This window comes from Phoca vitulina, unplaced genomic scaffold (genome assembly GCF_004348235.1).
Source record: "Phoca vitulina isolate PV1807 unplaced genomic scaffold, GSC_HSeal_1.0 scaffold80, whole genome shotgun sequence".
Taxonomy (NCBI): Eukaryota; Metazoa; Chordata; class Mammalia; order Carnivora; family Phocidae; genus Phoca; species Phoca vitulina.
In genome coordinates this window covers 6,239,856-6,309,995 of record NW_022589783.1, presented here as the reverse complement: position 1 = coordinate 6,309,995, position 70,140 = coordinate 6,239,856, and the positions used below count along the sequence as shown (strand labels likewise).

The 70,140-nt window shown below is 48.9% G+C and overlaps 4 protein-coding genes across 4 annotated transcripts in view; 3 read left to right on the top strand and 1 right to left on the bottom strand.

Moving 5' to 3' along the window:
- GIMAP5 (GTPase, IMAP family member 5) overlaps positions 1-3,216 on the top strand; it is a 3,874-nt gene extending 658 nt beyond the window's left edge. The window contains 3 exon segments of the mRNA XM_032394395.1: positions 1-690; positions 2,142-2,797; positions 2,799-3,216. The exon segment at positions 1-690 is cut by the window's left edge and continues 658 nt beyond it. Of these exon segments, the coding sequence (XP_032250286.1) occupies positions 648-690; positions 2,142-2,797; positions 2,799-3,029 (930 nt within the window). The 5' untranslated portion in view covers positions 1-647 and the 3' untranslated portion in view covers positions 3,030-3,216.
- A 16,294-nt stretch (positions 3,217-19,510) lies between these two features.
- TMEM176B (transmembrane protein 176B) lies at positions 19,511-27,278 on the bottom strand. The gene is made up of 7 exons (XM_032394400.1): positions 27,215-27,278; positions 24,073-24,281; positions 22,242-22,352; positions 21,828-21,884; positions 21,384-21,614; positions 20,357-20,476; positions 19,511-20,011 (listed from the first exon to the last, which is right to left on the bottom strand). Exons 2-7 carry the CDS (start codon positions 24,274-24,276, stop codon positions 20,003-20,005), a joined length of 732 nt encoding a protein of 243 aa, XP_032250291.1. The 5' UTR covers positions 24,277-24,281; positions 27,215-27,278; the 3' UTR covers positions 19,511-20,002.
- A 1,331-nt stretch (positions 27,279-28,609) lies between these two features.
- On the top strand, positions 28,610-51,580 carry TMEM176A (transmembrane protein 176A). Its single transcript, XM_032394341.1, has 7 exons — positions 28,610-28,805; positions 29,278-29,388; positions 30,470-30,526; positions 30,682-30,903; positions 31,443-31,553; positions 50,646-50,836; positions 51,187-51,580. Exons 1-7 carry the CDS (start codon positions 28,620-28,622, stop codon positions 51,578-51,580), a joined length of 1,272 nt encoding a protein of 423 aa, XP_032250232.1. The 5' UTR covers positions 28,610-28,619.
- Positions 51,581-60,696: 9,116 nt separating this feature from the next.
- AOC1 (amine oxidase copper containing 1) lies at positions 60,697-64,675 on the top strand. The gene is made up of 4 exons (XM_032394421.1): positions 60,697-62,281; positions 62,913-63,198; positions 63,544-63,676; positions 64,323-64,675. The coding sequence occupies exons 1-4, from the start codon at positions 60,697-60,699 to the stop codon at positions 64,593-64,595; spliced, it is 2,277 nt and encodes a 758-aa protein (XP_032250312.1). The 3' UTR covers positions 64,596-64,675.
- Positions 64,676-70,140: the final 5,465 nt, after the last annotated feature.

Below are 70,140 nucleotides of genomic sequence, written 5' to 3'. Positions count from 1 at the left end.
ACCAACTCCCTGATGGGGGGTGGGGTGGGGGTTGGAAGGGGTAAGGAAGGTGTCAGTGCTCGGCTCTCTACCACTCTTTCCTCCGCTGTCAGTCCCTGAAGGAGTCCTTGTCCCCACTCAGCCCTCCCACTGGAAGGAACCTTGTGCTTTCCTCTTTGCCCCTGGAATATCCATCTTACACAGCTTGTGGGACTGGAAATTCTCAGTACTTCAGACAAACCAATGTCATTTACAGCAAGGCAGTTTTTTTTTTTTCTGTATTCTAGCAAGTTCACCTACTTTGATTGCAAACGCTAATAATAATGTCCCACTCCTGGTTCCACAGAAGAATGGTTTTTTTCATTTCATTTCAAGTTGGAGAGAGAGAATCAACTGATCTGTTTTAAAATATTTCCTAATTTCCTATAAGTTGCAAAAAAAAAAGCAACAAGTGCATTGCGTTAACATAAGCTAACTTCGCCTGGGGTTTGCCTAAAGTTTGTCATAGGTATTTGAAAGTATAATATGAGTTCAAAAATTAGCAGTGGAAATGGCTCATCCTAGGATAATTATTCTTAGATGTCTGCATTAAAAGTGTTCTCAGGCCTTAGCAACTCCTATATGGATACTTGCTTTTATTCCTTTCCTGTTTTCTATTCCAGAAGAGGATGGAAGGGCTTCAGAGGGGCAGATACGGAACGATGGCTGAAGGTAAGGAAGCCTGGACGTTCTCAGGAGCTCCAGGCACCCGGGAGAGTCGCCGTTCTCTCTCCATCAACCCCCACTTCAAACACAGGGATAGAAACCCTGTTATTTTAAAGTGAAGAAGAGGGGCATCTGGGTGGCTCAGTCAGTTGAGCGTCTGACTCTTGGTTTCAGCTCGGGTCATGCTCCCAGGGTCCTGGGATCGAGCCCCGTGTCATGCTCCATGCTCAGTATGGAGTCTCCTTCATATTCTCTCTCTGTCTCCTTCTACCCCTCATACTCGTGCTATTTCTCTTTCTCTCTCAAATAAATAAATAAAATCTTTAAAAAAATAAAAATTTAAAAAAAAGGGAAGAAGAAAGAGGCAAAAATCACTTGTTCTCTACCTTCCCTGTGGTCATCACCCCATCCACTGTCACCCACACGATTGGTGGGAAATGTGGAAGTGAAACTCCCAAGTCAGAGTCTGAAGGATTTGGAACCAGATTGTGAAAACAACTTCTCTTTCCCGGTCTGCTCCCAACTGGAAAGAGGAAAAGTTCCCATAGAGATTTAGGAATCATGCTTGTTACCAATACTGAAGGAAAGGAAGAACCAACACAGAGTAGAAAGAATAAAGTAAGAGATTTTAGGAGGCTGAAATGAACTTAATTCATTTGAACTCATAAGAACTCTAAAAGTCCTGGGGTTCTCACCCGCCTTCACCCTTTGAAGATTTTACTCTTGGCTCAGTGTCACCCTCCCCAACACCATTCTGTAGTCATCTCCTGCGATTCGGTCGGCCAGATCTCTCCAACCCCCGTGCTTCTAATGCCCCTCACTCTTCACCAGCTTCCCATCCAGGGGCATCTCCCGGACTTTGTCCTTGACATTCATGATCTTCTGTCACCTCAGTTTCAAAGATCCAAGTGCCCACCCCAAGAGCAGAGACCCGGGACATTCAGCTGGTCCTTGGTGGAGGTCATTGCACCTCTGACCTCTGAGATGTCCTTTTCCCCTGAGGTTCAGATGCATGTGTTGAGCGCCGCTGTGGGAGTATGATGGGGATGTAGGGGTGGAAAAGGGGATAATATTTTCTCCTTTGTGACTTCTCGTCCCCTGCCTCCTTCTAAACTTATATTTATTTAGCATGAAATTGGCCAAAGCACCATCTGTAGAAAAGCACGGGGACCACAGTCCTGTTCCCCAAAAAGCCCTGTTTTCCCTGCTCTAGAGGAAGTGCTTGGAGATCCTAGGGCACTTCCTCCCTGGGCTGTGGGTCTGAGCATGAGCTTCTAACATAGGCTTTCTATGATCCACGGGCATCCTAAAGTTGTATACAAACTTCCGTATGTATTTAGATAGGATTGATTTTGGGGAGGGAGGTCCACGAGTTTCATGAGATATCATGAAGGTCCAAGACCTGAAAACCTTAAGAATCACCAACTTAGTGAGACACAAAAAATTGTTTTTTCTAGGCAGAGAGGAAGATAACTGGTTTGCAACATCCACCTCACTGAGGATCGTCCTGGTGGGCAAGACAGGCACTGGGAAAAGTGCCACAGGGAACAGCATTCTCCGCCAGCCAGTGTTTGAGTCCAGGCTGGGGACCCAGCCTGTGACCAAAACGTGCCAGGGCGAGACAGGGACCTGGAACGGAAGGAACATCCTGGTGGTTGACACGCCCTCCATTTTTGAGGCAGAGGCTCAGACCCAAGAGATGTACAAGGACATCGGGGACTGCTACCTGCTCTCTGCCCCGGGGCCCCACGTACTGCTGCTGGTGACCCAGCTGGGGCGCTTCACTGCCCAGGACACGGTGGCCGTGAGGAGGGTGAAGGAGGTCTTCGGGGCAGGAGTCATGAAGCACGTGGTGGTCCTCTTCACCCACAAGGAAGACTTGGACGGCGAGTCCTTGCATGATTACGTCACACACACGGACAACCAGAGCCTGAGGAGCCTGGTGGGGGAGTGTGGGAGGAGGTACTGTGGCTTCAACAACATGGCCACCGGGGAGGAGCAGAAGGCGCAGCTGGTCGAGCTGATGGCTGTGGTGGGGAGGCTGGAGAGGGAGAACGAGGGCGCCTTCCACAGCAATGACCTCTTCTTTGAAGCCCAGAGGCTGCGGCGAAGGGGGGGGCGGCGCCTGCGGGGAAGAGTACAGGGGCTACCTGGACAGGGTGCGGGCACAGCTGGGAAAGCAAAGGCGACACCTGAGAGACCCCAGGAGTAACTGGGCCTGCGGGGCGCTCCTCAGAGTCACAAGATGGATGTTTTCTAATTGTGGGATAGCTGTTGTCCTCATTATATGCATTTTGATTTTTCTTGCCATTTTAATTAACTTGAGTATTACTCATGGACACTGAGCATTTTCAGTGATTTCTGCAATCAGCTGACTTATGTTTTCAGGGTCGCCATCTCTGTGTCAGATTCTTTGTTTTTTACACGATTTCACGTTCTTTTGCTCTTCGTCACATCAGACATACTGTCCATTTTCTTCGAGTGCTCTTAGGTCAATAAAATCCAAAGGAAAAATTATTTTTCTGTTTTTGTTTTGTTAAAAATTGTGATGGTAGGGCGCCTGGGTGGCTCAGTTGGTTAAGCGACTGCCTTCGGCTCAGGTCATGATCCTGGAGTCCCGGGATCGAGTCCCGCATCGGGCTCCCTGCTCAGCAGGGAGTCTGCTTCTCCCTCTGACCCTCCCCACTCTCATGTGCTCTCTCTCTCTCTCTCTCTCTCTCAAATAAATAAATAAAATCTTAAAAAAAAAAAAAAATTGTGATGGTACATGAGAAACTAACTGTCCGGAAATGTTTGGGGACGTGCTGGGAGGCAGGTGGTGGGCGGTGAAGCTGTGGGGATGTCCCACCTCTGCTCCCACCTTTGTGCCGTCAGGCTGTTGATGGGAGACAGGTGTTTTATGAAAAGCCGGTGGCAGATTCCTTATTTTATTCAGAAACATACCTGATTTCATCGGAGTTAGTCATAAGAGCTGATGCCCACCCCCAACCCCATCCCTGGGAGAGAGAATGATGAGGATGGAGGTGGGGGAGAGATCCTGAGGCGAGAAGAGGCCAGGGAACAGGTGCAGGAGGGGGCCTACCATGGTGAGGAAGGATGGGGGCTGAGCCTTAGGAAAAGCAGTCACTGGGAAATTCTCAGTGGTCGGGAAATAAAGGAACTATAATTTCTTAGAGTGGGAGTGGCAGCGCCGGATAGTGAATATTTAGGCTTAAAAATGGTCTATAGTCGGGGCTCCTGGGTGGCTCAGTCAGTTAAGCATCTGCCTTCACCTCAGGTCAGGATCTCAGGGTCCTGGGATCAAGCCCCGGGTCAGGCTCCCTGATCAGCAGGGAGCCTGCTTCTCCCTCTCCCTCTGACCCTCCACCCGCTCATGCTCTCTATCTCATGCTCTCTCTCTCTCTCTCTCAAATGAATAAATAAAAGATCTTTTTAAAAAATGTCTCCAGTCTACTCAACTCTGCCTTGTCAGTGCAAAAGCCACCATAAGCTGCCTTCCCATAAAGCTTGACAAACAGTGACCTTGAATTTCATGTAACTTTCATATGTGGCCATGAAACATTATTCTTCCTTTGATGTCTTCAAACTTTTTAAACTGTGAAGGGCTTTCGCAGCCCACAGGCTCTATAAAACCCACCGCAGACCACACTGGGTTCATCTGGGGGTGTATTTCTTGTTTTCGAGCTGCATCCTACCTAATGCAACATCTGAACCTCAAAACCAGTACCATCCAGTTCAATCATGTGTGCTCTCTGTGGGAATTTGGGGAAAGGGTCCTGCCAGACATTTCAGTGGTAGTGAAGAGAAGAGGGCAAACCTTGAGGTATAATCTGACCAGAGGTCATGAATTCAGTGGAAACAGTAAATCAGATGAGAGGGTCTTTGGTGGCCCCTCCCCTGACTTCTTCCTTTTGGTAGCTGCCCCGCCCCTTCCTTCTCTGCTCCTTTGTACCCTGTAAGGGAGACCTGCAGTCATCCGAGGCAGCCTGGGGCTGGATGGGTAAATGCCTAATTCTGGGGTGAGTCTTAGGAACTTGATGTGACACCCAAGTGTCAATCTCCAAACCTCTATTGGGGACAAAGGTACCATGTCGAACTTTACAGCTGTATCACATAACTGACTCCAGACATGTTCAAGGGGTGTTATACGCAACGGATCACGGATCACCACATCAAAAACTAACGATGTAATGTATGGTGACTAACATAACATAATAAAATAAAATTAAAAAAAAAAAAGAAGGAAAGATCAAATATCCAGACTGACACAGATGTTACTGGTAGACCTGGGATGAGAGGGACAGAGAGCCAGAGACAGAGATAGAGGGAGACAGGGGAAGAGAGAGAGAGAGAACAAGCCCTGTTGCCTGGTGGATCCTGGAATATCTTGCAAGTTCTACAGACCATCTCTGACCAATCTTCCCTCCTCTCCTATGCAGCCTCTCTCCTTGGCTTCTGGTCTCTTCACACACACACACACACACACACACACACATTCACACACATGCAGTGAGAGATGAAAACACCAGCCACAAATTCTATGGAGGGAGGAGAGGTGTTAGACCGTGTCCCTGGGGACAGGAACAACAGGTGTGTCCTCAAAAAGACATCCTTGGGGTGATCCAGAAGCCCTGGGAGATGCCAGAGAAGAAGAGATTTTTGTCTTGTTCTGCTTTTGTTAATAGCTCCATTTCTTTCTCCCCACCACATCTTTGCAATGGTTTTGCACAAAACAAGTTCTCTACCCAAGATAGTCGGGAGAATGGAGACCCAGAGAAGCCAATGAACGTCTGGGGCATCCCAAACCAAGCCATCCGCTGCCTTTCCCTGGACCCAAATCTGGTGGTTCTGGAAGAAATAAAGATTTCAAACTGGACATGCATCTCCCCATCCCCGCCATGAGCCTCTCCAGCATAAAGACAGCTCCTTATACATAATTCCAGATGGCAGCAAAGGCTGAACTTGAGGCAGGTGTCTTGCTGAGATGGTCTCTGGCTCTGCTCTCCTTATTTCTCTGCATATGCTCTGCCCTTGGATTACCCATGCTCTGACCTGAGGGGGAAACAAGGTTGAGTAGGTGTCTTCCCCAGGTGGACTTGCACTTCCACAGAACCAGGGGAGACATCCACCCCAACCCACAGTGTGATTTAGGTGAAGCGACAGGCACTGAAGGTGGGGGGGTCTCTCAGTGCCCTGGTTAATGCCCCTCCTCTGCCTGAATGTACTAGTTCTGCTGCGGAGCACCTGCGTCCAGGGGGTTGCAACACCTCTCTGAAGACATCCTCAGGGTGAGTGGGGCAGAGTTCCTTCCTTCACATGTTTGAGTCCAGACTGATTCTTGAAGAACAGCTATAAGCAGGAAAGTGAGATACAGGTAATTCTTGGTTCTTTGCTTAGTTGAGAGAAGAGGGCAATTGTAACACAGATAACACAATTCACATTTTGCAATGAAAGCCATGCTGGACTTATAAAATACTCTCCCATATTAATACTGTAATTTTCACTTTTCAAATAATAATGCCTATTACACTGAACGAGGTGAATGTCTGCCCTCTTGCTGTGGAGGACAGAAAGGCATGTGTCTAATACATAGAAGACATTTTCTGTCACCAGCTAGAAACGCCTCTCATATCTAGTTTTTGCCAGGGGGGAAAAAAAAGAGGGCTAAAGATCAGCTCCTCCAAAAAATAATTATTTTTAATAGACATTTATCAGCTCGAAACCGCTTTTTCATGAATTTTATTTTATTTTTATGCCTGAATCAACTCACTGAACTCTCAGCATATATTTTGTAAGCAGTTGATACACAAGGAAGGGACATTGCTTGAAAGTATCAGATCCATGCAAGCCTTGTGAGATTTTCGTGATCAAGGTGAAAACTACATGTTTTGACCACAAAAATCTCCTAAGGCTCGCATGGATCTGATACTTTCAAGCAATGTCCCTTCCTTGTGTGGTCGAGGTGAACATGTAGTTGTATGTGCTACCCAGGCTGGTACTCCTGTGTCCCCATCATAGAGAGAAGACTGGATCTTGATCAGCCTACTTTCTGTGCATTAAAGAAAATACCAATTAATCATTGAAAAAAAGAATCTTTTTTAAAAAAGATTTTATTTGTTTATTTGACAGAGAGAGAGATAACGAGAGGAGGAACACAAGCACGGGGAGTGGGAGAGGGAGGAGCAGGCTTCCCACCGAGCAGGGAGCCCCTTGTGGGGCTCAATGCGGGGCTCGATGTGGGGCTGGATCCCAGGACCCCGAGATCATGACCTGAGTCGAAGGCAGATGCTTAACGACTGAGCCACCCAGGTGCCCCCCCAAAAAAGAATCTTGACTCTGTCTTTAGGTATTTCCTCAGCTGCTCTGTAGACCAAGATGGGATAACCTTCTATTGGGGACAGTTTCCTTTTCCTCTAAACTGCCTCTTCACAGACATGGTTGACTTTTTTTCTTTTAAATTATATGTATTTTTCTTGTTGATTCAAGAAAGGCCTTTAATTGTGATTTTTTAAAACGATTTTATTTATTTGAGAGAGAGAGAGTACAAGCAGGGGCGAGGAGGAAAGGGGGAGGAGGGGCAGAGGGAGAGGGAGAAGCAGACTCCTGGCTGAGCAGGGAGCCTGACCCGGGGCTCCATCCCAGGATCCTGAGATCCTGACCTGAGGTGAAGGCAGATGCTTAACTGACTGAGCCACCCAGGCGCCCCCTTTTCTTATGATTCAAGAAAGCAAAATATCACCCACTCTCTGTTACACCTGCTAACAATCCTTTTCTGCCCCTTTCTTTTTTTCATTCAGAGTTTATAACCATTCGGTCTCCTCTTTTCTCTCAGCATTAACTCATGGAATTGCAGTAACAGCACTTCAAAACACAGGTGCTTCCAACCACTGGTGAAAGAAATGTCAACAATAGAGATGGGGGAAATTGCTCCTTTTCTCCTACAGCTACAGAGAAAAACAGCAAATACTGGTCCTACAAAGGAATCTGTGAGCTATTCAGTGTTTGAAACTTGGAGCTCTGTCCTGTGTTTCATCTCTAAAAGTCTGAAGAATTATGTTTGTCATTCTTAATAATGTGTTTCTCTACTCATGAGATGTACATGGAAATCTAATAATTCCTAACAGATCTAAATACAAGATTTCTTAGACAAATCCAAAGGAGATCCCTGATACTTCCCTCTTCTACTACAGGCATGCAGGTAATAAAATAAAACAAAATATAATAATCAAAGAGTTTGGGAATCTCATCTGGTTTAAATCACAGTGTGCTAAGTAAGATAGGACTGCCAAATGTTGTCAGATGTCTTGCAAATATCACCCCCTGGTGTTTGTCTTAAGTTAGTTATGGTATATTTTAGCTAAGTCTGGAAATTTCAACAAATGTTTTCTTTATGGCTTCTGTCATTCTTAGAAAGACCCCCCCTTACTCCCTTTATTTAAAAATACATTACTTATGTCCACATGAAAATCTGCACACAAATATTTATAGCAGCTTTATTCTTAATTGCCAAAATGTGGGGGGAAAAAGATATCTTTCAATAAATGAATAGATAAATAAACAGTGGTACATCAGATAATGGAATATTATTGAGTGTTAAAAAGAAATGAGCTCTCAAGCTATGAAAAGACATGAAGGAAACTTAAATGCGTATTTCTAAGTGAAATAAACCCATCTGAAAAAGCTATGTACTGTGTGATTCCAACTCTATGACTTTCTGGGGACGGTAAAAGATCAGTGGGTTGCCAGGGTTTGGGGGGATGGACTCATAGGTGGAGCAGAATGAGCCACCCAAGTGCCCCTGGAGTTTCCCTTTTTTGGAATGTCCTAGAGTATGGATTTAATTTCCTTAAGAGACATAGGACTATATGGGGGCATATCAAAAGGACACAGAGGCAACCTGAAAGAGTCCCCAGTGGCCAAAGCCTTCTTTTTATAGAAATATTCCAGCTAATAAACACAGAGGAATGATAAAGTATTATCATTTTGCAACCCCTAATAAATGAATGGATCTAGGCAATGATCATCAATGGTTACTAGATATCACTAAAAGAGACACAACTGGGCATCATATGCCTCCAGACAGAAGTGTATACACTTATAAGTTGCAGTGTATGGACCTTATATGGATCTATATTCAAATAAAATGTAAAAAAAAAAAAGTGCATGACAATGTGGGAGGACTGAACACTGCCTAGATATTTAATAATAAATATTCATCTCCTAAATATGATATGAGTAAAAGGGAGAGTCCTACTGCTTTAGAGTTATATGCTGAAATGTTCACAGATGAAATGATGATATCTAAGATTGGCTTTTGAATAATCAGGACAGAAAGGGATGGAGTTTAGATGAAACAAAGATGGCCACGTATGATAATGCTGGACACCTAATGATGGATACATTGAGTTCAGTACACTATTTTTTTCAGCTTCTCTATATATAGAATTTTCCACTCAAAATATATTGACAAAGGTTTGTCAAAGTTCACAATATTTCCATTTTCCCGAACATTTTAGATATACTGGGTTAAACAGGATAACTTCCAGGCTCTCAGTAAAAGAGTAAGAGATATAGTACAGTCATTTGATAGGTCTGGTAAAGCCTTTTTGGCATACTTCCCAGAGCTTGCAAAATCTAATGTCTCCAATGACTGGTTAATAAATCCTTTTGCAAGTCAAGCAGTTTACACTGTTGTGTTTTCAACAAAAAGGAAGGCAGATGTATCCATTAACAGACAATTAAAAATTAATGACAGATCGTTATTGTGGTTTTGACATTTATCCTGGAAGGAGTACTAAGAATCGAGTGGCATTGCCATAACAAAATTGTTTCCATTCCTATTTATTTATTTATGTGAATGGGGCTTCTCAGTGCCTGCACCAATTAAAACAAAATATAGGAATAGAATTAATCTGAACATTGTCTCATTCTAGCAAAGAATAATAGTCATGCACGTATATATGGAATAAATGGAAAAAAGTCTCATTCATCTCCTTGAGAGATGCATTTCCAAAATTAAGAAGTTACTGGTTTTTTTTCTAGAAATATGACACATTTGCGTTGGCTTTGATCAATTGTGTACTAATAACACCTTAGTAATAACCAAATACAGAAGAGATTATTCAAACTTAAAGCTTTATGGTCACATAATTCTTCCCAATTTTCACATATATTTTTACAGCAGAAATGTATGTGACTAGGGTGATAAGAACTTCCCTGCATAAAAATCCTTTATAATAAAATACAATTCTGTGGGGGAGGTAAGTGGACAATGAAGGAGAAAAAGGAACAGACTATTAGGAAAGAGCTTATTCCTGTATTTTTTAAATAGCTTCTGGTTGGTATTCAATTTATGTTTTTATATTATTTTTTAATATCTACAATGTGCTAGAAATTGTATTCTTTGCAAGCATTCATGACAAAATTTTAGAAGTTCAGTTTAAAATGCTCAAGAGAGCACTTAGACTTTTAAAATTCTTTTAGTAAATACAAAAGCAAAAACATTGCCTTAGATAAACTCTTACATAAATGCATGATGATATTGTTATAAAAAAGTTCATTAAGGTTAAAACCTAGAAACAACACAAATATCCATCAACAGTAGACTCAGTAAACAAATTGCAGAATACTCATACAATGGAAAAATACACAGCAGTAAAAATGGACAAAGTACAGGTACCAGCACCAACATGGACAAATCTCATATACATTATGCTGAAAGAAAGGAGCAATTCCCAGGAGAACACGGAGTCTGATTGATTTTTGTCAAGGTTAATAATGGACAAAACTAAAAATATATATTATTTAGGGCAACAGACATAATTTTTACAGTAAAACTATAAAGAAAAGCAAGGAATGATTGTCATAAAGGATCGGCGAGTGATTACACCATGGTGAGAGGGAGGAAGAGTGATGTGGTCAAGAAGGGAGTGATGGGGATAGAGTGGAAAGCCTCAAAGTCAATGCTCTATTTCCTCAACCAGATATTTACTTGATTGATTTTCTTTACATTGTACATACACTAACATGTATGATATACTTAACTATAAAAAATTCAACCACACTGAAAAGCATGAAACAAGATCTGAACTAATAGAAAAATATGCTATGTTCTCATGAAAATACCATACTATAAAAGTATACATTCTTCCAGGGGCGCCTGGGTGGCTCAGTCGGTTAAGCAGCTGCCTTCGGCTCAGGTCATGATCCTGGGGTCCTGGGATCGAGCCTTGCATCCGGCTCCCTGCTCAGCGGAGAGCCTGCTTCTCCCTCTCCCTCTGCCTGCCACTCTGCCTACTTGTGCTCTCTATCTATCTGTCACAAAAAAAAAAAAAGTATACGTTCTTCCAAAATTGATATTTAGTTTAATTCCAATTGAAACCCCAACCTCTCGTGTGCAGAATTAGATAACACTTTCTTCTTTTTTTAAAGATGTATTTATTTGAGAAAGAAAGCACACGCATGTACAAGGGGAGAGGCAGAAGGAGAAGCAGAGAGTCTCCTGAAGCGGAGTCCCCACTGAGCCTGGAGCCAGAGGGATGCGGGCTCGATCCCAGGACCCTGAGATCATGACCTGAGCCCAAATCAAGAGTCGCTGCTTAACCAACTGAGCCACCCAGGTGTCCCAGATAACACTCTCTTAAGGCTCCCATGGGATGAAAAATGCCTGAACATAATCAAATAAGAACAGACAAATTAATAGAATAATACATAGTACATAGTGAACCCCAGTTAATAATGGAATTTAATATATGACAAAGATCAGGGAATTAACAGTTTAATTAGTCAGTGTTGCTGACTGCAATTGTTTTCTAACTAGAAGACAATAAAGCTGAGCTCCTACCTCACACTATATAAAACTCTAAGAAGAATTAAATTCTTATCTGTACAGAAGAAAACAAAAATATTAGAACAAAATATAGGAAACTGTATGTACAATCCAAGAGTTGGGTATACTTTCTTAACCAAGACATGAAGACAGAAGTCATCAAAGAAAAAATAGCTTTAAACATTTTATTATGACAAAGATGCCATAAATGAAGTTAAAAGAGAAAAAAGAAACCCACCAGATTTGAAAAAAAAAGATGAAAATTTAAAATCTGTTAAAAAAGAGCTCACAAAAGTCCAGGAAGGGTGCACCATATGTGTACACTGTTGGAAGGTGCACAATAAACAGCCAGCACAGATATGAGAAAGATACTCAACTTCATAAACAGTAAGAGAGGTGAAAATTAAAATAACAACTTGCAAAAATTGGGAAGAGTTATAATATCTACCACGGATAAAAATTAGTGGTGAAGTTAAAGAGAAGTACAAAGGATGCTTTAATGTACTGCCGGTGAAACGTACATTATTGCAGCCTTTTTGGAAAGCTCTCTGATGACATTTATTGCCTTTTTAAATATTTATACCCTCCAATGAGCAATCCTATCCAAAGACTTCCTCCCATAGCAATAGAAGCTCTGGTCAATGCAGTCCAGGAGCGCAGCGGTGTTTCCAGGGACAAAAATACAGGAAGTGAAGTCAAAACTCACCAGCAGGGAGATTGGGGGTATATTATGTAGCCATTAAAAAGATGCTAAACAGGGGCACCTGGGTGGCTCAGTCCGTTAAGCATCTACCTTGGCTCAGGTCATGACCTCAGGGTCCTGGGATCAAGCCCCCAACAGGGCTCCCCGCTCAGCGGAGAACTTGCTTCTCCCTCTCCCTCTGTCCCTCCCAGCTGCTGGTGCTGTCTCTCTCTCTCTCTCTCAAATAAATAAACAAAATCTAAAAAGAAAAGATGCTAAATATGCTATTTGGATGTTCTTAATTTCCCTTCTGCTTCTCTTAGGGCCTGTTTTTCTCTCAGCTCATTCAGCCTCTATTTTCCCCCATGTACCTGCTCATCCTTGGCTTTCTGCTCATCCTTTCACATGAAGGAGGGGCAGCCTGCACGGGCACTTTCGCCCCAGCGCAGACTCTCCAGGGGCTCCTCCCCTCGCGGGCAGTCTGGCCAGCGACTCCCAATTCCCAAAGTAGCCAAGGAGGGGGACCACTTGAAATCTCAGCTCTCCCAAGGGAGACTGCTCGATCACTTAAGAGAAGGGCTCTTCACGATTTATGAGTTTTTGGGCTCTTCCGCCTCCGGCCTGACTGCTGTCTGGGTTCTCCGTGCACGTGGGGTCACCCCATGGATCATAGGATGTCGTGTTGTTGGCTCGCTTTAAAGAAGCAAAATGACACAAGCAGATAGGTTAGTGATAAAGCCAGATGGCTCAGAGAAGACAGAAAGGATCTAGGGGAAGTCTTCCTTCAATTTTTAAAAAGTTTTTTAATGATTTAATTCAAATTACTTTTTTGATTAGGGAATATTCCAAACATAGGAATGGGTATACAATGAAAATCTCCCTCCTACTTCATCTCCCACATGCTCAGTTCCACTCCCCCCACCCTTGAGACAGTCAATGTTGCTAGTTTTGGTATTCTCTTCCAAAACCATCCTATGCATATATAAATAAATATCCATACATTTACATACGTATGCATGTGTATATTTGCATACATTGCAAAGAATATATACAATCTGTTATGCTACACATATGTTGTTTTAAAAAGATTTATTTTATTTATTTTTTAGAGAGAGAACGGGTGGCAGGGAGGGCAGAGGGAGAGAGAATCTCAAGCAGACTACCCGCTGAGTGCAGAGCCCCATGTGGGGCTCAATCTCATGACCGCTGAGATCATGACCTGAGCCGAAATCAAGAGTCAAAGGCTTAACTGACTGAGCCACCCAGGTGCCCCTACACGTAAGATTTTGTAACCCAAATTTGTTCACAAGGGAGTGGTAGTTTAGGGAAATCGTGTCAGTATAATGTGACAGTCATGTTGGTGCATCTGTGATTTTCTCCCCCGTGTTAGATAATGTTCTATCCCACCAAGTAACAACAATCGAACAAGTACCTGGGTTCACTCCCAGCTCAGGACGCTTTGAGAGCAGCACCCCAGGATCTGGGACCTAGAGATTCCTGGACATCAACTCAAATGCCAGGTCGGTATCTCTGTCTCTCCACTTATTAATTAGAACTGTTGCAACTGCAAGTGGCTTAAGCAAAAGGTGACTTATTTGGTCACATACTAAAATGGTCAAGAGTCACTCCGGCTTCAGGCACTGCTGCATTCAGGCTCAAGCAATATCCCTTGGACTGGGTTTTTCCCACGTCCTCCCTGATTCCACAGCTTGTCTTCATTCTCGAGCTCCAAGGTGGTCTTTGGCAGCTCCAGGAAGACCTCTCATGGTGGCCATACGGCTGCAACAGCTCCAACTCTGCAGCTTTCCAGGTTCAAGTTCAGCATAAAGAGCAAGAGCCTTCTCTGGTATCCCGAAGACTTACTCTGATGTGACCAGCTTAGGTGTGCCCACTCCCAAAACAATCACCATGGTCTGGGGGAAATGATCTGCTGCTTGATCTAAGTTTGGGTCACCTGCTTTATCCCTGGAACTGAGGATAAAGCCCCACCATGAACACATTGCCAGACAATGAGGAAAAGAGATTTCCCAAATGGAAATCCGGGACTGTTCCTAAAAAAGTGGGGAATGAATGCAAAGGCCACCTCGTTATGAGATTCCATACTAACATTAGCCCATTGGTTCTCAAAAAGTATTTTCCCCACCTCAGTGCATTTCAACCAAGAAAAGATAGGTAACTTGAGAGTTTCCAGATGGTTCTGATGTATATCCTAGTGGGAATGTTCTTCTGATCCCACATTGGAAATCGCAGCCCTACTCAGTGACCACCCAAATATTGTGCCATTAATCACAATGCAAACAGGGTATAAATGGCTCAAACACATTCTGTGCACAGCTGGAAAAGATAATTCATGCCATTTATTGATTTATCCAACAAATATTTAGAAGCCGTCCTCCCAACTCTCCCTAATATCACTCCTGTATATACAAATGGGAGGGTTTGTTTACCATTACAATTCACTGCTGATTTCCAAATTTACATTTACAGACCACATCGTCCATCCACAGGAGACTGGCTGAACTAAATGTGCTATATGCATACAATGGAATATCGCTTAAACAGGAAGGGAACTCTGACACATGCTACAACATAGGTGAACCTTGAAATAAGCCAGTCACAAAAGAATAAATATTGTGTGATTCCACTTATATAAGGTACCTAGAGCATAAAATTCACAGAGACAGAAAGTAGAGGGTGGTTACCAGGGCCGACGGGGGGGAAGGGGGAATTAGCATTTAATGGGGACAGAGTTTCAGTTGGGGAAGATAAAACGTTCTAGAGACAGGTGGTGATGCCTCCACGACCATGTGAATGGACTTAACGTGATCGAACCTTACACTTAAACATGCTAAAATGGTAAAATAATAATAATAAAATAAATTAAGTAAAATAAATAAATATCATGAGTAGGTAGCAGAAAACAACAAAGACTTCAAATTTTGGTGTTATTTCCTACAGAAAATAAAACGAATAATGCAGTAAGTTTAAAGAAATAAAATAGATCCTCAGCGGCATGACTGAGAAACAAGAGAGGATCAGAAGAGAATAGGAAGGTTTGAAAAAGAAGGAAAGATAACGTCTGGAAATGTTTAACAAGAATCTAAAATTTCACAGATTATAATAACTTGGGCAGTAATGAGTAAACTTGTCAAATAATTATGAAGAAGTTATCTGGAATGCAACAGGTAGAAACAGAGAGATGGAAAATGAAAAACAGAAAAGGAACGAGGAGATCAGGAGGCTGGAGTGAGAAGGTCCAACGCATGTCTGACAGAGAATTCAGAGGGAATTAAGGGGAGAGTGTAGGAAAGGGACAGATCACAGGCGTAACTCAGAGTTTCTCAAGTTTTAAAAACAAAAGTGTGGGGGTGCCCGGGTGGCACAGTCAGTTGGGTGTCTGCCTCTGGGTTTCAGCTCAGGGTCCTGATCTCAGGGTGGTGGGATCGAGCCCTACCTCCAGGTCCACGCTCAGCTGGAGTCTGCTTCAGACTGTCTCTCCCTCTGCCCTCCCCCACTGCGTGCGTGCTCTCTCTCTCTCAAGTAAATAAATAAATCTTTAAAAACAAAAGTGTGAATTCTGGGACTCAAAATTATTTAAAATAATTCCTCAGGAAGAATTTTTCAAGGGAAAATAGATTCATACACACCCACACATTCTGAAGTAAATCTTCAAAACACCAAAGAAAGGGAAAAGATCTTAAAAGCCACCAGAATTGGTTACATTTAGTTAAAGAAAGAATTGTCTATCCAGTGAAACTATTTATCTCAAGCTGGGTATAATAAAGAATATTCTGATCAAGACAAAGTGAGAAGGTTTACCTTTACTTTTAAAGAGACCTTTACTTTTAAAGAAACTTAGAAAGGATGTACCTTAAGGAAGAAGAAAAAGCAATATCAGAAAGAAGCCAAGAATTACAAGAAGAAAAGGAGAGCTTTTTGTTCTTAGTAAAAACATAAGCAAATCTAAGCAGACACTGAGTACACACGCAAAAATAAGATGTCTAATTTGTGAGGTTAAAATAAACCAAGCTAGAACTTGAAATTGAAGACAAGGTCATATAGCAAGGAGCATTCTAAAGGCATTGTATTTTTCAGATAGAGGATAGGCTATCAACTACCTTTAGAATTATTTGGTTAAGTGCACAAGTGTTTTGTTTTTTTTTAAGATGTCAAGAGAATCCACTAAAAAATTAGAAATCCTCACGAAGGGGGGGGCCTCAAGAGGGGAGGGCGAGAAATGAACTTGGCAGATAAATACTGAAGAAGTTCATAGCAGCACCTAGCGGTGAAAAAAACCGTTGAGATGTCTCCTTCCTACTTGAAAAGGAATTTTTTAAAAGAAAGTTGACAGTTTTTCCTAAACCTTCACTGCACATTTTTTTGTGAACAGTTCTTTCAATTGGAGGCTCCAGGGTCTTCCTTGTTCGGTTTGAGACAATGCGGCTTTACCCCATTCCCTGTAGCATATCTGAAGAGACCGTGCTCTTTGCAGGGGTAAGAAATAGTAAAGGAATGCTCCCACCACTGGAAAGCAGTCCCCTTCCCGACATTTCATAGCCCTCGCTCCTTTGGAGATGCTTTTCCAGGAAGTTTGCCCAACCGCCCTGCCCCCAGTATCTAACGGAGCAGAAGGCGGGGAAATTGCCTGGTGCCTCCCAGATTGAGCAAGGACAGACACTACATCCGCTGGATCCAGCTGAGCCAAGGCAGTCCCAACCCCATCCCCTCCCTCCGCTGCCTCCTGCAGCAGGGACTAAGGAGGCCCTGCCCTTCGTCCCTCTTCCCGGTCTCAGCCCCTCCCAGTCCAGCAGCCCGGTCTACACCGGAGGGGGGAGCCGAGCTCTGTCCAGTGCAGTTTTAAAAACGAACAGCACTGGGTCTTGAACACCAAATGTGAGGCCATTTCCAGGTTATGGAATCTGGAATCTGGTCCTGATGCTAAAGGACCCCACATCCAACGGGGAAATGGGGAGTTGACAAAACAAAGTTAAAAGCAGGGATTAGAGGGGTGCCTGGGTGGCTCAGGGAATTGAGCCTCTGGCTCTTGATCTCAGCTCAGGTCTTGATCTTGAGTTCAAGCCCTGCACTGGGCTCCAAAACAAAATAAAGCAGTGATTAGAAAATAAAACCATTTCCTGTGCATACTCTGGTTTTAAATCCTTCAATAAATATAAACCGGCTTGAGATTACTTGCCTGACCCATGTCAGGGTCGTGAGGCTGTTTCCATCTTTTTATACACAGTTTCACCACCAAGATGGAGCCATGCAGACAGACCAATAACTGTGGGTTTTTCTAAGTAAACAAAAGCAAGGGGAGAAGGGTTTGACATCTGATTTCCTACAGAAAAGGAAAAGATTGAGAAACTTCCAGGGCTAAGTCACGGGGTGAGGGGAAAGGGGTCAGAGAGAGGGAGTGCCACCTTCCCTCAGAGACTTAGCAACTTCAGGGGGCAGGGGGTGGGGAGAAGTTGCCAGACTCTGACATTAAAAGACCATTTCACGTGGGGCACCTGGGTGGCTCAGTCGGTTAAGCAGCTGCCTTCGTATCGGGTCATGATCCCGGGGTCCTGGGATCAAGCCCCGCACTGGGCTCCCTGCTCAGCGGGGAACCTGCTTCTCCCTCTCCCTCTGCCTGATGCTCCCCCTGCTTGTGCTCTCTTTCTGTCAAATACATAAAATCTTAAAAAAAAAAAAAAAGAACATTTCATGCAACAACATCCAAAAAACCAAAAACAAACAAACAAACAAAAAAACCACCAAGTTGACATTTATTTCCCAGTATGAAAAATGAAAAACACTTCTATCTGATCTGGCCATAAATGGACTGGTTAAGAAACACTGACACACAGAAATTAATAGCATCTAACGAGTTCATACAAAGAATTAAAACAAAATGATTAAATTCAAGGGGGCTCGTTTCATATCTGAATACTCCCAGCAAGCCACCCAGGTGTGATTATCTATCCCCCCGCTTCTCAAAATCTGCTCAGCACAGGAAGCACCACCTTATGCATCTTGTGAAAATGCCAATTTTGATTCAGCAGGTCTGGTGTGGGGCAGAGTGTGTATCTCTAGCAAGCTCTCCGAGTTGCCCCGAGTTGCCTCGAGTTGCCCATCCCACAGGCCAGTGCATCTGGGCAGATTCACACTTGAGGCAGCAAGAATAGAGGCTCCTGTCAATCACCCAATGGAACTAGCCACCACCACCCACCGCCCCAAAGTGGCCCCCTACACCAGGGGCTGGCAAACTTCTTATGGAAAAGGCCTGATAGTAAAGATTTTAGGCTTTGTGGGCCATTCAGTCTCTGTTGAGACTACTCACCTCTGCCCTTGGAGCATAGACAATGTGTGAACAAATAGGTGTGGTTGTGTTTCAATAAAACTTTATTTACAGAAATAGGTGACAGACTGGATTTGACCCCAGGGTGAAATTTGCCAACCCCTGTCCAATATTCTGAACATATTTCTGGGTCATCTCTGTGGTCTTTTCTTACACAAGCTTATTTACAAACCTCTAAGGACTAGGTGGTGAGGAGGCCCTGGGGAGACAGAAGCAGGCCCTCCATTCTGAACCCCCATGCACAGGGCCAGGCCTCACTCATTTTAGCGGCCCTGCACCTGTTCAGCATGGCCCCATGAGACAGCACTGTTATTTCTCTCTTAAATGTGGGTGAAGGTGGGGGCTCTGAGGCAGTCTGCCTGGATTTGAAGACTAGTTCCTCCCCTGTAGTCTGCCAAGGAGGGATAAATCCTACCTCACAGAGATTTCATAAAGCCACATGGAGATGCAAGGCCGCCAACTATGATGGAATCAGGAAAAAAAGCCAGAATAACGATCACTTGTTAATTCTACAGACCATAACCTGCTTTCTTACCCTTCAGAAATGCTTACAACTATATATGTATACTATATATTTATAGATGTATAAAGAAAATGAAAAAAGTTTTTTAAATTCCTCATATCATTTAAAAAGAAAGTGAAAAATAATAGCGGTGTGTGTGTGTAGAGAAAGAACTAACTCTACTGTAGAAAGGAAAGAAAGAGAGAGAGGGAAGGAAGGAGGGAAGGAAGGAAGGAAAAAAGGAAGGAAGGAAGGAAGGAAGGAAGGAAGGAAGGAAGGAAAGGAGGGAGGGAGGAAGGGAAGGAGGGGAGGAAAAACTCTTGTTTCATGCCTCACATAGTTCTATAAACCCCCCAGAAAGTTTTAGTCAAAATTATAGATGCTTAAATACAATCTCAGCAGGTAAAAAGATTCTAAGTATATGAGAGTTATTTTCACTTTACTTTGAACAGAAGGAAATCATAAAAAGGACGTTTGCCATTTGGGATATAGAGTGGGACATATATTGGGTCTTATTGGGACCTTGTTTCCATGTCCCAAACTGGCCCTCACTTAAATCCATACATGTCAGCACAGAGAAAGACGTTTTCACAGCATACCATGTGTGGAAGAAAGGGAGACGACATCTTTTCTGGGCAAAATTATTTTCCTGTTGTTTCTGTTTAATCGGCATTAGAGAAAGGCGACAGCCCCTGTTCCTTGAATTGAGGCCACTGGAGTAGGAACAGTGGGAAGAGGAGGAGGCCGGGACAAGTGGCCAAAGGAGAGGCAAGTGTGAGGGACAGGGCAGTGAGGGGCCCTGGGGAGGGGATGCTGGCCTCTCCAGAGGCCCTGGGCTGCTCTGGCTGGGGGCATGTGGAGGCCCAGGCAGGGTCTGCAGGGCTCACAGGATGATGGCAGCCACAGTCTTCTCCTTGGAGGGGGAGGGAGGCATTGATTCTCCCCCAGTAGCTTTTTCTCGGACCCTTACTTATCCTGAAAAAAACAGGGGAAATCAATCATTGCTGGGGAAAAGATGGGGCCTAGTTAGCTTCCTAGAACTTGAAATCGGGTAAATGAAAGAAGGAGGGGAAGGAAAAGGTACAGAGGAGGGGGAGCTACCCAGAGATCTGGGACAGGAAGGCACAAAGGAGGGTCTGAAGAGGCAGAGGGCAGCAGCTAACCCAAATACGGTGCTGGCGCACGCTCCCCAAACAGCAAAGGACTAAGCTGAGTGCTGGAAAGAAGCTGAGGGATGTTCCTGGCCCTGATGTTCCTCCCTGTTCCCAGAGCTTCACCAAACAGACCCATTCTTTCCCCTGTGCCTCCCTGACAGCTCACCAGGGGCCGGGAGCTCTGGCCACACAAGCTTCGAAGACCCATGCCCAGGGAAGCCAAGGATATGATGACCTGCAGGACACAGACAGCCAGGAGCAGAGCATGGATGCCTAGGAACAAATTCTGGAGATAAAGGAAGCAAAAAGACACAGTCAGCAGTCTGCTCCTCTGAGTCTGCTCTTACTACCACCTTATCAACCTGGCCAGGTATCAGACTCTGTCCAACTGACTACTTGCCACCGAAGCAGATTACATTTTCCAACCATGGGGCACCCATAGCTTCCACCCCATTTGCTTGTCTGCAATGTGACCTTACCACAACCTGTGAAGAGCTGAATCTATCTCTCTACCCCTAGAATCTGGAACAGCCTGTAACTGTTTTGGACAACAAAATACAGTGGAGGTGACACTGTGCCGGTAGCTTCCATTTCCCACCTCCTGAAATATTCACAGTGAGATACTTCCTGTTGGAACCTAGTTGCCATGCCATGAGAAGCCCAAACCACATGGAGAAGCCGCTGTAGGCTCTCTGGTTGATAGCCTCAGCTGAGCTCCCAGCCAGTTGAGCGCCATCTTGGAGCTCCAACCCAATCGAGCTCTCAGAAGACTTCACCCCCCACTGACGTCTGACAGCAATTGCATGAGAAAGCCCAAGACTGCCTATCTGAGCCCAGCCAGCCCACAGAATGTGAGAAGTAATGATAAATGAGAGTCTTAAGCCAAAGTGTGTTGGGTGTTGTGTTTACACAACAATAGGTAACTAGGACAGCCACACACCAGAAAAGAGAGAAGGGCGTTCTGTGACATTCTCTCTTAAATGTCTGCCCTTTGCTCCTCATCCCCTTTGATTCAGGAATTCTTATGCCATGAGGGTCTGAGAAATGTCTCCAGCTTAAGTTAAAACCTCCTGAACCACAGACCTAAGATGAGGTCCACACTCCAAGAGCCTACATCTCTGCCTGCCAGTCCCCCAGCTCCTTGCGAACAGACAGTTGTGCTGGGTGCCTGGAAGACTGGACTCTGTTCTCACCATCAGCATTTGCATGTAGGTTCTGCACCTATCCTCATTCCACCGTGACATGCGACTCCTTTGCCACGTCTCTTTGTACCCAGTGGTAAGGGTGGCAGGTTCTGGGGACTCACACACAGAGTCGATGTAAAGGAAGCCATCACTTGGCAAGGTTAAGCTGTTCACACAGAGGACAACAGCAACCACGGCCGTGGAGATGCCAGCCAGCGTGAGCAGACCTGATGCACAGCCCTAGAAGGGAGAAATGCAGGGCGCAGACCCTCCTTATTGAGAGCCATGAGGTCCTGGCCCCAAACCTGTCTCTTCTTCCTCATTTCCTGCCCCAGGAAACCCTCCCCACCCCTCCAGGAAAGATCCCGGGACATTAAGAACCAAAGGGAAGAAGACCAAAAAATAGAGCAGAAAAACAGACATGGGAGGGGGCAGAGAACACCCAAGACTCACTGAGAGTTTGCCCCGGTGCTTCTCATGGATGATGGCCCCAGCTCCTGCTACAACAGCCTGCAGAGAGAAGACACCGGAAAAGGCTTCCAGTTTACTCTCCTGAAGTGGCCCCCCCCCCCCCCACCCGTTCCCAGGACAGCCGATTCGAAGCAGGATCCAAGGGACTGGCAAAGACATGGAGCACATGGACAGGACTCCATCACAGCTGCCCTGCCTTCCCAGCCTGGCCTGAAGGAGGAAAGTACAGAGTGACAGGGATTGGCTCGCCCCTCAAGGCCACTTTCTCATGGTGAAGGGCATTTGGATCCCGGTCTTTGGTTTCTTCCCCAAATCCCTGACCCAGATCCAAAGGAACTTTCTCCTTGCTCATAACCACTTGCCTGCCACCGAGCTTACAGCCCCTTCCTGACTCACCACAGACCCTGCCCAGAAGGCGCAGCCTGAGGCACGCAGCTCTGTCCAGGGCCCGAAGCAGAGCAACCCTCCAAGAACACAGCTCGCAGCCCCCAGCAGTATCTGGATCACCTGCAAGACGGTGAAAAGCCAACTCCCTTCCCACCAGCCCACACGCCCCAGGAGAGGCCCCCCAGCTCGTACCTGGCTGGCTTTCCTCTCCTTTTCCTGTCTTGACCTCTCTGCAGCTCTGATTCTGGAAGGTTCTGTCCCCTTCACATCCATGAAGCAGCATGTTGCGGCTCTCCTCCATCCCTCTGACATGTCAGGCTTTTTGTCATTGCTTTCTCCTCAGTGCCACTCTTTGTCATCCCACTGGATGATTCCCACTTTTTTCTCCTCATTTCCCCTTAGGAGTCCCACCATCTTGCCCAGGATAAGCTGAAAGGACCCCTTTCAAGAAAGAAGTGTGTTAGCTGACAGCCTTCAGTGGTCAGCAGCTTCAGGGTCCCTTTGTCTTTCAAGCCACAGGCACACTCTTTGGGGATGGCCACCCAGCCACTGGTGAAGCAAGGCGGTGGGTACGGCGGCCATTTCCACCCAACGTGGCTCTCCGATAAAGTGGCCGTTCTTGCTCCCAAGCTCCCCACAGGGCTGGCAGAGACCTTGTCTGGCCTGCATCATGATCTGGAGGCTCCCCTTGCCCAATCTTGGTCCCTCCTTTCTCATTCATAGGTGTGACACTCTAACAAACCTTTTACACATTTAACTCTGACTCATGTCTGCTTCCTGGAGAACCCAGCTATCACTGCCTCTTGGCCGTCACCAGCTTCTCAGCCCGCCAGCACCTCAGATCTGCCACATCCAAGTTCCACACCTCACCTGCACCTCCAGTGTCTGTCTAGCCTGCCTTCCAGGGCCTCGGGCTCCTGGTCACACCAAACCTCAGCATGTTCTTGGATTCCTCTCCTCCCTCGTACCCCAAGCCCACTCACTCCCAAGTCATGGAGACGTCATCCATAGATGACGGAGACTCCTCTCTTTCCTTGGCATCTCTGCTGGGCCCAGGCAGGCACAGACCCTCCACCCTTCTTCCCTGGACACCTCCTGACTGGGAGGCAGGTTCATTAAAAAGCCCAGGTTCCTGCTAGGAAACCACCCATAGCCTTCCCACTACTGAAGCTGATTCAGGACAATTTCTCACCTTGTCAGTCAAGGCTCTCAGCAGTAGAGCCTTGGGCTGCATTTCCAGTCTGATCTGCCCTGAGTCCCATTCTCTTTACTCTGACAGAACTTGCCTGAAGCTTTCTGGCTTCTTCACCCTTGCTCCTGACGTTCTCTTGACCTGGAATTCCTTTCCTTCCATCTTTCACCTCTATCTGTCTGCACACACTCTTCCTCCATGCGAGGTCTGGCTCAGATGCCAACTGCTGCAGGCCGATCCCCAAGGATGTCACCTGCTCTACCTTTCATTCTAGGCATGCCTGTAGTGGTGTGTTCCCTTCTGATGGATGTTGAGCCCTTTTAGGTTACAGACTAGGGACTCTCTCTGTAGTTTTCTCCAAAGTGCCTATAATAGTGCCTCGCATCTGCAGGCCCTCAGTCCACATGGGTTCCATGAAACTCAGCTAACAGCCACCTGTCCCCCACCTCCGGCTGAGACCACCCCCACTGTACCAAAGAAGAGGCCCATCATTCTTTTCCATCTAAATGTGTAGGGGAACCTGCCAAAACTTTCTTTTCCCAAAAAAGATGGGATACAAATAATAAGTTCTCATGAAGAGTCAACCCACTTCTTTTTTCATCCCATTGAAGGAGAGTTACCATCCTCTGCACCACCTGCTCCTCTTACCCCCAATACCAGCTGCCCATAGCTCATCCTGGCCTCGGAAGGGCCGGTGTCCCGAGGGCGAGAAAAGATCTCCTTCAGGGAAGCCCCAGCTTTTAACAATTGTGCCAAAGCTGATTCCTGGTGGATGTGGATGTTGATGTGGCTGGGCTGGGACAGTGTAGAGACCACATCGACTCCATTCACGGTCACCATGTTTTGGGTCATCCTGCCTGCTGGGAAGAAGACATAGAAAAGTGAGGTCTGAGAACCAGCGAAGATAAAAAGGAATATGTTGCATGAGTGAAGGGAGAGAAAACAGTCCCTTGTCAAGATCCAAAGGGTCTTCCCAGAGCAGGTAGCAGAGTCACAGTGGCCTTAATCTGGGATGCAAATCCAATCACCTCTAGAGTTCTTCACCACATATATTCTTGGGCCTCCCCCCAGAATGGTCTGACACAAGTTTGTCTGGGTCTTGAGTTGGGCAATGAAAGGAATCTGAATTAGTTCAGGGACTTAATATATATATTTATACATAATACTTCCATATGGTTAAAAAATTCAAAAGATACAAAAGGATATACCTATAAAACCCTCCCTCCCATCTTTCTCTCCCAGCCACCTAGTTGTCTTCTCGTTGGAAACTAATATTATCATTTTTTATATATCCCACAATGACATTTTTTGCATAGAAAAGCATATAAAATATATTCTCCTCCCCCTTTTCCCACAAATGGCAGGATACTACATAAACTAACTGCACAATGATTTGTTCACTGAACTGTGTTTTGAAGATAATCATACATCAGTCCATAAAATGCTTTCTCACTCATTTGTCTGGCTGCACAGTGTTTCTTTGTCTGAATGCATCATGATTGTTTTCAGCAGGCTCCTATTTCTTTTAAGATTTTATTTATTTATTTATGTATTTATTTAAGAAAGAGAGAAGAGAGAGTGAGAAAGCATAAGCAGGGGGAGTGACAGAGAGAGAGGGAGAAACAGGCTCCCCAAGGAGCAGGGAGCCAAATGCGGGGCTCCATCCCAGGCGCCTGGGACCATGACCTGAGCCGAAGGCAGACGCTTAACCAACTGAGCCACCCAGGCACCCCTCAATCAGCTTCTATTGATAGACATCAATTTCCTCTTGCAAACAATGGGGAATTGGCAGGTCAATGGGAATATGCATGTGTCATTTCAATAAATATTGCCCTGTGTGGGGCTACCCCATGCCATTCACAAGCAGAAGCAAGGTCAAGGAACGTCCACTGCCCCTCTCCATGGCCAGCAGGAGGTGTCAGCAGATTTTTTAATCTTTTTCAAATATATATCAGGAAAATTACATTCCTTTGTAGATTTTAATCAGTTTTAAGCAGCAAAATGCCCCCTTTTTGGTGGATATCTCAGCGAGATTTGACAAATTTGTACATTTGTACAACCCCAACTACAATCAAGATAGAGAACATTTCTATGTTGCAAAAATTCCTTAATGTTCTCTCCCCAATAAACCCCTCGACCCTGGCCCAAGGCAACCACTGATCTGCTTTCTGGGGCTGTTCCAGTATAGTTTCAGTCCATAGTTCTCTTATTATGAGTGATATTGGTCATCTTTTCATATGTTTAAGACACCTTTTTTCCTTCTTTTGTGAGCTCTCTGTCCATACCCAGGTCCTTCTTGTTTTACTGTTTTGTTTTGTATAGGATCTTGGGTATTCGAAAAATTATCATCTGTGACATGATTTCCAAATATTTCTTTGCAATTTATGATTTATTTTTTGATTAACCAGTTTCCATTTTTATTTTATTTCTGGATTTTATATCATACTTAAAAAGGACTTTACCACATCAAGATTATAAAATAATTCTTCCCTGTTTTCTTCTAAGTAGTGTTATGCTTTCAGTTTTCACATTTAAATGTTGATCCATCTGGGATTTATCTTGTAAGTTGGAAGGTACAGATCCAATTTGTTGTGGGGTTTCTTTCCCCAGATGGTTAACTTCTGAAGGGTATGTTCTGTTTGAGGAATATATTATCTTTCTCCTACTGATTTAAAATGTTCTCCTGAGCAAAAATGAAATTCTCCTAGGAATTCAAATCTATTCTAGTCTTTATATTCTGTTCATTGGTGAGTCTGATGAGTCAGGCAACCTTGCCACTATTTTAATGATGAGTATGGAGTTTAATATTTGAGTTATTTCGTGACCCTCCTCATGTTATTTTTTCTTTCATGGTCTTTTTTGCTAGGTTACTTCTCCATATGCACTTTGGAATCAACTTGCAAAGCTCCAAAAGTAATTCTAATTGGCATCCTACTTTGGCATCACTGATGGAAATCACAACGGTATTAATAACGATTCTAACATTAGCAAGATGGCAACCCTAAAGTCTTCCCTTGTATTCTATGTCCTTTACAGAGCAGTGTCATTCTTGTGCCTACCTGGTCTCCTTAGAGGTATAAAGGACAGGTGTTGGACAATTCTGTAGACACACAAGTAGGTTCAGACTTGTTCACAGACACACACAAGGAAGTCTGGCCCAGATTCCAGCCAGATGTCCCCCTTGGGTCCCAGGAGCCAGCATCATGGGGCAGCCCTGAATGTGCCTTGGGCTCCAGCTCCCACTGAGCCCCTCGGTACCACCACTTCCCCCACGACACTCCAACCCTAGCTCAGCTGAGCCCCCTGCTCTTCTTCTGGACCAGGCTGGTCCCATGAAGACTCTCTTCCCACACCCCCAGACTCCAGCGTGTGAGGCTCATCCCTGCTGCCCTGGTCACTCTCTCTGTCTCGCTCCTCTCGGTGTTCCTGGAGCTGGGGAGAGAGGACCAGGACCCATGCTACATCCTGGGCCCTCTACCTTCCAGCTTCACTCTGAAGGACCTCTCACCACCAGACCACCTGAGCTTCAGCCACCCCACCAGGAATAAAGGAGGGGTGAGGCCTGGTGAGGTTGCTGGAGCCAGACACATTCTCCTCCCCCTCCCCAGGTCACACCCTGTCTAGGGCATCCCTCCACACCCCTAGCAAGTCCTATGGGAACTGGGAGCAGCATCCCGTGAGATAGGATGGGGGCTTTGGGGACCAGCCTTGAAGACTCCTCAAGAGAGGAAGGTCCTATGGTGAGAGTCTCCTGGGAAGGGGCCACCTGGTCTGTAGGGACCCTGCTCACCGGCTGTCCTCTGGGAGCCTCAGCAGAGCAGGGCTGGGAGGATCCACCGGCAGCTGAGGACCAGTAGCTGGGAAGAGAAGAGCAGAAGGAAGAGGTGGAGGGAAGAGGGTCTGACCTTCAGCTTTGCAACTTCCCAGAAAACAGCTAGGGCAAAGGGGCCCCTCTAGGGGGATTCCATCTTGAGTAGATAACCAGGCTGGTGAGAAAGGCAGAGTGCACGCATATGAGTGCACACACACACACACATACGCACGCTCATATGGACTCTCACAACACAGACGGGGCCCACACTCACAGCACCTGCAGACCTGTGTTGAGAAAGCACCTGCCCAAGTGGTCATGGGGGACTGGACAGCTTCCCGGGGTTTCCCAGGACTTATCAGCTTTATGGGCTCCCAGGCCACCCACTTCATGCCCACGCTCCAAGCCAGAGCCCAGGGATGGCCTGGCAGCTGGAAACCCCCCACACAGGGGCCCCTCTGCCTAGCTATCTTCCAGAGAGGTTGCTGCTAAAGTTCAGCAAGCCTCTCCTCCACCCTGCCCTTCTGGTGCTCCACCAACCTCCTCCTCCATCCGCCTGGTTCCCAGCTCCAGCTCCCGCTCAGCCCAGCCCAGCTGGCCAACCCTGTGGCACACTCAGCCCCGGGGGCCCTAAGGAGAGCAGGTGAGGTGGGGCCGACAGCCAGGCAGCCCTTTCCCAGGACACTTCCCCACTGGACTCCCCACCTACCCCCTCACAGGCCTCCAAAGCCTGGCCCAGAGCTTGTTGGGGATGGAGAGAGGGAGGAACCAACCACCAGTGGACCATGGACTCCAGGAAGGTGGCAGGAGTAGAGACCAGGTGTCCCTGTTTGATGCCAAGTCAGGCTGGCCTTGACCTCTACCTTCACCTGCAACTGGTTCCTTCACTGTTGGGTGGGGGGAGCTTCAACAAGCCAGGTGGAGCGGAGTGACTATTGGTGGAGAGGGAGGTACTTAGGAGCTGAGGGGTGTCCCCAGGCCCGTCTGCGGAGTAGCTACAGCAACAGGAGCTCAACAGGCAGTGGGGCCTGGGCTTCTGCCCCGTAGCCTGAGGGCTCAGGGTAGGGGTTGTGACAGCAGGCTGGCGGAAGAGGGTGGAGAGGTGAGGACTGCAGGGCACTGCTTGGTCCAGACCCTGACGCCGTGGGAGGATGAGGGGACAGCAGATCTGGGGTGAAGGGGGAGGTTCCAGCGGGCTCAGCAGTCGCCACTTTACCAGCAGTCGGGCTGTCCTGACACGACACCCTGGAGAAAGGGCCAAGGACGTTGCTCTGTGACCAGAGACCTCCACCAGTCCCAACGGCCAATGGGATCTTTGAACACATCCTGCCAAATTTTCCTCGCTCACGCTTCCTTCCTCTCTTCCAGACAGATGTCCGCAGGCATGGGGACAGTAGACGGTGGTAAGGTGGACCCTGGGACCCCACAGCCCACCCACATCCACATGCACATCCACCAGGAGTCAGCTCTGGCCACACTCCTGATACGTGGGTGCTCCCTGCTTCGGTCCCCTGCCCCTGGTGCCACCTCCCAGACCTGGGGCAGAAGCCGGCTGCTGGTGGCATCCTGGGTGAGTAGGGGCCCAGAGGGGCACCCAGGCTCCCCGTGTCAGGAGAAGAAGACCCTCCTTTTGCTGTGCACGCTCATGGCCAACCTCTCGGAACTGGAAGCTCAGCCAGTTTTATCTCCTTATTAGAAATCCAGATCGCCTGTGATCTATTTCTGACTTTTTTTACTCACTTACCGGTCTTCTCAATAAAAGCTGAAGGAGGGTGGGCTTTGGGCTAAAAGGGTGCAGGGGAGCCATGGCCATTTACAGTCCTAGCCAGTGGAGCCCTGAGCCGCCCTCTCCCCTCTGCCAGACCTAGCGTGGGCTGGCTCACCCTCCTCCTTCCCCCTTCCCCTCTTTCTCCTTCAGTGGTTCCTGTTGTTTATACCTGGAGTGGCAGGTCCTTAAAGCTGCCTGAGACGTGGGGGCAGAGTGTTGCTCCTGGGCCCAGGGATCTGGGAGCCAGCTTCTTAGGTTCTTCTTCTTCCTCCAGGTGGTGCAGATCGTATTGGGGGTGTTGAGTGGAGTTCTGGGGGGCTTCCTCCAAATCTTCTACGGCTGCACCTTGTGTGGCTCAGGAGCTGCCCTCTGGACAGGGGCTGTGGTGAGTCGGGCAGGAGGAGGGTTGATGGGCCAAGAAGGGACAGATTCGCCTCCTGTCAGAGGTGATAGACCATCACCACCACCATCACCAGGATACTATAAAATGTCAGCAGTCGAAAAGCCCCGAAGTCATCGAGGCTGATTTGCTGTTTCTACAGATGAGAAGATAGCCGAGGGAAGTGGTGGTCTGACCAAAGTCACATGGCCAGCTTTCGTGGTTTCCCGCCAGCCTGGCCGCCTCCCCCCAGGTTCAGCAGCAAACATCAACAAAAGACCTAGGACCCAGCTCATTTCCAGACACTTGCATTGAGATGGGGAGGCAGAACATACCAGAAAGGGTATAGTCTACAAGATAAGGTCAACTCCTGGTCATTTCCCATAGCCCTCTGCAGGTCCTCCATGCGGTGGGAATCTAGTGGGTGCCACCAAAGGACAGTGGTGAATGTCCACAGATGGGTGTGTGCGGTCTGCAATAGGGGCTTGGGGGCAGGTCGTGGTAGCACCAAGGGGCCCTTCGGCACACCCACACTCACAGAATATTGACTGAGAGAAGAGCCAAAAGTAATCATCCTCGTCCACCCAATGGCAAAACACTCAGATTAGTTATAGCATCACCAAACAGGATTCGAATCCATCTGTCCCCCAGGATGCACCAGACTTCCTGTTCTGTCAGCCCAGGTGGCAGGGTCACAGGGCACTGCCGGGACAGGCGCCTGGACCAGAGGCCACCCACAGACCCATCCTGCACTGAGAGCTTCCCCAACAAGCTAGGGCTTCCACACCCCCATCTGGAACCTCCATAAAACACCATTGCTTTAAAAGGACGGTTTTGGAGAAGGGAAGGAGGGGTCTTCAATGTCACTAAAACAGAGGGTCCTGCCACCTCGGGAGTTTGACCCAGGCCTAACTAACTACAGACAACAAAGCTTAGCTCAAAACCTCGGGTCCACATGGAGTGTTCCAAGGAAGGACCGGCCGATGGTTGGCTCTGTCCGTGGGGGTTACAAAGGGAAACAGAAGCAGGCAGCTGGAGGGCTTGTGTCTCCTGGGCTAGCCCCAGTCCTGCTTCCATCTGTCCCCAGGCTGTGCTGGCTGGAGCTGTCGCCTTCATTTACGAGAAACGGGGTGGCATCTACTGGGTGAGTTTGGGGAAGGGCAGGGGTGGGACGCCAGGCCCAGAAGTTGGAGGCCGGCCCAACCAAGCCTCCTGCCCGGAGCCCACCCGTGTCTCCCCAGCTGGGCTCCCGGAGAGACTGAGTCTCCAAGGTCTCATTCTGCCTCCTCTCCTCACCAGGCCTTGCTGAGGACCCTGCTCGCCCTGGCAGCTTTCTCCACGGCCATTGCTGCCATCGTCACTGGGGCTCGTAATTTCTATGAGCACCACTTTTATTTTAGAGACTATATCTGTCATGTCTCCTCGACGGCCTGGTCCCAGGCCACCACGCCCCCTAGCACCCTAAGTCCAGAAGAAGCCAGAAGGATGCACCTGTGCCTCTCCTACCTGAGCATGCTGAAGGTGGGGGTGGGGGTGCAGAGGAAGGGGCGCAGCAGGCGCTGGGCAGGGAGGGCCAAGATGGTAGCTCGTGTCACCTGTTCCACACCCAGCTAGACTACTGTCACCACAGCTGTGGCATTGAGCAGACTAGAAACAGTCCCTGTGCTTGGCGGTGTTCCAGACTCATGGAAAACACAAACATTGAAATAATCATAAAGGAACCAATGTTGCAAGGGTGCAAAGTGCTGCAGAGGGATTAAATGCACATCCTCCCTGGATCCTCTTCAGCCTCCGGGCTGCCGGGGCACCGAATCGTAGCCCGAGCCTGTCACTGTTCAGATGAGGACACTGAGGCCTGATGAGAGGGGTTTCTGGCTGCTCTCTGCATGCTAGACTCGTCAACACCCCCTCCCTCATGCAGGGCTCCTTCCTCAGCGCTTCCAGAAGCTACAGATGTGAGGATGAAGGGGGAGAGAGAGGCCCTGTGTTGGAAATGAGGGAGAGACAGAGCAGATGGCACAGTCACTCTGGTGCCAACAGCTTTGGTCCTCTGTCCCCAGGCCCTGATCATAAGCTTTCCGGCCATGCTGTTGGGTGTCTGGGTTCTGCTGCTTCTGGTATCTCTGGCGCCCCTGTGTCTGTCCTGCTGGAGAAGGTCCCGATGTAAGAAGGTGAGTCCCTAAAGTATGTGTCTGTGTTTGGGCGGCAGGGGTGTCCAGAGGAGCAGAGATGGAGAAGGCGTGGCTTGGGGAGGGAAAAGGACCCTTACAGTGAGTCCCAAGGGCCATCGAGCCTATGTTTCTACCCCAGTGGGGGCCCAGCCCGAAGAGCCCCTGTCCCTGACCAAGTGGCCCCCAGGACAAAGACCCCAGGAAGCCAGGAAAGTCCGTATCCATGGTGGGACGCTGGGGCTCTTGGCATCAGGTACTATAAGGCTAGTGCTGGATCCGGTTGGCTCCAGAACGAAGCTGCGCTGGAGGAAAGAATTTGCACCTCCCCACACTATCCTGCCCCTCTGCCTCCCTCGGGAAACAGACCAGAAGAAACTGCTGGAAGTGAGTGAAATCTAGCTCTGCTTCTCCTGAGTGCTCATGCCTGGACTCTTTCTGGACTGGGCGTCCCTGTCTCTGGCTCCTGGGAGAAGGACCGGGCTGGGGAAAAGGGACTCTGCACTAGCTCTAGTTATCCTTCCTTCCCCCTCCCCCGCCCCTGCCATGGCCACAGCCACTGCCACGGCCCCCTCCACCAATCATCACACCCCTCTTGCCCATTTCTGGCTCACCTTTCACGCTCCTGCCCTGCTTCACGGCCCCTCATGAGCAGTGATGACGATAAACTGTCCTGTTGTTTCTCCCAGCTTCTTGCTTAGTTATTCCAGGGAATTTCTCTTGGCGGGGCAAGGCGGAGGAGGATGAGCCAACACAACCCTACGATGCTCCTCCACCTCCCAACCTCCCCTCTGGGCAGGAGTTGCCGGCCTTGAAAGTAAACTCTCTTGGAGGCTGGTTCTGGGACTGGAGGTCCAAATGCCTGCGCACCAAGGGTGAAGGGGGCAGGGACTCTGAGCCCCTCTCCCTAAAATTCAGATTTAAGAGACTGAACGCTGGGCAAACTGAGAATTGGATTTTTTTTTTTTTGGCTGTTTGGAAATAGTAAGAAATAGATAATATAACGCCAAAATGCAGTCACTTTGGAAATATTTCGTGAAAGACAGACGATGACATAGAAACCCTGAATATGTCCCATGAAAAATTACCCACGACTGCGAGACACGCCACGAATCGTGTATGTTTAAGTTCATGGCTCCCTTGAATAGGCCCCAATAGAAGTAGGAGCATGAATTCAGAGGGCTGAGTCTTGAAATTAGTATCATGCCCGCAAGCATGCATACACTCAGTGCTCCACTGGGAGGATCCGCAGGGCTCCGCACAGGGTTGTACGTGGTGGCCACACAGTAACACTGTTCAAAGGTGGACTTTGAGACCAGAAAACGAAGAGGCACTCCATAAAGTTTATACACAGTTTGATTCAGGCTCACGTACTGACGGGCGGTCCACGGCAGCTACAGAGTTACTCTCTGCAAAGTCCAGACGTCAGTCCTCAGATTTTGTAGAGCGACCACACATGAAGAAGGGCGCTGTCGTGAGATCAAAGGGTTCACATGCACATCAGACAGCTTGCGTGCTCCTAATTGACAGCGACCCTTCATTTAGACCTTGTGGCTCTCCTGTGCATCAGGAAGGGGAAAGACTATGTTATCTCTAACAGATGGGGGGCTCCCTATCCCAACCTTGGCTGGCATTTCTATCTAGCAAACGTGAACAAGATGGGGGGCCAAGGACGAAGCAGTATTGTCAGCTCTCCTACAAACACATATGCAGTGTTTCTGCTCAAGGAAGCCCACTGAAGACTCAGAGCCCAGGGTTTTTACTGGAGGCTCTCAAATAAAATACATAAAAAAAATCTTTAAACACATCAGAGTAAAATTTCAGACCAAGAGAATGTATTAAAAGCAGTCAATGGCAGCATTATATCACATCCTTCCTGGCAAGGAATGAGTAGATTAAAGGGGTACGAGGTCTTTGTGTTGTTTGGAAAAGAAGTAAAGATGTTGCTTATATTTAGCATTTGTCAGCTCATTCATTTATGTGTTCATCCACTTAACACCTAAATTTAAGTGTTTTAGTAATTCAATAGTAATTCCAAAAAAATAGGGAAAAAAATCATAAAACTTTAAATTTCAGTTTGGAGAAAAATAGAGAATGAGAAAAAATTCAGTTAATAAAAAATAAGAACAGAGAAAAGATAAAAAAAAATTTTTTTTTAAAGCAAAACAGGGGCGCCTGGGTGGCTCAGTTGGCTAAGTGTCCGATTCTTGATCTCAACTCAGGTCTTGATCTCAGGGTCATGAGTTCAAGCTCTGCATTGGGCTCCACACTGGGCATGGAGCCTACTTAAAAAAAAAAAAAAGGCAAAACAAATAGAAAGCAGACAATAGAGAATGGCTATAAATTAAGTTATATGAGTATTTGCAATAAGTACAAATGGACTAAATAATCCCCTTAAAATGCAAAGATAGACTGCATTTTTATAAAATTCATCCATATGCTGTTTACAAGAAACACATCTAAAACAAGGGTACAGAAAGATTTTGACAGTAAGAGGACACAACAATTACATATTGTATATATAATACAAATATTTTTGTTATATAACAAATAAGTTGCTACAGCTCTGTTAAAATCAGACTTTGAGGCAGAGAGCATTCCTACAGATGAAGAAGCCACTGTGGTCCATCCAGCAGGCACTCTCTCCTTCCTTCTCCCGTTTCATCCATTCCGTCCCGGAAGCAGGAACCTGTACCTCCGGCTGGAGGAGCCATCCTGTAGCCAGAAGGGTACTGTCCATGGGCTGGAGATGGTGCAGAGGAAGCCCCAAGGAGCCCGTGCCTTCCATGGCAAAACTGCATGTGCCCAACCAGCCCTGGATTGCTCGCCTTTTAATATGTGTGTATGAGAAAAATTAATTCCTTACTGATTTTTAAAAAAGAGAAAATAACTTCTTAAAGAAGCCATTTATAATAGCAATGAAACCGTAAGTTACTTATGACCAAATCTATATATTCAAGACATTAAGAAAATTATTGGGAAATGTTTACAAATACCCGAATAAATAGAAATACATACACCATGTCCATAGAAGGGAGGACTCAGTTTTCAAATGGATGCATAAATTCAGCGCAATTCCAATCAGAATCTCAACAGACTTTCTTAGTACTTGCTTATCCAATTCTCCAATTGATACAGATCAAAAGACCAAGAAGAGCAAAGACAATCTCACTGTCCTGTGAAACCCAAATAAGGAGTTGGACAAGGCAGGCATTCGGACCAGAAAGCTCTCCAGCTGGCAGATCCAAACCAGAGACAACAGGGAGAATGAAGCAGGCACTGTGCCCTGGACAAGTTCTGAGTCTGAAGTCAGAAGACCAGAGCACAAATCTCAGCACTGCCACTTACTAGCTCCTCAACCTTAGGTCAGTTACAAAGACCTCCTCGGCAATAGTCTTTTCACTTTCAAAATGGGAGCAATTATACCTAAAACCCAGGGATAATGGAAGGATTTAGTGATAAATATAAATCAAACAGTGTCTAAAAATTAGACACCTCGCAGTATAAATTTGTCGAACAAATGTGGATTACTTTCAAGAAGAAGCGCCATTTGGGCCTATGTGAATAAAATGAGAGTCAGAGGAGAAGAATTGGGGTATGATCAACCAGCATCAGATCAAAGAGTGAGACAGTCAGGCTCATATTTTACTTGAATTGTCTGGACCCTGTGCATGTCCCCTCGGAATCCTACCACCTGGGTATGCCAGGATGGTCCTATCTATCTATCTATATATATAACTCACAGAAGGGTTCTGCTTTGCTCTGTTCGAGTCCAGTGAGTGGGAGTTCAGACACAATGACCCACTGACCATATTACTTCTGGCCCACAATACAGACTTGCCAGTCAGTGCCTCAGATCTGGTGAGTTCTACATTTCCCTAGACGTGCTCCTGACTCTGCACCGACTTCCACCAGAAAGGGTTTCCACAACTTGCAGGAGGGCAATCCAGTCTCCGATCTTCATGCAAGGCTGTCTTGACCATTCCCGACACACCTAGCTTTGTGCTTGCTCTTGGCTTCTTCAAAATCGAAGAATGTGTTCTTTATACCGACATATCTCAAAACTAAAATGAAAAGCAGGGAGATGGATAACAGGAAAATCAGGATAGCAGTTTCCTCCCAGCAGGGGTGAATGGGGAGGGGGAAGGTGTGTCTACAGAGAACTGCATAGAGGTCTACTACAGTGATCACAGTTTCTTCTTAACCTAGTTGGTGGACACATTATGATTATGATTATGAAAACTGCACATATCCATTTTCTATCCTCTTCTGTATGAATGAGATAATCACAATAAAAAGTACACATCAGGACTTCCTTTGCTCAAGTTAATTTCAAAACAATGTAAAACAATGACTAGTGCAAAAGTCATTAATTCTATCAATTGGTGTAAACCCTATCAGTGATAATCAAATAGACCTTTTTTCTTCAGGATGCCCAAATGCAGAAAAGGATCAAAAGCAGGCGAAGACAATGGGAGACAGCTGCCTGTTCAGGGGTCAGGGGTCCTCAGGAATGGTGGGGGTGACAGAGTAAGGCTGATCATGAGCCCCCCAAACCACTCTATCTGTCACGGTCCAGAAGTGTTTGATAAAGGGACTATGTACAAGGGGGCCAGCAAAGTGTAGGAAGCTATAAGTGACAGAACCATACTGGGGTTTGTAACCAAGGGCAGTGGCGGGGGGGTGGGGGGGGGATCAGAGAGGATGTCATTACCCTTCAGCCCAAAAGATGAGGAAAGGGAACACTGTGTCTCAGCCAGAGACCGAGAAAGCTGATGGAGATGGTGCTTGATTTGAGCTGTCACCTTCCCAGAGAAACACAGCCAGCCTGAGATGACCTTTCAGGGAGGGATCCTAGGGAATAAATACCCAAACTACCCCACTCTGATCTCTTGCTAGTGTTCCCTATTGACCAAACCCAACATCATAGAACATGAGAGCTTACTGATGTGATCAACGTAAGACTCTCTTTGGGGGCACAGAGAAAGCTAGAGAAAGGTAGACAGACTGTCTGGAGAGGCAAATGAAAGCTATCCAGAAGAATGACTTTTGTTTGTGTGAAGAAATATGGTTGAAAACTTCCCAAATTTGGTGAAAGCCATAAACCTCAAGATTCAGGAAGCGCAATGAACCCTACACAGAACGAACTCAAAGAAGTAACAAGCATAGATTTATCAGGATCAAACTGCTAAAAACTAAAGACAAAGAAAAAATCTTGAAAACACCCAAACAAAAATGACCCGTTACCTGTAGAGAAGAATGATCCAAATTTCTGTGATTTCTCATCAGAAACTGTGATGGCCAGAGAAAGTGGCACAATATTTTTTGTAACTGTTAAGTACAGGCACAATGTGGTATAGAAACATCTTAGTGTGACTGAACAAGGTGTAGCACAAAGGAGGTCTGGGGGGGCAATGGTACTGTTCTTTATCCTGATCACGGTGTTGGTTATGCAAATCTATGCATGTATTAAAACTCACAGAACAGTTCGTGGAACAAACAAAAAGGTCAGTTTTACCATAATGATAAAGAGATAAATTTGGGATTATTTGCCTATCTCTATCTCAAAATCTCAGAGTCGTTTCCATATATATATCTCTTCATTTTCCCCATCAAAACAGATACTTCAAGATTGTGATCTTAGCTGTATTTTCAAATAAACACATCATTTTTGAGGGGTTTTAGCGTGGGTTTTTGTTTTTTAACGAAAAGCAGGGATGGCATGACATCTGATTTCCTGCAGAAAAGAAACCAAAGACCAGGGACTCTGTGAAGCTGCTGTGAAGGAGGGAGGGGAAGAGGGGTAGGGGGACTGAGGGGGAGCTGTGGACGTGGCTTGTAAAGGAGCCAGGTTTTCCCCGAGGCTCAGATCCGCCAGATGCAATAAACAAAGGAGGTTTTGCCAGATTCTGACAGTAAAACACCACTTCTGAGCAGAAGGGTGAACTGAGCTGACATTCGTTTATCTGAATGAAGAACAGAAAGAACTTACATCCAGTCGAGCCATAAAAGGACTGATTTAGAAACCAGATGGAAGAGAAATCCGTACCATCTTTAGCTTGAGGAAGTAATTCACCAGGGTCTTTATTTTAACTTTGCAAACATTTCTTATGACAGTATGTTTTCGAAACTTAATAGTTGAGTTCAAAAACAAAATTAAAGCAAGATTCGATTTAAATTCAAATCCCCAATTCCATAACTGAATTCCCCCTTATAAGTCACGTAGATGTGATTAACCTTGCCACCTAGTGGCTACTAAAAGTTTTTGTTTTTTTTTTTTTAAAGATTTTATTTATTTATTTGACAGAGACACAGTGGGAGAGGGAACACAAGCAGGGGGAGTGGGAGAGGGAGAAGCAGGCTTCCCACTGAGCAGGGAGCCCGATATGGGGCTCGATCCCAGGAACCTGGGATCATGACCTGAGCCGAAGGCAGACGCTTAACGACTGAGCCACCCAGGCACCCCTACTAAAAGTTTTCTTCAGGAGAAACCAGAAAAGAAAAAAATAACTTTTTCATAACAATGCTTTGAAAACGGTTAATGCATTTTTGAACAAATATCTACTAATACCCCCATGCCCCATGTGGCAGGCACTGTGGGTGCTGGAAATGAAACTGAACAGGTTGGACAGTCGCCTACTTTGCCCAACCCAGGTGACACTGAGGAGTAAGAGCCAATAAATCATGACATTTCCTCTGCCTCATCAGGCATGCCCTGACGCCTGAGCCAATTGGTCAGAATCATGTCATTATACACCCAAAACTCCAAAAGTAGAGGGCGGGTGGGGCGCTTCCTACCCCTCCACAGTCTCCAGTCAGTTTTCTCCCTGCCCCACCTCATCTGCCCCACCGACACAATTCAGAAACCAGATGTCCCAGTTCTGAGCTGGACTCACCCCATCACAGCCCACCCTGCCTGAGCATCCACAGAGATGTTAGCTCAGTCCTGCCCCACCCTGGCCAGTGACACACTGTTCTGCCAACTCACTAAAAGATCTTCCACACTCAACAATGGTGAGGAAGCAATCTTCAGGAAAGCTGTTCTTGGAAAATTGGAGTCCACAGGAGAAGCACCCCAGGAGTGGCCTCTCCCTCCCCCACCAAGCCAAGTCTTCAGTGGCAAAGGAATCTGCCCACCCCACAGTGGAGCAGGGTGTACCAGGCCCCAAAGCAGAACGCCCTGAGAACATAGCTCCAAGCCCCCACAATCTGGTCACCATCAGCTCAAAAGACAAGAAAGGCTTCTTAAATGGGACACAAAAAGCATTAGCCATTAAAGAAAAGACTGATAAATCCAACCACATTAAAATTAGAAACTTCTGACCCTCAAAAAATGAATGAAGGAAACAAAAAGATAAGCCACATAACAGGATAAAATACTTCTCAATACATATAGTTAACAAAGGGCCAGTATCGAGAATGTGTTACGTTGAACCATATGAAACTGCCATTTTTTGTAGGTCAGAATGGTCAAATACCAGTGATTTCATGTGGTTCAATCTAATATAAAGAATTCTTACAAATCGTAAGGCAGACAACTCAATTTAAAAAAATGGTCAAAGATTTGAGCAGACACACTACATAAGAGGAAATCCAAATGGCCAGTAAGCTTACACAACGTGCTTAACTTCATCAATATTCAGAGAAAGGTAAATTAAAGCCACAATAAGGTAACATAAGCTAATCAGCCATATTTGGCAAAAATGTTAAAGTCTGACAATATCAGTTATTGGGGAGGATGTGGAGCAGTGGACAGTCTCATACATACTGCTGGCAGCAAAGTAAACTGTCCAACTACTTTGAAAAACATGCATGAGCTCATAAAATAGAGATATGTGGCTTATGGCTCCACCATTGCATTCCAAGGTAAACCCTCAGGTGCACATACTCACCAGCACATATGTACAAAAACGTTTATAGAAACATTGTTCATAACATCCCAAACTGCAAACAAGCCTAATATCTAGCCTCAGCAGAATGGAGATAATAAATTGTTGCAACTCCCAAAGTAGAAAACTAGAGAGCAATGAACAACCCACAACTATATGAAATTGAGCAAAATATTTATGCAAGGTACAAAAAAAAGTCTTCAGTAAGATTCTGTTTATATAAAATTCAAAACAGGCAAAACCAATCGATATCCTTTAGGAATACACACATAGAGGGCAAAACACTAGTCTAGAGAAAAGAAATGGTTTGACAAGAACCATCACACGGGTCACCTGTGGAGTGAGGGAGAGAGGGAGGGGTCGTTAGGAGGGGATTGGAGGTGCTTCTGGGGCAGTGAGCTATTACTTGATTTAGAGGTATGTAAGCTTGCTTTATAATTAATCATACAACCATATTTATATGTTTAATGTTCATTTGCATATGTGCTATATTTTACAATTTAAAAGAGCGATAAAGAACTCAAAATTCTGCCAAATTCAAAGCTCTGTCAACAAATCTTAACAGGAATACACATTTCATTGAAGTGGTATAGTGACCTGGGTAGGAATTTATAGATTCTAACCTGACTTGAAAATCAGAAATCATATGACCCGTCTCTGAGAGGGAACGCTCAATGACCATCTCCTTTAAGTTATAAAATCCCCTTTTGGACTCTAAATAGGGCTCAGGGTGTCCCATTACTGTGACAGACATGGATGCAGACACATCTCAGTCAGGTACTTTAGTTGTTAAGAAGTCTCAGCAAACTGGAAACGCACTCCCGCAAATTGGGGACCACAATCTAAAAGATGAATTCGTATGTCGAACAGCACTTTCACGGAGAAAAAAATAAAACCAACATCGGGGATGTCCCTACTTCCCAAAACGTCTGAAATCAGAAATAGCTTTTTTCACTGGAAAGAAGCTGAGGCTAGACGTAAGGACTGAATGAAATGAAGAAATGCTACAGTAGCTAGAAACCACCCCCACCTCCACTCCCGGAGAGAATGAACTTCCCCATTCCATTGTTGAATTCCTAAAGGGTAGCGTGGTTTGGATGAGATGAAAGGAATTTAGGAGGGTGGTGCTATCCCCCGGGACATACAAGCCTGTCCCTGCCATGCAGGGGAAATCAGCCCCGGGCACAATGCCTGCCCACGGTGGGCACGCATGCAACATTTGCTGAGTGCATCCGAAACCAGCACACGGCACACAGGGGTTTCCAAACTCCGCGAAGCCGCCCTACCCCGACACGAGGTGGCGCTGTTCGCAATCCCGGCGGGGTGGGAAGGCGGGGCTTAGAGCGCGGGTGTGGCCACATCCTCGTAGCCAATGGGCAACCTTCCTGCTGCTCACTCTCTAACAGCCAATGAGCAGGGAGCGGTGGTCTGGCCGACGGAGAGGACACGCCCCGACGCACCGTGGGCTTTCTCCGACCCGGGAGCGAGGGAGCCTCTACCCTAGCGGGGGCCGGCGCCCAAACATGTGGCCTTGCAGGGAGCCCCTGCTCCCGAGCCCCATCCCCCGCCGCCCGGCCTGACCGGCGACGCCCTGCTGGACGGAACCTCCAAGGGCTGCCCCGGGAGCACCCACCCGTCCTGGAGCGCCTGGGGTCAGGCGGGAGAAGGGACAGCCCCTGTTGCACGGCCCGGGGGTATATGCAATCACGCCGACCCCACCTCGACAGACTTGCCCCCATCTACGTCTGCAACCCTTTCTCAAATAGGCGACCTCCCCTCGCTCAGGAAGCCCCCATCCGACACTCTACCCTGCGTGTTCTTTGTAGCGGCCTGACTTCCCCAACTAGAACGTAAACCCTGGCTCAGGAGTGTTTGCATCTCCCCACAGTCCTTATCAGAGGATGTCCTAGGGAACGGGTCTCTTTAAACATTACCCAGCTCAGCCTAACTCCTAGGAGGATGCTGGTTCCCTTTGCCTGATCGGAATAGAATGAGGCTTTCCCGTCACTCACTTACCTGGGGAAAAAATTGGATGGCAGGTGGTACAGAATTACTTTGGGATTCCAAATACTTCAGGTTAGTCTTGGCCATCAACCTGAGCATGATGTTCTCTGCCTGAGGGCACATGGACTGAGTCCCCCTGAGGCACACAGGTTGAATTTGGGTGCTCAGAATAGAAGATGTGGAAACCAATTAGGTTCTGACCTGGAGACTTGGTTTAGGAGCATTCTTCCTAACAGAGCACGGGGCCAGATCTGAAGACAAAAATAAAAGTGAGGTACTTTTGCACTGGGTTTGCAGTAGAAGATGGACTCACTCGTGACCACCGTGAGCAACAGAAACTAGCCCCAGGTTTCATATGGTTTCAGAAGAGAACCCTGGCTCACCATAGGAAGGCTGCAAAGGAATACGCTGGGAATATCCAGGAGAGCCTGGATATCAAGTGTCTGTCTCGCCAGGCTCCAGTGACTGCCATGCCAGGGACCAGGAACGGCTCCAGACTTCCTTACTTGCCACTGTGGCTTTTCTGGTTGACAAAGGTGAAGCCGGAAGAAGAAAGGGAGTGCCGTGTTCTTGTGGATGTAAGCATTTTCCTTCCATTGTGCTCAGACTCGGGGACCCAGACCCAGTCTACAGACAGGACACCAGGATTCCTGAGTGTGCTGGAAGCTCTTGCTCCTCCAGACGTACTTCCCGTGCTTGTCACCCTGCCCTTTGCCCTCCAGGCTGGCCTTTATGGACTGCATTCACGGGCTCCCTCATGCCATGGGTTCAGCGCCTAGGTGGCCCTGACAGGTAAATGAGATCACCTTTGAAAATAGTCCCTTCTTTAACTCTCTTCATTCCCCCTGTGAGAATGCCATCTGTTTCCTAACAGGACCCTAGTTGGCATGCTGAGTTTTCTTTTACTGTCCTTTGACCCTGGAGTCAACCTCACTCACTATACAAATATAGTATCTACAACATGCCAGGTCTGAGCTACGCACCAGGGATGCAGGGATGAAAGACAGAGATTAAAGTCAGTCAATCAGCATCAGGGATGACGGCTGCGTTGGAGGTCAGTGCCGGGCGGGGGCATAGCCTGGGAAGGAAATGGTCAAGGGGGCACCACAGAGTCAAAGATAGGCAAAGATGGGGGGACGGGGCGGAAAGGTTCCAAGCAGAGGCAGCCTGCAGGGACGTGGGAGGGAGCTGCGGGCCGCTGGGCATTGCCAGGGAGCGATGAGAGTCCCAGGTACCACTGCAGGTGCCGCAGATGTAACGGGAGCCAACCTGAGGGAGCCCTCCTGGCGGACGTGGACATGACAGTGAATGCTCAGATTTCCATGGTGCAAAGGTCCTTTTGGCGGAGATCGACAGATTGGAGGAAGCAAATTTGGGAGCCGGGAGGCCAGTAAAGGTCTCCTGCAGGGATTGGGGGGAACCGTAATGACCACAAAGGGGGGAGTGGAGTGCGGGTGAGAGATGAAGCAGCTGTTCTGGAAGGGGACTCGCTGGTGTGGGCGGGGACAGGGGCGGCCAGAGAAAGAAGTCCCTGTCTGGCAGGGTTGTCAGATCTCAGGCCGCAGCACTTAGGTGGACGGCGCTGGCATTCCCGTGATAAAGGAGGCAAGAAACCTGGGTGGACGGTGTGTTCGGCTTGGAGTTTGTTGAGCTGGAGGTACCAATAGGATAAGCAAATGAAAATGCCCGTGAGGAAAGGGGATATAGATGTGAAGCTCCAAATAGTCTAGACCACAGTTAGGCACTTAATAATCATTTTTAAAGACATTGGAGAGGGCCACCTGGGTGGTTCAGTCGGTTAAGCATCTGACTCTTGATTTCAGTTCAGGTCTTGATCTCAGGGTTGTGAGTTCAAGCTCCACGTTGGGCTCCACTCTGGGCCATGGAGCCTACTTAAAAAAAAAAAAAAAAAAAGACATTGGAGAAATGGCACAGGCCAGGAGTCCAGACAAGCTTCCTGCTTCTGGGCTGTTTATTGAGAAGGAGCTCAGTGAGCAGTAACTACAATGCCAAACGTTTCTCCTGCTCGGGCTATGTGCCAGATGCCATACCAAGTATTTTATAACAAGTCCCTTTCCCTCCCTTGTGGTAATCCTCCCAGCAACCCTCGGAGGTGCTGACTAGCGAGATTCCCATTTTACAAATGGGAAACTAACCTCAGAGAAGTTAGGTGACCTGCCCAAGGCCACACAACTAGGAAATGTCATAACTCATGGTTGGATCCAGAGAGTCTGACTCCTGACCCTGGGCTTTTTATTCATTTTACTAAATGAACACCTCCATTACTCAGTCTACACCACAATTTTCTTTTTATATCTTCATGTTGTTTACCTCCAAGGACTGGGAGACCATAAAGATAAGGCTAGAATTAACTACTCTCTTTCTACAGACCATGAGTTCTCAAATCTGGATCTGTCCTAGCTTTGCCGCCCCCACGAATGCTGAGGCAAACACAGGGGGAAGGAGCCCTTCGGCTAGTGCTGACTTACCTCCTCACTCCACTCCAGATGATTGGCATTTCGAGTCAAGTAAACAGCTGTGCAGAAAATCCAGGTGGGGTGTGACTTGCGCCGTGAGAGATAAAGAAGCAAACCCACGCCCACTAATCCCTGTTTACAGCACTGCCCTCACCCCTCAGTGCTGCCTCCAGGATGAAGTCCACGTCCCCTCCACATCTGGTCCTCGTCTGCCTCTCCAGCTGCGCCCACCACTCCCTCTGCAAAGCAGACAACCTAGCTGTGCAGAACTGCTCGCCATTCCGGAACTTTCCAGCAAGGGTCAAGCTTCTGCCTTTTCCCCCAGTCTTTTACTATGAAAACTGTCAAACATACAGAAAGTTGGAGGGGAGTTTGCAGTGCAAACTCATATATCAGCCACTTAGACTCTACAACGAACATTTTACGAGATCTGCCTTATCCGTCCCTTTCTCCATTTTGTTTTTTGTGCATTTCAAGGCAAGTTGTAGACATGTATACACTTCAGCACACATCTTATTAAGTAGAGTTCCATATTTGTTTTTGGTTCTTCGGTTTTCCCCTTTGAGATGGAATTAACCTACAAGGAAATGTACAAATCAGAGCTGTTTGTATTGGTTTTCTTGTTGCTGGAACAAATCCTCACATACTTAGTGTCTTAAAACAAAGGTATTCTCCTATAGAGAGTTCTGGGGGTTAGAAGTCCAAAATCAGACTGGACCGAAGTCGAGATGTGAGCAGTTCAATCCTTCTGTAGGCTGTGAGCAGACAATCTCCTTCCTTGCCATCTTCATCTTCTAGAGCATTCCTTGGCTCGTGCCCCCTTCCTCCAATAGCTCCAACCTCTTGCTCTCAGAGCCCCATTTCCTCTGACCTCTTGCCTCCCTTTTCTGAGGACTCCGTGGTTACACCTGGATGATCCAGGTACACCTGGTTACACCTGGATGATCCAGGTACACCTGGTTACACCTGGAAAATCCCCCATCTCCGTGTCCTTAACTTAATCACAGCTGTGCTGTTCCTTTTGCTCCATAAAGTTATTTATTCACAGGTTCTGAGGATTAGGGTGTGGTCATCTCGGAGAGCCATTTTTCAGCCTAGCACATGCACCATTTAATGAGTTTTTCCAAACGCATACACCTGTGTAAGCCAACCCCCTGTCGAGACATGGAACATCCCACCAGCCCCCGAAAGTTCCCTCATACCTCCTCCTGGCCGGTGCCATCTCCCACTCCCACTGCCCAGAGGCAACCACTGTTCAGATGTTTGGCCCCTTTTAGAACCTCCTAGGAATGGAACTGTACAGTATTTTGTCCTTTTGTATCTGGCTTCTTTCACACGAACGACGTCACTGAGACTTACCCATCTCAAAGGGGTCAGTACCAGTCTGTTCCTTTTTATTACTGAGCAATCTTCTATCATATGAATCAATCACCATCGGTTTATCCATTCACCTGTTGATGGACTTCGAGCTGTTTCCACTTTTTCTGTCCGTCTGTACTTTTGGACCAGCTGCTGACCGTGCTCCTTCAGCCCATAGCAGCCACCCGCCCCTCCATCGGCTCCTCTCACACACAATCAGCCCCACATTCATTGGCCTCACAAAGACTGTCCTCCTTCAAGGCCCAGCACAAAAGGCTACCCCCTCGGGAGCATTTGGTAAACCCCTGCCCCACCCCCAAGACAAGTGGACCAACCGTCCCTCCTCCGTACCCTGGGCACACTTCGGTCTCTGCATCTGACCATGTGTGACCCTTACTTGTCTGCAGGCCCCTCTGTCCTCACTGAGGACCACATCCCCAAGAGCAGAGGCCAGAGCGTTCGTATCTGCACGTGGAACGATGCCTTAGGTCTGTGTGATGGCCTCCAGTCACTGTTTTCCCGGTCAGTGACTATCCAGAGGGGGTTTCCAGGCTCTGGCTGCCTTGGTTGGAAACCAAAACCCTAAAGATCACGGATACAGGGAGGGGTTCTCAAGGACAAAGCAGGTTGGACAGTCTCTTGTGAAACTGGGGGGGCACCGTGGAGCTCAAGCCCCTGGAACAGGAAGACCCTCTCGGCATGCTGTGCCCTTGTCAGTGACAGCCTAAGGGCAAACCCAGGACTAAAGCAGAATTGTGGCCCATTTCCTGAGCAACAGAAAAACCCAGTGATTAGAGAAACTCTGGGAGATATTCTTGGCATGGGAACCCATAAAGGGATTCGCCAACCTGATAACCAAAAGGCACAACATAGCCAAGACCTTGCTTCTTGGGGCAAGTATCAGAGCCCCATGGCAGAGAAGCCTTTTCTACCCTGAGCGCTCACAAATCTCCAAAGCCACGGAGGCCTACGGAGAACACTGGCTTATCAGCCCCTACAATTCTGGAAAAGCCTTGAATTGTGTCCAAAACAGAGGCAGCCCGCTAACAGACCTGAACCCACATTGGGTAGACCATTCAGCTCACACACTGGGGAGTCAGCGCCGTTCCTCGGGGGAACGCGCTGGAGCTCCGGCCCAGTGGCGCAAGTGAGGACTCTTCTTCCATGCGGGCCCACCAGGCGTTCCTGCTGGTGCACCGTTAGACCCCTACTGTTGAGGGGCCCTTCAGCTGCCTGCTCTGTCTGGTCCAGAATGGAGACCAAGAGCTTGAAAAGGAGGCCTCCCATGGATGGAATCTGGATTTGTCTGGGACAGATTCCGATGGCTTAAAATCAGAGATGAAGCACCTGTTTAGGTGCGAGAGTGTCTAATCCTACCCAAAAGAGCTAATTTTTCAGACTTGGGCCCCACCTTCTAGGAAAAATTATAATGCCGTTGAGATAGTAAGAGATATACTTGAATAAATGATACTCTCAAATATTTGAAGAATTTTTTAAGTATGCATGAGCAAAGACAGGAGCATGCATACTAGTGCAGTGGGTCTTTTTGCTCACGCTCACCCTAACATAAACACAAAAGCTTCTTTCCAGAAACAAACTTGGAAGGGCTACTCATGCTGTTGGAAGTGGGCTCAAGATAGGACTCTAGTACAGGATGGTGCCAATTGCCCCTTATAGGGCTTGACGCCACTTTGTCATAAGGAAGAAATGTCCTTCAGGGATGACTGCAGGTTCCAGAGACAGAGAGACCCAAGTGAAAATCTAGCTGTGTCTCGGGATGCTGCCTATCGGCAGGATCGTGTCTAGGATGAAGTAAGGTCAATGCCCATGGAGTCCCAACCACAGTGGCGCCTGGGCCTCCGTGAGTGGTGGGCATGCTAGCGGGTCCTCCCTCCTTAGTAAGACACAGAACTTCCCACACTAACTGTGGAGAAGAGCTGACCTGTGGCCTCGGCTTATCCCCTAAGGGCCACCTCCTTTAGGTTCCCTGCCTGCAAGGCCCGCCTCCCTTCAACGAGAACACATGAACCCTTACCTCGCTTCCCCTTCACACAGCTCACTCAGGGAACCTTATAAAACAAAACTGTGCCAGATCCTAGTGCAAAACAAACAAAGAGAGGACAGGGACAGAACCCGGCGCACCAAGCGTGGGCGCCGGTCCTGCAGAACCAGAGCCCGTGGAACACCCTCTTATTCTGTTCTCTCTGAGCCCAGCACTACCACCACCACCCTCCCCGGCCCTAAGATATGCCTAGTGGTCTGGCTGTCAGTCTGAGCTGCTTGCCTGGGCCTCATCCAGCCCCGGACTGGTGTGGAAATGTATGATAATAAATCATCTTTCCACCTTTAGCAAAAAGCCAGTAAGAATAGTGGCAATAGTCATGATAATAAAAGAAGTCTCTAAGCTGGAGAAGAAGCACCTGGGGCACAAGCTCGGTGGGCCAGGAGCCTGACAAGTACTCCTGCCTTGCATGGTGCTGGTCACAGACAGGAGTGTGGGGTCTCAGGTCGCCCCCAGGGCTTCCCGCCTGGCCGCTACCTTCTGCCGTGCGGTGGGCTCAGCATCTTCGCCCTCAATCCTTCGGTCCCCGGCCCCCCTCCAGACTCAAGTGCCGTAACTTTGCAAGTGGGTGCTTGCTAGCCTGGCACCCCTTGCTTCAGCAAATGGGGAGTTGTTTAGGGGGAATGGGGCAAAAAGAGCAAAGCAGTCAAGGTAATGAATTGGAGCCAGCAAGGGTCAGCTCGGAAGCAGGTATCTGAGACTTTGGCCTCATTAGCTGTTCCCTGTTTGCCGCTGCCACCCATCTGCCCCAAACATCTCCTCCTGCCCCCTGACCTGAGTCCCTCTGCAATTCAGCCTCACCCCTTAATCTTATCAACCCCGATCATCTCCCTTCATTCCTGTGCTGCGCTCCCCTGGCTGCCCTCCACGCTGTCTCCCTGCCCTACCTCTCTTTGGCCTTCTGAATCCAGGTTTAAACCTTGACCTTCTAAAGCCAGGACCAGCTACATACATTGCACAACCCAGCATCAAGTGAAAATGCGGGGCCCATGTTCAAAAGTTAAGAATTTCAAGACAGCGCTAGTAGACCATAGGTAAAGTGCGGGGCCCTTCTGAGGGCGGGACCCTGGAGGACCACACAGGTCCTATGTCCTTGAAGCCCGAGCTGACTTGCACCACTCTCAGCTGTCCTCGCCCTAACGGGCCTGTGACAACTTATAAAGACTTCCCCCGCAGTTGATCACCCCATTCTCCATCCATGTGATCATCTTAATAGTAACCTGGTTGAGGGACTGCCTCAAACTAAAAAGCATCTAGAAACCATCAACAAAATGAAAAGGCAACTTAAGGAGTGAGAGAAATTATTTGCAAATCATAAATCTAATAAGGGGTTAATATCCAAAATATACAGAGAACTCACACAACTCAGTAACAACAACAACAACAAATCTGATATAAAAATGAGCAGAGGGGCTCCTGGGTGGCCCAGTTGGTTAAGCGTCTGCCTTCGGCTCAGGTCATGACCCCAGGGTCCTGGGATCGAGCCCTGCATCGGGCTCTCTGCTCGGCAGGAAGCCTGCTTCTCCCTCTCCCACTCCCCCTGCTTGTGTTCCCTCTCTCGCTGTGTCTCTCTCTGTCAAATAAATAAATAAAATCTTTAAAAAAAGATACCACCTTATACCTGTTAGAATGGCTGTCATCAAGAAGACAAGTGTTGGGAAGGACCCCTCATGCACTGTTGGTGGGGATATAAGTTGGTGCAGCCATCATGGAAAACAGTATGGAGGTTCCTCAAAAAATTAAAAATACAACTACCTTATGATGCAGCAATCCCAACTCTGGGTATAAGTCCAAAGGTAATGAAATCAGGATCTTGAAGGTATATTTGCACCCCTATGTTTTTTTCACTATTATTTACGATAGCCACGCTGTGGATACAACCCAAATATCAATCACCAGATGACTAGATAAAGAAGATGTGGTATGTATGTGCATGAATATTTTTATATTCCATTATGTGTATGTGTGTGTGTGCGTGTGTGTGTGTGTGTATACAATGGAGTATTTTTCAGCCACAAGAAAGAAGGAAATCCTACCATTCGTGACAACATGGATGGACCTTGAGACCATCACACTCAGTGAAGTAAATCAGACAGAGAAGGACAAATACTGTATGATCTCACTTATATGTGGAATCTAAAAAATCCAAACTCGTAGAAACAGAGAGTAGAATGGGGATTGTCAGGGGCAGGGAGAATGGGGAGATGTTGGCTGGGGGTAAAAACCACCAGTTTAAAGATGAGTAAGTTCTGGGGATCTTGTGATTATAGGTAACAATGCTGTATTATATACCTACAAGTTGCCAAGAGAGAACTTAAATGTTCTCACCACAAAAAAAGAAAAAGAAATGGTAGTTCTGTGATGTGATGTGATGTGGGTGCTTAGCTAAGGCTAAGTGGTCATCGGATTGTAATATTACGTGCATCAAATCAACACACTGTACATCTTAAACTTACATAGTGTTGCATGTCAATTATATCTCAATAAAGCTGGGGAAAATAGTAACCTGGCTGAAACCTCACCATGTAGCATGTTTTGTTCTTAGACTGCCAACAGCAATTCATCAAAACTCTTCTGACATCTGGGTTTCTAAGGTCTCTTCCATCACCCTGATGCACAAGATCCATCCATTCATTCACTCTGAAAACAAAACAGGAGTGCCCATGGTGCTCCAGGCACTGTACTGGTTTCCTGTATATTTGAAGAAATGAAGATGCCTGCTTGAGTCCCGGACCTCAAGGAGCTGCTAGAGGAGGCGAGGCTGTGGCCGGAGAGCGGCAAAGTGGCAGCAGAAGGCAGTGTGGGAGCCGGACCGCCCTGGAGGCGAAGAGAAGTCACAGCTGCCTGGAGAGTGTAGGACAGGTTGAGGGAGGGGCTGTGGTGCTGAGCCTGGGCTGCAGCAGCTGGGTAAGTGAAGGAGGAGAGAGAGGCTTTCAGGCAAGGGAACAAAGGGACAGAGGCCAGGAGTCGCCCCCCCCCCCCCACCAGCCTGGCATGGTTCCGTGGCTGGACTGCGGGGCCGGGAGGTGCCTGGGAGATCACGGGTGTGCCACGACCGAGAAGATGTTCTCACAAAAGGTGGAAGACAGAGTGGGAGATCCAGGTGCGGGAGGGGGGAGGCTGTCCCCGCTTCTAGGTGCAAATCAGGAGGGTTTAACACAGGCCAGTGCTTCTCTGCAGGAGGGCATTTTTGCCCCCCAGGAGATACAGGCGCACCTGGGAGATGTTGCGGGTTCGGTTCCGACCCCCGCGGGGAAGCTAAGAGTGCCAGAAAGCGGGTCCCAGGAATGTTCTGGTTTCCCAGTGCGGGGGTTGCGAGCGCGCTGCTGCGGTCTGCGGGCTGGGCGGCAGCCTTGCGTCCGCCACGACCACGAGCAGGCCCGCACTGGAAGAGCCCTCCCTGCGGACGGGCCCCCCGCCCCCGGAGCTCTCAGCGGGGCCGTCTTCCTGCCGCTGGAGGGTGGGGGCGGCGCTGGCGGCCGCTGAGCCCCCCGGGTGCCGGGCGCGGGGTCCCCGGACAACCGTGCAGGTCCCCGCACCGACGGCTCGCCCGGCAGCGCGCTTTCTCGGCGGCGGGCGCGTCTCCCCCCAGGCCCGCTGCCTTCGGAATGGGAGTCGGGCCTCTCGGGCCCCGCCGCCGCCGCCGCATCGGCTGAGCTTCTGTCACGCGCCGGATCCTCTGTCCCCCCGGCAGGGGACTCGGGAACCCCCGTGCTTGGCTCGTCCCGGAGCAGCACCTGCTCGGCCGGTCCCGTGTGCTCCCGAGCTTGCGGCACGTCTGTCCCCGCTTCAGGCCGCGCTCCTCGTTCTGTTCTGCTGCTGCCGCTTTGTCGTCCCGGTTCGAGAGCGCGGGCGGAGCGGACTGAGCCTCGTTCTTCAGCCCCCGAGGGTTTGCAGACCGGCCCTGAGCGCCGGCTTCAGCTGCGGGCCACCGGCCGCGTGAGCCCCTCGCGACAGGGCGGCCTGGCCCGCGGAGCTCGGCAGCCGGGCGCTGCCTTCCCCTCGGCGGCCGTGGGAGGCCTGGCTGGCGTCTCCTTCCGAGAGCGGGCGGCTCCGTCGGCGCTGAACACCTGGGGCTTCGCGGCCTCCTGCATCGCTCAGCTCAGCTGGACCTTCTGGAAGACCGGCCGCTTCCCCGCGCGCTCCTGGTCACGGAGCCGGCCTCTTCCCCGAGCCTCCTGCGCCGGCCTCTGCCCGCTCGGGTTCCCTGGTGCGGGTCTCCCCTCTCGGCCGCCCTAGAGCGGAGGGGAGCGCGGGCCTCGCTCCGGATTAGGCTTCGGCTTAAGGGAATGTGTGGCCGGTGTGGTCTCCTGTCCAGACCACTGTCCCTGTCCCCAGGCCAGCAATAAGGCACTGAGCTTACTCATTTCTAGTTTTTTTATTTAAAGGGAGAGATATGGGGCGCCTGGTGGCTCAGTTGGCTAAGCATCCAACTCTTGATTTGGGCTCAGGCCACCATCTCAGGGTCGTGAGATCAAGCCCTGCACTGGGGTCTGTGTTCAGTGGGGAGTCTGCTTGAGATTCTCTCTCTCCTTCTCCCCCTGCCCCTCCCCTCTGTGCTCGCAGTCTCTCTCTCTCTCTCTCTCTAGCTCTTAAATAAATAAATAAATAAATAAATCTTTTAAAAAATAAATAAAAGGAGAGACCTGCGACTCTTCCTTTCACTCGAACACCCAGAGGCCATTGTAGGGTTATTAACCAGGGACTAAGGAGGCAGGGGGGTGACAGCCGGTCAGTGGAGCAGTCAAAACGCACATGCCGTTTCTCCGTCACCTCCATCAGCCCCTGTGGATGCGGTTCGTGCGCCCCAAACAATCACAGTAGTAATATCCACGGTCACCGATCACAGATCACCTTAGCACATGTAATAATAATGGAAACATTGGAAATACTGTGAGAATTACCAAAATCTCACCTAGAAACACAAAGTGAGCAAATGCCATTGGAAAAATGGCACCAGCAGACCCGCTGGAGGCAGGGCTGCCGCAAACCCTCGGGGGGTGAAACACGCAACGTCTGCAAAGGGCAATACAGCGAAGCGCGGCAAAGCAAATAGGCCTGTATTTGTCAATGTCCGAGGGCATTTTTGGTTGTCACAGCTGGGTGGTGGGTGGGCGGGGGTCCTGCCGCGTCCGGGGAGCAGAGGCCCGGGGTGCAGGCCCCTGTGGAGTTCTGGCTTTCCCGCAGAAAAAATATCCCCCTCTCTAGATCGTCTCCAATGATCTCTGGTGTGTTGTGACTTTCTGGAAACAAAATATCAAGATTTAGCAATGGGAAAACTGTGAGCTATGACTTCTGGCCAACTGACTGGGACCACTGGATCCAGCTTCACGGATTACGCTGCCCCTCCCCACCAGACTGGACTTCCTGCCCCCTACAACATCATCCCCAAAGTCCTGCACCTTTAAGAGAGGCGGGTGGCCCAGAACTTAAGGGACAGTTTGTGCCCAAGTGTTATCTGTAACTGTTACCAATCATTAACCCCAAGAAGAGACAGACTTACTTCAGAAATCAAGGTCACCCACAATAGGGAGGGACCAGCAGTCAGACATGGAGCATGGTGAGCTCGGAAAAAGAGCTGGTAGCAAAGCAATGAGCCTGAATTCCAGAAGTTCACACCTCCGTTCCCCCACCCAAGTCAAAACCAACCAGTTCCCCCACTGAAGTCAAAACCAAGGGCTCACTCAGCACTTTTGCCCCAAGGGTTCCCTTTGTCTCCGTTTCCTTGGGGTCATTCTTAAAGGCACATCTTTCCCCCCCATGGTGTCCACGGCAGGCCCTCAGGCCTGTCCCCATCCCCACATTTCTACAGGAGTGCACAACGTGGCCCTCACCCTGTCCACACCCTCCTGGACATCTCCCCCACCGCCTTCCTGGGCGCAATGCCCGATTCCACCTAGAATCCCCCCCCTGCTCAGGGTCCTGACAACACATTACCTGTCTCAGCCCTGCAGCTCTGCTCCTACATGTCCCCTGCCCAGGGCCCCCTCCTCCTCCACACACACTCTTCTCTGTGAGCCTGCAAGTCGGCAGCCCAGAGCTCAGGGCTCAGAATTCATTCACCTGCCATGGACTCACATCTGCAAGGTGGGACATGTCAAGAGGCTGTGCTGGGTTGAATCATGTCCCCCAGATTTCATGTCCTTCCCAGAACCTCAGACTCTGAACTTACTTGGAAATAGGGTCACCACAGACGTAACTAGTTAAGATGAAGTAGGGCAGGCCCTTAATTCAGTAACTGGTGTCTTTCTTTCAAAGAGGAGGGACACACAGAGACACAGACACACAGAGAACATCATGGGACCACGGGGGCAAAGGCGGGATGATGTGTCTACCAGCCAAGGAACCAAGAGATGCCAAGGATTGAAACCAACACGAGAAGCTGGAGGAGGTCAAGACTCCCCTAGGGCCTTCAGAGGGAGCCCTGTCCTGCCAACACCTTGATTTCAGACTTCCAGCCTTCACAACTGTTGAAACAACAAAACTGTTGTTGTAAGCCCCCCAGTTGTGGTGCTTGGCTATGGCGCCCCTGGGAACATGGTGCAGAGGAGACAAAGCCCCCGACCTCGAGAGGCTCGCAGTCCCGAGGGGCATCTCTTTCCAAACTCCGGCGGGATTCACCGTCGGGCATACCTCATGTTGCACTTCTTCTGGGCTACCTTGTATTATGATTGCTCTTTCAATGTACATTTTAGGTGCTCCTTTAAATAAAAAGTGAGATCCATGCTTGGGTGTCCCACCTCCCTCCCTGCATGCAAAGCTACTCCTTGCCCTCACCATCCTTCCTCCCCCAGGTGGGGGACCCACAGTGGGTCCTGCTCCCGAGCGTCTCCAGCCTGGGGTGATAAACTGCAGCCTCTCACCTTTCTTTCAGACCCTTCTGTTATTTATTTATAGACATCCATTGCAGAATTAAGCATTATCACTGGCCATATCAGGCCTCTCTTGTCTCTCTTATATATGTAGGCATCTACATTCGGATGCACGGAAGTGTCTGTGTGTACATGGGTGTAAGCATATGTATGCGTACATGTGCTTGCGTGTGCGTGTGCGTGCGTGTGTGTGTGTGTGTGTCTTCCCCAGCAACAATTCTCATGTATCAGTGTATCCTTTATTTTTTGTCTCTGTTCCTGAAAATGTGTCAGGTTGTTTCTGGTGCTGGTGTTTTGATTTATGTCACGGTATCATGCTGTATCATTCGTCCTGTCTCTTCCTACATTCCTAAGGCCCACCCCAGGGAGTTGCTGTGTGGACACTCACCAGCTGCGCAGTACCCCACGGTGTGATGGACCCCCAGGCGGCCTCCGGCTCCCCAGCTTCACCACAGTGCGTGTCTGTGTCCTGTCCTGCCTGGTACATCTGCGTGAGAATCTCGCTAGCATATATGCCCAAAGCAGCATGACTCCGTCCTGTGGGGTGTGCTACTGGCTCAGGGCCCGCATACGGGGCTGGCCCTCCAGCGGGCCGGGTCCTTGGCCTGCCTCCCCGCAAGCTTGGCTTGAGCCTCGCATCTCACCACATTGCTGCCAGCACCGGGTATCAACCAGCTTTCTCCTTTCTGCCAGCAATGGGTATAAAATGAGATCTTGTCGAATAATTGCATTGTTCTAATAGCCACCACCTTGGAGCATCTTCTCCTGTGCCCTTGGGGCTTTTTGGTTTCCTCTTGTGTAAGTGGCCTTGAGATTCTTTGCTTGTGTTTCCGGTGGGATTGCTTCCTCTTTCTGGCTGATTTGTAGGCTTTCCTAGCATGTTCTAGATATAGTCCCTCTCACTTAAAAAAAAAAAAAAATAGCTCTCTGGAGTTATTCACATACCATACAATTCACCCAGAAAGTGAATCATCAATGGACTTTAGTATATTCACACAAATGAGTAACCCTCCCCACCATCAATTTTAGAACATTGTCATCCCCTCAAAAAGAAACTCTATGTCCATTAGCTATCACTCCCCACCCCCCCCCCCCCCCCCACTGCCCAGCCCTAGGTGACCATTAATCTACTTTCTGCCTCTGTAGATTAGCCTATTCTGGACATTTAATTTAAGTGGAATCATATAATTTGTAGTCTTTTCTAACTGGCTTCTTTCATTTAGCAGAATGTCTTTTTTGAAGATTTTATTTATTTATTTGACAGAGAAGGAGAGAGAGAGCACACAAGCAGAGGCAGAAGGAGAGGGAGAAGCAGACTCCCCACTGAGCAGGGAGCCTGATGCGGGACTCGATCTCAGGACCCTGGGATCATGACCCGAGCCGAAGGCAGACACTTAATGACTGAGCCACCCAGGCGCCCCTGCAGAATGGTTTTAAGGTTCATCCACATTGTAGCGTGAATCAGTACTTCACTCTGTTTCAGTGCCAGATAACATTCCACCGTGTATCCATCCATCAGGTGATGGACCTCTGGGTTGTTTCCACCTTCTGGCTACCAGGAGTAAGTGTGTGCTGAACATTTGTTCCAAGTTACAATTTGCTACAACATTTGTTACAAGAAGGCATGTTTCCATTTCTCTTGGGTCTTTACCTAGCAGTGTGGTGGCTGGATCAGATGGCAGCTCTATGTGGAATTGTTGGAGGACGTGCCAGACTGTTCTCCACAGCAGCTGCTCCACTTACATTCCCACCAGCAGCGTGTGAGCTTTCTGACTTCTCCACATCCTCACCGACACTTGCTGTCTGACTTGTTGATTCCAGCCACCCTAGCGGATGTGACCTCATATCTCATCATGATTTTGATTTGCATTTCCGTGATAACTCATGATGGTGAGCATCCTTTTCAAGTGCTTTTTGGCCATTTGTGCCTCTTCTTTGGAGAAATACATATATTCAGATCCTTTCCCCTTTTTTCCATTGAGTTGTCTTTTTATTATTGAGTTGTGAGAGTTCTTTATATATTCTAGACAAGTCCTTTATCAGAAACATGATTTGCAAATAGTTTCTCATATTCTGTGGGGTGTCTTCACTTTCTTGATGGTGTCCTTTGAAATAGAAAAGTTTATGAGGTCCAATTTATCTGTTTTTTCCTTCGGTTGTTTGTTTTTGAGTCATGGCTAAGAATCCCTTCTAAACCCAAAATCAAGAAGATTTATGCCTATGTTTTCTTCTAAAAGTTTTATGGTTTGGCCTTTTACATTGAGGTCTGCGATCCATTTTGAGTTAATCTTTTGTATGGTGTGAGCTAAGGGTCAAGCTTCATTCCTTTATGTATGGTCCCTTTCTCTTCTAATCTTTACAAGTATCTTCCCCTGATCTGTCCTCACTCCATTATCTTGGATACAATGTCCTTTGTGGAACAGAAACAGACTGCACTTCTCAATGTCAAGTTGTTCCTATAACTCTCTTTGGATCCAACATCCTCAAGTCTTCATGGAGTTGGTGAGCCCATAATGGAGACTAACCAAGTCTCAATCCTTCAGACCAATGAAGGAGGAAGGATGTAAGGGAAGTCATTATATAAATCATCATCTTAACATTTAAAGCTAATCCCCTTCCTTGAAGACATCAAAGCCTTCCGGAATTGCAAACAGGTTGACTAATTGTTTTCTGCTTCCTTCATCTAGCTGCCGCTAAATACCAAAATGACTTGCAGTGCAAGTAGCAGGGAGATAATGATGAGAAAGACAAAAGACAACCAAAGAACAAGCAATCAAGACTTGGTGATCAGGGGATGATCTTCTTCCAAGCCTCATACTATTCCTGATTCTATTCTTTCCCTCTGACCAGGAGCTCCTTCCTTTGCCCATGTCTACCTTACCGTCTCCCTGAGCCACATCGTGCTGCAACCCGCCCCCCACCTCCCGGTTTCCCTTTTCCCCCCGGCTCTCTGGGCCAGAGCCCCAGCCATCCTGAGTGAGTTTTTCCCCAGCCAGCTCCTCCGTCCTTTCCCATAGAGATGGCTAACAAGACCTTCTGACTAACTCAGTGGCTTCTCTCTCCCCGGCTATTCTGTCTCTGGGTCCCTAGTCTACAAATGGGTCTAATCCTCTGTTGTGGCTGTTGGTGTCCATCTGTACCAGCCCCTGCTTCTGCCCTTTGATCTGTTTCAGGGAGGCTACTTGCTAGTACACGTGCCCTCGTGTTTATCGCTGGCCTCTGAAACTTGCCACCGGCCCTAACAGATCATGGCACAGTGCAGCTCGAAACAGGGAGGACGATACTTGACTCTTGAGGAAGATGCTCCTGAGGCAGGAGGAATGAGAGGGAATCAGACCAAGGACAGTGGGCTTTTTGGGAAAACAGAAGTGGACCCTGGTCACTAAAGTGGTGAAGGACTGAGGAGTTTCCAGGCGTGGGTACCTGGAAGGGGTAACAGGAGCCCCCCAGACTGCAACAGCCAGAGCCCTGTGCACTTTCTCATGCTCCTGCCCACTGGGGAACCCCTGAGCTGTAGGTCCCCCTCCTTGGTCAGCCCGTGCCTCACCCTGTCCCTCCCTCCAGGGCGGAGTTGATGGAGCCATAAAGCTCAAGGGGTCAGAGACAAAGCAGCAGAGGCGAGCCCAGAGCAGAACACACAGGTGCGTTCTGATGGGGGATGCCGGGGGCAGCGGACAGGGGGGCTGGAGGGAGGGGAGCTTGGGAAGAAGGACATGGAGAGAGGGGCAGGAGAAACACAGACACGGAGGGGGAGGTGAGCCAGAATGCAAGGGGCAGGAACCCAGAGGGAAGGACTCCAGGGCGCAGCGCACTGGGTTGCAGGTATAAACTGCCCAGGGGCAAGATAGGAAGGGCACAGCCAGGGCCTGATGCCATTCTTGGGGTGCTGGGGATGAGAAGTGGGGAGGAAGGGCATGTTTCACTTGTGGTCTCACTGGCCACCAAGTTCTCCCTCCTCCAGTGGCTTCATCGCCATCGTCCACCTCACCCGCTACCTGCTTGGACTTTGGAATAGAAGATTGTACTAGGAAAGGTAAAGGTGAAAGGAATAGCCAAGTTCAGGTTAAAAGGGCCACAGATCACCTGCACATCTCCCTCCTTAGCAAAGCAGAAAGAAATTTGGCATTAAGAGATTATAAAATAGGGAGTGGCCATGAAAATACATGGAGGAACTTAAATGCATATTACTAAGTGAGAGAAGCCAATCTGGGAAGAGCTGCATACTCTGTGATTCCAACTGTATGACATTCTGGAAAAGGCAAAACTATGGAGACACTGAAAAGATCCATGGTTGCCAGGGGTTAGAGAGAGGGAGGGATGAACAGGTGGACAGGTGGAGCCCAGAGGATTTTTAGGGCAGAAAAACGGCTCTGTATGATCCTATAATGATGGATGCATGTCATGGTGCATTTGTCAAACCCCATAGAATGTACACCACCAAGAGTGAACCCTAACAGAGGCTCTGGACTTTGGGTGACAACGATTCAGCGTGGATTCATAGATAGTAACAAAAGTCCCACTTTGGAGAAGGATTTGTTCACTGGGGAGCGGTGTGTGAGTGGGGGTGGGAAGTGCTTGGGAAATCTCTGCATCTTCTCAATTTTGCTGTGATCCTAGAAATGCTCTAAAAAGCAAAGTCTTGGGCGCCTGGGTGGGTTAGTGAGTTAAGCGACTGCCTTCAGCTCAGGTCATGATCTTGGAGTCCCAGGATTGAGTCCCACATCGGGCTTCCTGCTTGGCGGGGAGTCTGCTTCTCCCTCTGACCCTCTCCCCTCTCGTGCTCACTCTCTCTCTCTCTCAAATAAATAAAATCTTTAAAAAAAAAAAAAAGTTAAAAAAATAAAAAGCAAAATCTTTGTTGGGTTTTTTTAAAGGAGGCTTGACAAAATTTAATAGCAGAACACAAGCTCACCCCATATCCTTTTGTTGGCTCTGGATTCACCCCAGCAGCCACTAAGTGTCCCCCACGCCTTTCAGGATGGAGAACACTAGGTCATATGAGTCCCTGGACTTCCCACCAGGGCCAGCGGAGGAGACGAGACAACCAGAGGGGACTGTGTTGGCAGCCCTGGGGGTGGGAAAATGAGGCGAAGACCCTGACCACAGCCCCCCAAAATGGAAGGGAAAGGGCATATCCCCAAATGCCACCTGGGATGGCTCCACCCTGTTTGGATGGTCAATCAGCCACAACTGGAGAGCCCCACCAGAAGGGCCAAAAAAGCCTCTCGCCACCCAGTCCTCACCCTCAAAGCCACAGGCCTGCAGCCTAATCACAGTCCAATTACTTCACATTGCTTACATTTTTAAATGTGTTGGCATCACAGACTGTCTTCATAGTTGACTTTTTTTTTTTTAAGATTTTATTTATTTGTTTCACAGAGAGAGAGAGAGAGACAGCAAGAGAGGGAACACAAGCAGGGGGAGTGGGAGAGGGAGAAGCAGGCTTCCCGCTGAGCAGAGAGCCCGATGCGGGACTCGATCCCAGGACCCCGGGATCATGACCTGAGCTGAAGGCAGACGCTTAACGACTGAGCCACCCAGGCGCCCCCACAGTTGACTTTAAAAAGGAGCGTAGCTAGCGTTTCCTGAGTGCTTCCTAGAAGGTGGACATTGTCCTAAATGCTTTATCCTTATTGTCCAATTAATTTCTTACACTAATTCTAGGAGGTGCTATGGTTGTTATTTCCAATGTAGTTGAGAAAGTGGAGGCCCAGAGAGTCTGAGCCACTTGCCCAAGGTCACACAGCTGGTCCTAGTGGGAGGTCGCACCAGCACCTGAGCCCAAGCAGCCTGACTCTGGTGTCGACTCTGTGAACTTCTACACTAAATTTCAAAACATATCTACATAAAAACTATTGTATCAAAAAATGTAGTTCGCCGTCAGTCCCCAATGACACAATAAGCACTCTAAGGCGTTTGGATTTGGATTACTCATAATCTAAAGGTGGAGAGGTAAGAACCCAAGGTTCTGCCATGCTGAGAAAATACAGAGAAAAGGGCAAAATGAGTTTATATAGGTAAGAAAATGCACGGGACTATCGGAGGTCTGCAGATGAGCAAGGAGAGAGCAGAATTAAAATTGATGGGAAGGGGTGTCTGGGTGGCTCAGTCGGCTAAGCATCTGCCTTCAGTTCGGGTCATGATCCCTGGGGTCTGGGATCGAGCCCCGCATCGGGCTCCCTGCTCAGCGGGGAGTCTGCTTCTCCCTCTCCCTCTGCACCTCCCCTACTTGTGCTCTCTCTCTTTGTCATATGAATAAATAAAATCTTTTTTAAAAAATCGATGGGAAGCACAGATCTAAACAGCGTTAGGTCCCCAGCTGCCATGGAGGCCTGCCTCCAGCTGGGGCGGCGAAGGCAGGGGGCTGAGTCTGTAGGAAAACCACCAGGCGGGGGATATCGCCATCCAAAGCTCCGGCCTAGTGGAAACGCACTTCCTCCCATAAACCAACTAAGTTCATCTCTGCTACTGCGTTCCAGAGCCATGCAGCCGGAGACCCGGGCCCTCGGCTGGGCCATAGCTGCCGTCCTGGTGCTGCAGACGCTGGCCACGGCCAGGTGCCCCCCACGGACCCTGAACAGCCAGGCCGCCGTGTTCGAGGACCTGAGCGCCCAAGAGCTGAAGGCCGTGCGCAGCTTCCTCTGGTCGCAGCAGGAGCTGAAGCTGGAGCCCTCCCGAGAACCCACTGTGGCCAAAAACTCCGTGTTCCTCATTGAGATGTTGCTGCCCAAGAAGCAACACGTACTGAAATTTCTGGACAACGGTGGAAGACCTCCGGTCCGCGAGGCCCGAGCCGTCATCTTCTTCGGAGCCCAGGCGCATCCCAATGTCACGGAGTTCGCGGTGGGGCCCCTGCCGCGGCCCTACTACATGCGAGAGCTGCCCCCCAAGCCGGGGCGTCGCACCACCTGGGCCTCCAGGCCCATCACCGGGGCCGAGTACACCCTCCTGGCCCAGGCCCTGCAGAAGCTCACCAAGCCCCTGCACCGATTTTTTCTTGATACCACGGGCTTCTCCTTCCAAGACTGTCACTCGCGATGCCTGACATTCACGGACGTGGCGCCTCGGGGCGTGGCCTCCGGCCAGCGCCGCTCTTGGTTCATCTTGCAGCGCTTTGTGGAAGGCTACTTCCTGCACCCCACGGGGCTGGAGCTCCTCCTGGATCACGGCAGCACCAATGCCCAAGACTGGACGGTGGAGCTGGTCTGGTACAACGGGAAGTTCTACCAGAGCCCAGAAGAGCTGGCACGGAAGTATGCGGAGGGACAGGTGGACGTGGTGGTTCTGGAGGACCTACCCCCCAAGGGCCAGGACGGGGAAGGCACAGAGGAAACACCCCTCTTCTCCTCCTACAAGCCGCGCGGGGCCTTCCCCACCCCCATGCCCGCGAACGGCCCCCGCCTGGTCCAGCCCCAGCGTCCCCGCTACACGCTGGAGGGCAACACCGTGCTCTACGGCGGCTGGAGCGTCTCCTTCCGGCTGCGCTCGTCCTCGGGGCTGCAGATCCTCAACGTGCTGTTCGGCTGCGAGCGCATAGCCTATGAAGTGAGCGTGCAGGAGGCGGCGGCGCTGTATGGAGGGCACACGCCCGCGGGCATGCAGACCAACTACATCGACGTGGGCTGGGGGCTGGGCAGCGTCACGCACGAGTTAGCGCCCGGCATCGACTGCCCGGACACGGCCACCTTCCTGGACGCCCTCCACCACTACGATGCCGATGGCCCCGTGCGCTACCCCCGAGCCCTCTGCGTCTTTGAGCTGCCCACTGGAGTGCCCCTTCGGCGACACTTTAATTCCAACTTCAGTGGGGGTTTCAACTTCTACGCGGGGCTGCAAGGCCAGGTGCTGGTGCTACGGACCACGTCCACGGTCTACAACTATGACTACATCTGGGACTTCATCTTCTACCCCAATGGGGTGATGGAGGCCAAGATGCACGCCACCGGCTACGTCCACGCCACCTTCTACACCCCCGAGGGGCTGCGCTACGGGACCCGCCTGCACACGCACCTGCTTGGCAACATGCACACTCACTTAGTGCACTACCGCGTGGACCTGGACGTGGCAGGTAGGACCCGGGCTTGGAATCACCCTCCCAGCCAAACATCTGCCTTCCTGCAGGAGATGGTGCTGCAACTTTCCTGGAGGCATAGAATCAGGAGCCTAGCCTGCCTCTCTGCAAACTACCGTGCTAGACATCTATGTGCCCCTGGAAAGCAGTGGAAGTGACCAGCATGTCCATGGCCCTGAATGCGGGCAGTGGGCCCTGCCCTGGCCCTGGGGCTCCTTGACCCTTAGAGGGTTGGATGGGGCAGAACAGTGCGCATGTGGGCTTGGGAGTGGGGACAACGCCTAAGGGTGTAAGAAATGTCGCTGCCTACGGCTGTGTAGTCTGCAATACTCATTATCTCCTGCATTAACAATGTCACCGTGAAACATGGCAGGGGCATCATGACAGGCTTTGGCTGCAGAACAGGCCTCACTCGGAGTTGTCTTCTAGTTCCTCTGTTAATTTTTTGGTTTTAATTCTTTCCTTCTACCCTACAGCTAGCTCAGTGCATATCCCCAACATCCTCTTCGCTCCACTCCTGATGGTTTGTTCTTGGATGTGGTCTGGGATGGAGATCCCAGCACAGAAATGAGGGTATTTCAGGTCAGGGGGATTCATTCTCATTGTCCTTCTTCCTGCGCATCTGCAGGCACCAAGAACAGCTTCCAGACCCTGCAGATGAAGCTGGAAAACATCACCAACCCCTGGAGCCCAAGACACCACCTGGTGCAGCCAACCCTGAAGCAGACAAGTTACCACTGGGAGCGCCAGGCGGCCTTCCGCTTCGGACGGCTTCTGCCCAAGTACCTGCTCTTCACGAGTCCCGAGGAGAACCGCTGGGGTCATAAGCGCGGCTACCGGCTACAGATCCACTCCATGGCCGACCAGGTGCTGCCCGTGGGCTGGCAGAAGGAGCGGGCTGTCACCTGGGCCAGGTAAGGGAGGCCTGGGAGGCAGGGGAGGGCTAGTATTCATGTGTCTCTGTGTGTCATTGTGTCTGTCTATGAGATTCTGAGTCTATGTGGTGGTGTATCTGGGCCGGTGAACGTGTGTGTGTGTGTTTTCTGGAACTGGGGCTCTGTGTTTGGGGAGGGGGAGGGGAGAGCCGTGCCGAGCACCTGAGCCTCAGTTGACGGTTGGTTGGTCTGGCTGACCCCCAGGAGATGATCTCACAATGGGGGGAAGACAGTAACTTCCCCCATCGTTGACCCTGAAGATGTCTCTGGGAGGGCTGGGAGGCCCCCTGGCACCCAGAGCCACCTGGCTTCTCTTCTGGGCAGGTACCCCCTGGCAGTGACCAAGTACCGGGAGTCAGAGGTGTGCAGTAGCAGCATCTATAACCAGAACGATCCCTGGGACCCCCCTGTGGTCTTTGAGGAGTTTCTTCGTAACAATGAGAACATTGAAAACGAGGTACTGGGGGCGCCTGGGTGGCTCAGTTTGGTTAAGTGTCTGACTCTTGATTTCGGCTCAGGTCATGATCTCAGGGTCATGGGATCGAGCCCCAAGTCAGGCTCCATGCCCAGTGGGGAGTCTGCTTGAGATTCTCCCTCTCCCTCTGCCCCTCCCCCCAGCTTGCGTGTGTGTGTGTGTGTGTGTGTGTGTGTGTGTGTGTGTGCGCGCGCTCTCTCTCTCTCTCTCTCTCAAATAAAGAAAAAAGGAAAAAAAAAAAGAGAGAGAAAATAGGGTACTGGCCCTGCCTTCCTCCAGGCTTAGACCAAGACCAGATCTGGGCAGGGTCCCAGGGTGGAAAGCACAGCTCGCTGTGTGGTGGACGACCTCAGCAGTCTGCCCATTCCTTAAACATGGGACTTGCGGGGGCGCCTGGGTGGCTCAGATGGTTAAGCGTCTGCCTTCGGCTCAGGTCATGATCCCAGAGTCCTGGGATCGAGTCCCGCATCGGCCTCCCTGCTCCTTGGGAGCCTGCTTCTCCGTCTGCCTCTCTCTCTCATGAATAAATAAATAAAATCTTTAAAAAAAAAAACATGGGGCTTGAGGGGGTTACCCACCCCTCCCCCTCTGAGCCTCCTTAGCGCTTGCCCACCCCTGTCTCCCATAGGACTTGGTGGCCTGGGTCACTGTGGGCTTCCTGCACATCCCCCACTCAGAGGACATTCCTAACACGGCCACACCCGGAAACTCCGTGGGCTTCCTGCTCCGGCCTTTCAACTTCTTCCCTGAGGACCCATCCCTGGCGTCCAGAGACACCGTGATCGTGTGGCCCCGGAACAGCGGCCCCAACTACATCCAGCGCTGGACCCCGAAGGAGGAGGAGGGGGACTGCTTGATGCCTGACCCTTTTAGCTACAATGGAACCTACAGGCCTGTGTGAAGGACCCTCTGCCCCCAACTAACCCCATGTAGAAGCCCAGGTGCCCCCCAGGGACAGGCAATAAAGCCCTGGGGGCTCAGCTCTGCGTGCTGCTTCTTGGGGGGAGGACGCACCCAGATGAGAACACAGGTGGCCTTGACCTCCCTGCACCTTGGTCTACTCCACCCCAGAAAAGACCTCTATCGCTAAGGCAAGTGATGCTCACTGAAATACTAGATTCACCTATCAGATTGGTTTTAAAAAAAAGACTGGCAGCTCCCTCTCCGGGGTCTGCGGAGGACTCCGGGATGTCGCCGAGGGGCAGGCAAAGTCCTGCGGCCATAGGAGGATGCTTCAGAAAGCGGGCAAAACTGCCAACCCCTCTACCCTGCGACGCACTGATCCAGCTCCCAGGGCTTTATCCCAGGGGTCTCCCTACAAACACAGGACAGACATGTGCTCACAGTGATTCACTGTGGCGCCCTTTGTAACAGCAGAGTCTGGAAGCAACCCAGACGTCATCTACAAGAGAGACCCGCGGGTGTGAATAAACAACGTACAGCCACACAATGCAATCCGGGTGATTGTATGGGCAGGGACATTCTCTGCACTGGTGGGGAAAGAGCTTTGGGATGTAGATACCCCAGAAAGACAGGCAAGGAGATAACTAAAGCCTGTTGTCTTAGTCTGGTCCAGCTGCTGTAACAAAATCCCACAGACTGCGTGCCTTATGAACAGCGGAAGTCTACGGCTCACGGTTCTGGAGGCTGAAGTCCAAGATCGGGGTGCCATCAAGGTTGGGTGAGGGCCCTCTTCTGGGTCACAGACTTCTGATTTCTGGATGTGTCCTCGCATGGTGGAAGGGGGAGGGAGCCCTCTGGAGTCTCTTTTATAAGAATACTGATCCCATTCACTAGGGCTCCATCCTCCTGACCTAAGCACCTGCCAAAGACCCCAAGTCCAAATACAATTACATTGAGTGTTAGGACTGCAATATGAGTTGGAGGGGTGATATACACATTCAAACAGTAGCGGCTGAAGGTGATGGGGAGAAGTGGATGACATTGGGGAGGAAGCAGGAGTCCTCAATGTAAAGCAAGCCCCAGGGAGTGCACCGACTACCCACCTTCTCCTCTCCTTTGCTGAGTTGTTTTCATTTCTTAATCATGAGAATGTATTACCCATTTGAAAAAATGTAAATCTAAATTTTAGAAGAGAAAGGGAGGGAAGAAAGGAGGGACTCTTTTTGCTCATTGATGAAACTGATAAGGCAGGCTGCTTCCTCCAGGGTCCCTACCCCTCCTCAGACTTTCTCCTCCTATCCCAAAGAGGAGAAGACACGGGGAAAATAATCAGCCCACAGATGTGGTTGGTTCTCTCTTCCCTCTCCATCACGCCTCTGAATGAAGACTTGGTGCGTTCCCACCTGAGAGTTGGCCTACCCCTTCCATTCCTGTTCCTCTTTATCATCCATCCAAATGAGGGGGGAGGGGGTGTCCATCATTCCCTCCTCTCCCTGCCATGCACCCCGCTGTTGGGACGACCTGAGACTTGAGTTTGGGCTTTAGAGGGGCTCCCAGGACAGCCCCCCACCTCCTTTATCTGCTGTAGTCTCCCCTAAAGGGAAGCTGCATGGGCTCACCCACTAGGCACGGGGGCCCACCCCTAGCTAACCTTCACCGTGACCTTGTTTTCCTCTGCCATTGTTCTGGTTGCCTGTTCCTACCCCAGGAATCTGGTGGGAAGGTGTGGCTGTGGTGAGGGCAACATTAGTCTGGGTTCCCTGGTGCCCAAGGGATGTTAATCAAGCAAACAAACTTGCATTGTGCTTAATATTCCAGGAACCCCCTGGAATAGCTTTTATTTGTATGGCAGTAAGAGGGTGAATCTTAAGCTTTTCATCTTAACACCGTTAAGACCAACATTATAGGATTTGGACACAGCACTTTTGTAACAACTGATACATTATTTAAAATAGCAACAATTTTTATCTTAGCCATTTTTAAAATTTTTTGAAATTATCTGAGCGTTGTTTCAAAGCTTTGGAACTACTAAAACACAAAAGATTATGAATGTCCACAACAGAAAAAGGAAGAGAGCAAAATTTTTAGCACTAGGAGAGGAAATCTAATCTTCTTAAGCAGGGTTAGTAGTTCAGTAGACAATAACTCCTTCTGAAGGGGAGCCAGGAAATGCATTTGCTTTGAAACTTTTTACTTTAATTAACCTTCAGCCTTACTGGAGTAGCTGTTCACTGTGCTTTAAAAATTCTTTTTTTTCCCTCATCCTACTTTCCTCAAGTTATGCCTATCATGAGTATCCTACATCCTAACATCATTCTAACATCTGGCAAATTCCATAGGTTAGCAACAACAACAAAAAGAATATTATCTAAAAGGATCAGTCTTTAACAACAAAAAATTATGAGACACACAAAGAAACAGGAAAGAGTGACCCCCACACATGGGGGGGGAGCAGAAAACAGAAACTATCCATGAGGGGACCCAGATGTAGAACTTAGCCAAAATATCAAAACAGCCATTATAAGTACATTCAAAGATCAGAGGGAAACCATGCTTGAAGAAGTAAATAAAGCTGTGACAAGGTCTCAGCAAACAGAGAATATCACTATAGAGATAGAAACTATTTTTTAAAAGAACCAAATGCAGGGGTGCCTGGGTGACACTGTTAGTTGGACATCTGACTCTTGGTTTCAGCTCAGGTCATGACCTCAGAGTCGTGGGATCAAGCCCCACGTCAGGTTCTGCACTGGGCTCAGAATCTGCTTGAGATTCTCTCTGTGTCCCTCTCCCCCCCCTCAAATAAATAAATAAAATCTTCAAAAATTAATAAATAAAAGGACCAAATGGAAAATCTGGAGTCAAAAAGTACAATCCCTGACATGGAAAATTCCCTGGAGAACCTGGACAGTGGATTTGCTCTTACGTCTACACTGGAATTCCCAGCCATGTTCGGGAGACAATCCACATCAAAGAGGGACAGCCACGTGCAGCCACGTGTCGGTGACCTGGCAGCAGGTTCTGGGCTGACAAGGAGGTCATTGCCTGAAGCATGTGTGGCCAAGATATAACTGAGCAGATTTAGACTTGACCATGGGCCTGAGCAGATGCCCAGGCTCTCACCATGAGAGTAGCTAATTAATTAAAAAGAAAGATGAGAACAAGGACCGGAAAAGTCCCAAGAGAATGGGCCTTTTTCAGTGTCTATGGATCTTCTGTAAAGCCCAAAGATGACAACATTGAGCACATAATACCCCATGTATTATAAGACCTAGAATTTCATGTACTGTCTCGACATCACTGAGCATCATCACACAACCCCAAAGCCCCAACCATGAGTTCCCTGCTCTCTGCAGATATGCCCCTCACCCAGCAGGAGACAGTCCCCATACAGCTCACTGTTCTCCACCTGGTTCTCAACCAATGGGTTTCACATACCCACCACCTGCCATCCAGAGCCCAAGGACAGCAAGAACAGGCTACATCAGTAGGGCAATTTTCCCTCCATCCCCGTCCCACCCTAGCCCGGCCCCCAAGAGCCTGAGCAGAAGAACAGGCAGGGAGGGAAAGCCAACCCAACTCATCCCCAGGCCAGGACCCTTGGACCTGGGGTCAGGCTCAACTGGGAGGAGATGGAAACTTTGAATTGGATGTCAGGAGGGAGTTTTAAATTAACTTGATGGGGCTGTCTAATACCCGAACATAATCAAAAGCGATGGTAGGATGTGCTCCCAGTGTCATTAAGAACAGGATAAAAGAACCAGCCAGCCATAACAGGGAAAATATTCCAGCCCAGGATCCGAGGACAATGAGAAGAAAAGGTGCTCCTAGACCCAGTGGCCAGGCTCAGCGGTGGAAGCTGGACCCCTGCAGGCCTGTCTGTCCCAGCTGGAAAGAGAGGAGAACAAAGACCCACCTTCTCCCTCCCCACCCAGTCTCCCACCAGAGCTTCCCACTGGTGGAATCTGTAGCTTAGGAGCCCCAGCCACAGTGCCTGTTCCCAGAGTGACAGAACAGAGGAGAAGGGCCAGGGGAGGGTCTCAGGAACAGTGGAACAAGTTGAAAGGCAGCAAATGGAGAGGGGGACGCTCCATTTCCACTCTGCACCCCATCCAGCTCCAATTGTTCAGTAAATTGGCTCATAGTCATGTTGGCCCCCAGGAAACAGGACCAGTGATGCTCAGATAATGCCAGGGTGATCTGGACCCAAAGTCACGTCCAGTCAGTGGTCCTTGGGGTTAATCTCCTGGAGGAGGAGCCCTGACTGCACCCTTTGGGGTGAGCAGATCTTTCCACCCAAATCATGGGCACATCCAGTGATTTGCTTCCCACACGGTCAGGCTGGCCCACGGTCCTCTCTGGTGGCTCACAGACCCCAGCATATAGGGTCAGCGACAGGGAAACTCTCAGAGCTGCCCAGACATCTCTTTGTGTGTTCAGCTGGGGGGTGGGTGGGGGGGCAGTGGCAGACGTCCCCAGGAGACAGACCCTTGTTATACACACCTCCATCCACCCATACTTGCCAGAGGCTCAGACCCTAGGAAAAGGGGGCGGGGTTGGTCCTATGCATTTTCCCCCAAGACAGGACCAAAGTCCCAGCTCTTCCTGGGAAGAAAGGCTGGCGGGCGCCCCCATGCCAGGCTTGGCAAAGCTGTCAATTCGGGAGAGCACTGACAGAAGGAGAAGCACAGGGCTGGGTTCTGAGTGGGAAGAAACACCCCCACCCCGCCCCCAACCCGCTTTGCAAAAGACTACAGAGATCCCACTGAGAGAAAACCAGGATTTACACCCTCAGCCTCCTCCCCCCCGCTCCAGCCCAAGCACATTTCCTCCCCAAGTAAAACAGAATGTGGTCTTGTTTGTGGATGCTCTGCTCCCAGGTGGAGATGCAAATAGAGAAAGCCTTGAGTGAACCAAGTTGCTTTATATAACGAAGAGGATGCTAAAAAATTTAGGGAAAGAAGAACCTGTTGCTTTTAGAGGCCTTTCGGGGAAGACAGCCTCAGCCGTACAAGGAGAGCTTTGGGAGACAAGGGAATGAGGGCACATAGAAACCCTTGTCTAAGAGCCAACAGATACTAGGTTTCCTTTAAGAATTTTCTCATTATTGTCATTTTAAGAATAAAAAGGATAAAGAGGTAGGCAGCAGGGGCTTCCTGGTGGTCTGGGTCCTGATCCCAGGAAGTAGGACTCTAACCCCAGCGGCCCGGGGCAAGTGCAGGGCCAGGCCTGGCCCCAGCTCTGCCGATACACACCCGCGAATCTGTGCGAGACCCACAGCCTGGGAGACGCCAGGCTGACTCTAGGCTCCTTCCTTCCAGTCCTGGACGCACAGCTTCTGGACTGGGGGTGCTTCTCGTGCCCCCCACCCCGATCTCATCTCCTCTTGCAGCTCAATCTTCTCAACACCCACTGCCCCACTGCCCTTGACCCTGGGCCGCTCAGTCTCCCCACTCCTCTCCATCCCAGCCCACCCCACTCCGGCCTTACGGGCCCCACCTGGGAAAATTAAGGATGTACATCAATCTGCTAATTTCCACCACTGC

Excerpts from the sequence above, each read along its gene's own strand:
- TMEM176B (XM_032394400.1), bottom strand. The coding sequence starts at position 24,276 with ATGACCCAAAACATGGTGACCGTGAATGGAGTCGATGTGGTCTCTACA. Across the intron at positions 22,353-24,072 it reads ATGGGCAGCTGGTATTGGGG|GTGATCCAGATACTGCTGGG; the intron begins GTAAGAGGAGCA and ends ACCGTCTTGCAG. Across the intron at positions 21,885-22,241 it reads CCTTCTGGGCAGGGTCTGTG|GCTGTTGTAGCAGGAGCTGG; the intron begins GTGAGTCAGGAA and ends TTCTCTCTGCAG.
- TMEM176A (XM_032394341.1), top strand. The coding sequence starts at position 28,620 with ATGGGGACAGTAGACGGTGGTAAGGTGGACCCTGGGACCCCACAGCCC. Across the intron at positions 28,806-29,277 it reads GGCTGCTGGTGGCATCCTGG|GTGGTGCAGATCGTATTGGG; the intron begins GTGAGTAGGGGC and ends TTCTTCCTCCAG. Across the intron at positions 29,389-30,469 it reads CCCTCTGGACAGGGGCTGTG|GCTGTGCTGGCTGGAGCTGT; the intron begins GTGAGTCGGGCA and ends ATCTGTCCCCAG.
- AOC1 (XM_032394421.1), top strand. The coding sequence starts at position 60,697 with ATGCAGCCGGAGACCCGGGCCCTCGGCTGGGCCATAGCTGCCGTCCTG. Across the intron at positions 62,282-62,912 it reads CGTGGACCTGGACGTGGCAG|GCACCAAGAACAGCTTCCAG; the intron begins GTAGGACCCGGG and ends GCGCATCTGCAG. Across the intron at positions 63,199-63,543 it reads CGGGCTGTCACCTGGGCCAG|GTACCCCCTGGCAGTGACCA; the intron begins GTAAGGGAGGCC and ends TCTTCTGGGCAG.